Here is a 72,089-nt window from a genome sequence, read left to right as displayed (position 1 = left end):
TTCTTGACATTTTCTTGGTTAGTATAAACTTTACCAAGATTTTTTAATTCATTCACAATAGTAATAAATCTATCAAACATGTCACTATGGTTTCATTTTCATTCATCCTAAACAACTCGTATGAGTGTGTGAGCATGCTAATTTTAGTCTCTTTGACTTGTGAAGTCCACTCATTTGACACCATCAATAATTCCCAAATTTCTTTAGCCGAGGTATAAGCTTGTACCTTGTTAAAGTTATATTCATTTAATGCACCATATAACACATTCATAACTCTAGCATTAATGGCAATATTCTTCTTATCATGAGGGGTCATTTCTTCCCTAGTTTTGGGCACTTGTTTTCCATCCACTTCTTTCATAGGAACAAAAGGTCCATCTTGCACTACATCCCACAATTCATAATCACTTTGAAGGAAAATCGACATGCGATTTTTCCAATAGGTATATCCGATGCCATCAAACAATGACGGTCTATTAGGGGCAAACCCTTCACTAACGGTATGGGATTTTCTTAGGTTCATGGCCATTGCTCTAAACGGTTAAGTTTATGAGAATGAGCAACCAAGCTCTGATACCAATTGTAGGATCAAATGGCCTAAGAGGGGGAGTGAATTAGGCAACTTTAAAACTATCTTTACCAAATTTGAGAATTAAAGCAATTTATTCAAATCAAATAATGTTGCCTATTTTTAATCCAATGTATGAAAAGAACTAAAATATTTCAAATAATCAATAAAATCAAAATAACATAACATAAAATATAAGTTTAAGGGAAGAGAAAATCAAACACGTAATGTATAGTGGTTCAGCTCAACCCGGCCTACGTCCACTCCTCCAAGCTTTCTCCCTTGGAGTATTCCACTAATCCTTGGTTGACTAAAACCTCAACCAAGCTTTTCTTCACAACCAAAATAGCTTCCAAGGTGCTATTAACCTTTACAAATGTTGAAACTCAATTTCTCTCACAAGAAATTTTCTAATCTCTCTAAGAGTGAACCTCACTTTTTTATAACACGAATTTTAGTATGAAATTGAAATATGATCTCTCTCAAGAGTGTATATGAAAGTTAAAGCTTAGTACAACCTAATGCAAATGAAATTACAAAGTGTATGAGCAAGGGTTTTGATTACAGAGAAGAATTTGTAAGTAAATAGCTCAAAATTAATTTGCTCTCAAATATGTGAAAGTTCTTAGTGGCAAAAGTTCTTTTCGAACGAATTTGAGTGGGTTTATATAAGGGAAAATGAGGAAAGTTACCGTTGTGCACAAAGATAGCCGTTTTAGTTTTCCAAAAAACGCACAATTCGATCGACCGGATGTAATTCAGTCAACCGGATGTGACGTGGCACTTCCGTAGAGCTTACGTGGCACTAGCTGTCAGAAAAATTCAAACCAAAATTCGGTCGACCAAATTTAATTCGATTAACCGAATTTCTAAAGCCAAAATTCATGGCTTCTGGACAATTCGGAAGCTGATTCGATCGGTCAAATTCGGTCGACCAAATGTTATTACATTTTACCCCCTGAATTTTTGAAAATCATTTTGACCCCTAAAACTTTGAAAAGTGACAATTTAACCCATTTTTGAAAATTCTTTCAAAACCAACTTTTAGATATGAAAATGTAGTTCACAAAACTTCATCATTTTATATCTTACTAATTTTGCTTCCATCTAAATTTATTAATAACTTACCAGACATTACTCTTGGGACGACCCCTAAATCTTGAGCCCCAAATTCCTTTTCTTACTTTTCTTTCTTTTTCTTTTCTTCTTTTCTTTTTTTTTTTTTCTTTCCTTTCTTCCTTTTCCTTTCTTCTTCCTTTCTTTTTTTCTCCTCCTTTTCTTTCTTTCCTTCCTGCCCAAAACTACGAAAACTGTTCATAGAACAGTCATTTGGCAGGGCAGCCTTCTTTTTCATATACTTTAACAGCATAAACGGTTTCTAATTCATACAAGCTATATATCGTTGAAAAGAGGATTCAAAGATCTTTCCAGAAAGCTATAATAGCACTCATAATTCAATAGATAAGGCAGTCAAAACGTGAGATAACATCAGTGGCAAAAACTGCCTCCTCTGTTTATTTGGTAAAGCAGTCCTTGTGCTTCATGCAATATTTAACCATCCAAATGGTCTCTAATTCATACACGCTATTTATCATTAGAAACAGGATTCAAAGATCTTTCCAACAAGATATAATAGCACTCATAAATCCTTAGATAAGACAGTCAAAACGTGAGATGAAATCAGTGGCGAAACTGCCTCCTCTGTTTATTTGGTAAAACAGTCCTTTCGGTTCATACAATATTTAACAGTTCAAATGATCTCTAATTCATACAAGCTATATATCATTGGAAAGAGGATTCAAAGAGATTTCCAACAAGATATAATAGCACTCATAATTCATCAGATAAGGCAGATAAAACATGGGACGAACTCAGTGGTAAAAACTGTAAATATTATACAACTTTCTGCCATGAACAAAATCACACACATAGACATCCCAAATGGCAAAACAACATTTCTCAACTTCAAAATCATCATTTATAACATAGATACAACGCACCAAAAGCCTAAAACATGCAACATATCAAGGATGATACCCTTTACCTTGTTTCAAGCCAAATCTTTACAAGTTGACTTCCTTCTCTTTGTTTTACTTCTTTTATCACCAAAATCACCTTAAATCAACACCAAAACATACTAATATATTCATATAACATACATCCAATATATATATAAACATAAGAAAAGGAAAAAGAAAGAGATCTTTTGGTTACCAAGCTCCAAAAGTGCTTACTTTTCTTTTCCTTCCTTATCTATCTTCCAAAACCCTTTCAAATCACTTACTTTCCTTCAAAAACACAGCAAAGAAAGGAAGAAACTACCTCCTCTGGAAGAGACGGAAAAATGATGGAAAAAAGCAAAAGGTAAAGTTTCTTTTATTTCTTTTATTGACTTTTCTTTCCAAACATATATATATTGACTTTTCTTTCTTTTCTTTTTTTTATATATATCTATATATACTAAACACACACACATACAATTGGAAATATCTCCAAATAAGGTCAAAAGATGTAATTGCCCCTAAAACATACCTGAGGGTATTACAGACTTGTTCTAACCCTGACTTAAGGTAGAGAATATGAACAAATTCAAAAATCGCTTTAATATCAATTAATAGTTTCACTAAAGTTGAATGATAAGTTTGGTTTGCAATTAGCCTAAATTAAGCTAGAATTTTAGTGATTTTCATATACAACCAACAATCACATCAGAAGTAAATAGAAGCATAAAACCAAAGTGGACATATTAATTTTTTACATAGTTTGGCGTAGTTCAACATAACCTACATTCAAGAGACTAAGTTTAGTAAATATAATCTGTTAAGCAATAAACCAACTGTCAATTGCAACTTACATTAACCCAAGAGTAAACATGTTTTATTCACTCAAATTATTTCTAAAATTCTCTTACATACAATTTGTTTATCCTCATATCTGAAACACTTTGAGAATCTCACTCAATTGTTTAAACTCCCTTCGAACTTTGTGGTTAAAATCCCTTTAACCCTTAGTCTTAAAAAGTTACACATGCATATCTCAGGCTTTAAATAGGTAAGCTAAACTACAAAATGAATAGAAGAAACAAGATAAATTGCAACATTAAAAATCAAAATGAACATCACATGGATGACAAAGAAATGTTATTGTATGAATCAAAGGATATTCAAGGTAATTAGCTTAGAGAACAAAACTAGTTTAAATATCTAGTATGAGTAAACACATGATGGCATCTAATAGGAACTCAAGAGTAACCTGGATAGCTCATAACTAATTTGAATAAAGATAAAATAAGCAACCAAATATCTTTACATGAATAACCTAGCTCAAGTGTTTTCACATAATACAACATAAGTAATATTACATTTACACAAATTATATAAACTTTTGTATCAACCTAATGTGGTAGCATTTGATTAAGTGACTTTGAAATGAGGAAAAAAAATATACAAATACATCACCCAATTATAAGCTATGGCCTCAGATTGTACATAAAAGTTTCTATAATTTGTTTGTACTCATGATTTTATTCATACAACATTGTGCACTTTATCAAATGTATACACACAATAAACCTATTATGAACACAAATATTCATAGTTCTCTCGTACTTGATATAAAACGTTATATTGGATCTAGGTCCACTTATAATGAGATGACCTGAACCGGTTTATTTAATTGTCAAAGGTCACTTGGAGAGGTGGTTGGAAGGCAATTGAACCTCTATATATATGTCCAAAAAAATTGCCTCTCTTCCCTTAGTTAACACATTTTTACAGATGAAGAAAATCTTCTTCCTTTCCCAAAAACTAAAATATACACAAAAGGTCTCTCAAGGTTATGCAATCCATAATGGCTTTACGTAGAGACAAATGGTGTTATAAATAGGACTCATGTTGTATCCTCGTGTTAATGCAGATCATTTGGCAAACGAATTGAAACTGAGTATGCATTTATGCTAGTTGTGAAATTACAAAATTGAATTTGGTACAACTAAAAATGTCCAGCATAGGTTGTGTGTATGTCATCTATTCTATGAAATTAAATTCTAGATTATATATATTTTTCGTGTTGAATTTTAATCAAATTCGGATTTTTGGGCACAAATTAAATTCGGCCAAATTCATGAAATTAAAGTGTGTAAACATGTTAGAATGATTGTTGGATACATATTACTTGCATTATAGTAAAAAGTGCATCGAAATTAGCCTTGAATCGATGGATTTAGGGGCCTAAATTGAAGGCAAAAATCGTGACCTTGAAGCCCCTATATCACTGGATTATGCAATGTTGGTGTCAATCATTGGTCGAGCTTCAAAAGTCTTATGGTATTGTTGACAATAGATGGTCGAAATTAGCAAATTGAACAGAGGAATAATTAAATGGCAAATGAGACAATCATCATGAGAGCTTCAAAAGCCTTATGATATCATTAACTAGAAAACCTGATTGCCCGACCTAATCAATTAACGAGGTTGCCCAAACCAGTTAGTCAATGGGTTAACCCGTATAGTCAATAGGTAATCAAAACTAGTCAATACCTACCTAGGTCAGTTGATTGGTCAATAGTCAATAATCAATTTTTGACTAATCATCAATTAATCGATCAATGGTAATTGTCAACAATAGGTTCATCGATGTGTGAGGGTGCATAGAGGTGCATGTGATTCATTTTGACACATAAATGTGCATACGTGCACTATTTTGATTTGTGTAAGCAAGTAGGACGATATTTTGATGGATGACAGTGCGTGAAACACTATTTTTGGCTAGTGACAATGCATGAAAACTCTTTTTTTTGCATGTAACTATTTGTATTGATGTGTGGAATCAATTTTATGGGTCTTACAGTGCGTAAAGGCATGTAATACCTCATTTTGACTCATAAAAACACGTATCGCTGTTTCAAACACATGTTTCTAACTCATGCAAACTTATTAACTAAGAACCATCAATTAAGTATAATATCTTATCATCTGAAGATTTAATGGTGCATGTTGGGATTATATACAATAAAAGATTTAGACTTAATGATAAGTCATATTCTCTTAATTGAAAAAGAGACAAGAACTAGTCTAATCATAGACATTGCATAACCATTAGACTCTCGTAATAAATAATCTTGTTTAGGACAAGAATATGAAAATTTTGAGATTATGTGGATACATTACAATTTGCTAAAAAGCGATGCATAGTAACAAATATGAGGAAATCAACTTCTTTATCATTATTCCCAAATTAACGAAATACGAGATATTTGACCTATCACAAATTACGTGGAAACTTTATTATAGATAAAGTAACTCATAGAATTGTAAGGGATGATAAAATGGTCTTAGCCATAATTATAATGCATTTGTTGTATCATATATTATATGCTAAACGTGAGAATTCTAAGATTGGTAGGATTTAATGAATTTCTCATCTAAAATTAATATTGGCGCAATTAAATTAAATTTTAAAATGTTAAACATTTGAGTCATGGAAGATGATTGAGAACATAGTAAACTTTTGATTTTTTGTCTTATATGAGATATTTTAAATTTCAATACGCAATTGTAATAATTGATGTGTATTTAATTGCATTAATTAAGTTGTGTCTAATATGTCTCTATGATCTTATTAACCAAGAAATCCCAGACTATTATAGTTGATTGAATTAGATTAAGAAACTGAATAGAGAAGATACATTATATCCTAAATGAGCAAAAGACTTTAGAGGTCATAAATTAGGTTATGATAGAGTCGTAGTTGACTAAAGGATATAAACTCAAATAGTGCCTTACACAAACTTTATATAGACACATATCACACGTGCAAGAAACAAGACTCACTTCATATGATATCTTGATCGATTCTATGAATGGCGATATTGTAAAAAAGTACTAGTAATGTTTAACTATATATGTTGTAAATATGGTTTTGATAGAAATGTTTGGTGGAACTGTAGTCCCTAAACAAAGACAATTGATAGTCAAATTTAACACATAAAAGAAAGGTCCCTAACAAGTCAACAAAATAGCATTTGATGGACATGTTAAATATGATTTTGGAACTGAAGTTAGTTAGGCACAACCTAACAAATGAACAACAAGTTCATGCAATAGAACAATCTCTTCTAGAGAATGGAAGCATATAAAGGTGCATATAACCTACAATGAGAATATAAGGACTTTTTTTGATAATTCTTGCCACATTATGTGCCATTGAAGCAGCTAGACTAGGTACTCATGCATATATTGTAGAGTCAAGTTTCAAGAGTTATTTATTACTTCAAATGTAAGTAGCCTAAGTTCGAGATTCAAAGAACAAGAACAAAAAATTGAAATAAAAGGGTGGCAACTATACTAGAAGAAGAGACAAAAACAAGATGATTTGTTGCAATTAAAGCAATAAGAGTTATTTCCTCCGTGAATGCATAGAACTAAAAATGATATTGTCTTATTCCACATATAGTGATGAAACGTTAGTTTCTAGTATTGTGATATTAACTAAGTTTTATCTTATATAAACTATGGACTTAGTAACGACTGAGCAAATATCTCATGATAAAAGAGCTTTAGTGTTTTTTTAAGAATTTTGAGAGAGATGAGGCGAATTTATGTAGGCAATAACATAAGGGTTGAAGTAAAAAGGATAAACACGAGCAAATAAGTTTTGAGAGGAGGTCAAATCTTGCACCAACATAAAGTCTAGTATGTTTACAATATTTGATAAATCTTGGTCATAGTGCTTGTTCTTCTTAAACTAGAATATAATTTGAATTTTTCTAGGTGTTCTGCTAAAATATAACAAAATTGTTTTCTATGGATTTGGTCTATTGTTGTTGAATAGTTTTAAGGTGTTAGTACCCTTCATTATGATAATGTAAGTTTTCCATTATTTGTTACTTGTAAAAGTATGAATGTGAATGCAAATATATGACATGTTAGATTATGACACCTTGGCCAAGATAGAATGAATTGATTGGCCTATGAAGGTTTATTAGCAACTTTCACATAACTTGAACTACTTAAATGAGAGCATTGCCTAGCTAGAACAACTAATAGAAAGTCATTTTATAAAGTTGAAAGAGTTTAACTTCCTTTGCAACTTATTTACTCAGGTATATGTGTTCCTATAAATGTAAAGTTAGATAAGGTATCTAATATTTCATTACTTTTATAGATGACAGTGCTCAATTCAGTCTTGTCTACTTGATCTCCTATAAATCCAAAATAGTAAACTATTTCAGACTCTACACAAATGAGGTTGAGAATTAATTAGACAAAATGGATAAAAACTTTAAGAACTAACCTAATTCTTAAGCATTTTTCTGAAAAGTTCAAGGAACTGAGTAATGAAAAGAAATAGTACAATAGCTAATAAATCCAAAAACTCTACAACAAAATGATGTAATAGAGAAGAAAAGTTGAACTTTATTGAGAAGTTAAACTTTTTGACATCACTTTATGATGTTGTAATGTTAACTGCTACCTATATACTTAACCGAGTGCCTTCTAAATCAGTTACTTTCACTCTCTATGAGTTACAGACAAGTAAAAAAGCTAAGTTAATTGATTGCAACCTTAGTAGTTAACAGTGTTTATCTATGAGTTTGAAATATTAAAATTGAGAAAAAAAATACATCTTTATAAGATACACTGAACACTCCAAAGGGTATGTATTAATCAGAGAGGATTTCGTTGGAAGATAAACTAAAATTGTATTAAGAAAAACATTGAAAGAAAAGATGAAACACATAGAAACAAACCAAATCTAGAGTTTTGGTTGATTTACCACTAGGTTGAAAACCCTATTAGGAACAAATGGATTCCCTAAATCAAATGTAAGGCGGATAGCTAAATAAAATATATTCAATTTCGCCAAGTGGAGAAAAGCTATACTCAATAAGAAAGTTTAGATTATGAAGAAAAATATTTCATCAATTACAAGATTTACTTCAATATGGTTTTTTCTAGCTATAATAACATATTTAGATTTAGAATTACATAAGATGAATGTCAAGACAACTTTCCTTAGTGGAGAACTTGATAAAAAAATATAAGTAAAACATTTTCTAGATCTGGTGATTGAGGGTTAGAAGCACAGATAATGGTACTTCAAATTCATAAGACTATAATATCTTATGATTTCAAGATAATTAATCAAGACCGCTACATCTTTAGGACAAAATCTAATAACAAATTTGTAATTCTATCTTTGTATGTGAAGATGTGTTGATGGTTGGAAATGATTTGGAATAAGTGATGACCATTAAAGGATGGTTGTCCATGTTTTTTTACCTAAAAGATGTGGGTAAGTAGATTACATATTCGGAATTAAAATCCAAGGAGATTATTCAAAGAAACTTTTAACTCTATCATAAAAATATTATATTCAAAAGATTTTAGAATAATTTAATATAGTAAACTACAAACCTGTTAATACTCATATGTCAAATGGCGAATTATTGAGCTAAAACATGTCCCAAAACTCAAGATAAAAGAAGAGAAATTTCAATAGTTTCCTATTTAAATACCATTGAATATCTTATATATGCTATGGTGCATACGTGCCTAGACATTTGTTTTGTTGTTAGCTAGTTAGTCAATATAAGTCAAATCCTAGAAGAAGCAGAGGATATTGATATATCTAAAAGGCAATATGGATTATTGTTTATGCTATTAAAGATTGAATTTAAGTTTGATTGACTATTTAAATGCCACTTGGGGAGGTGATTCAGACTATCAAAAATCAATTTCTGGCTATGATTTCTTACTCTAAAAGGGTTCATATCTTAGAGTGATAAGAAATAGACATACATAGCCTTATCCACAATAGAGACCGAGTATATAGCTTGTTCAGTGATTGTGCAAGAAATTGTTTAATTAAAAAGATTCTTTGTGAAGTTAGGTGAATAAGACAACATTGTTAAAGTAATAGTTGTCTGTTGACATAATTAAGATGGGATAACTTTCATAAAAAAACCCATGTTTCATAGTATAACCAAACAATTAGACACTAGACATAATGTTAAAGAGACATCATTTTCCAGAGCGAAATAAGCCTAAAATATATTTCTACACATCGTATAGTCATTGATCCTTTGACCAAACTTGCTGCAAGAAATGTATATCTTGCATATGTTAAATATCTTGATTATGTAGAATATGATTGATAAGGTGTTAAACATACATATATTATACTGGTGACATAAAGTCAAAAACCATGAATTCAAGTTCTTTTTTTTTTAACTTGCATCTTGAAATTCTTGGATTTTCACCATATACACATCATTTTTAGCTCAATAAGATTATTGTCACAAAAGTTATAGATTAGCTTATTCACATTAGCAATCACCTTTGGCATTAAGACAACGAACAAAGATGAGATATTATTATTAAGAAAAACAATGCTAAGAGGGTATGCCAATAGGAGACAAATTTCTCAAGAAAAAAATTATTAGAATTGAAATGATGTCTTGATAATTAATTAAGATGAGGTCATGGAAAGATATTTTTGATATTGACAGATTTAGATTCCTCACATCCAAATAAGTTGTGAATGCCAGATGTAAACACGTCAATTAGGCCAAGCCAAATAAAGACCCAGCCCAAAGCACGAAATTTAGGCTTAACCCAATCTGACACTACAACGTGTCGGCTTAACCTATAGGCCTTCCAAGGCGAGTTGTGGGTTAGCTCGACACTATTAAACAATAAAAAAATGGTAGTCTACAGAAGCCAACTGGCTCAATTGCTTCTACCACAAGTAAAAGTGTAGAAGCCTTTAACTACTACTGGCCATTGTTTAATCTTTTTTTAATTTTTTTTATTTTCTTCTTCTATATAAACCAATCCAAATCTTATTCATTTTCAATTTTATTTACAAATCTCTCAATCTTAATTTTTTCATTATATTCTCAATCTCATTTTCTCTCATCAACTCTCTTTTGAAAACTGTTTGAATTCATAAATAACAATTCTTTGCATTTATAATTTTATTTTTATTTCAATTTTATCTTTACAAAATATTACAAATGGATTTATGTCAAATGAATTCAATCTATTTGACTATTGTCATTCTGGTATTGATAATATTATTGATGATGCACATGGTGGAATAGGTGGAGCACCAATAGGTAAAAGTGGTACAGGTACAGGTTCATATTCGACAGAGAGAAAAAGCAAACAAACATCAATGGTGTGAGAGCACTTTAATCGAATAGAGAAAATGATCGAAGAAAAATTAATTCACTAAGCAATATGTAAACATTGTGGTTCTTATTTGACATGTGCAAGTATGAGTGACATGGGACATCTTCGTCAACATTACTAATTATTATAAAAAAAATTCCAAATGAGCTCAGAGGACAAAACAAATTGCATTCACCCAATCAATATCTATTGATCCCAACAAAAATTCAGTAAAAGGTCTGAACGGTTTTCGACACATAGGAGAAATATCAACTTTCATGTACAATCAAATGAAGATGCGAGACTACATGGTCAAATACGTAGTTGCATCTTATCAATCTTTTAGTTGTACAAAAGATGAAATTTTAGAATGGATTATGCAAAAAAGTGTTTAATCAACATTTAGAAGAATTTCTAAATCAACTTTTAGGTCAAACAACCTAAGAAATTATAAATTAATGAAATTAAAAGTTATTGAAGAATTAAGTAATTTTAATGGTGTTATTTCAATAACTTCTGATTTATGAACTACTGCAAATCAAGATAAAAGATATTTATATGCAACTACTCATTATATTAATTTTGCTCAGTAGTTATGCAAAAAAAATTATTGCATTTAGAAATTAAGAATATCTATATGATGGTCTTACAATTTATCTTGCATTAGCAAATATTTTTTAGGAATATAAAATTAATAATTCTATTTTTTCAATTACTTTTGATAATGTAAAAAATAATGATAAAGTTATTAAATATATGTATAATAATTTATCTCTTCCAATTAATGGAAAATTATTTCATATTATGTGTGCATGTCATGTTATTTATTTAATACTTGAGTTTGGTTAAAAAACATATACAGGTAATTAGACATGTCATTGCATACATTTCATCATCCTCATCACAGGTACAAACATATCATCAATTATGTAAATCAATGAGGTTGAGGGAAAAAAGATTAAAAGTATTGGAGTGAAATTTCTTTACTTTATTCTACAGTTACTGTTTTAGATCCTAGGGCAAAAACTAATTAACTGTGACTAATGAAAATTTATCAAATTAATAGTAAAGTTAATTTTGTTGAATATGTTTAAGATTTTTTACTTGAAATGTATAGTATTTATGAACAAAAATATGGAAGGACTAGACAAAGTTCTATACCAAAGATAAGTTCTAGTAGTTCAGGCAAAAAAAAGTCACGTATATAGTCTCTTTTGCGTAAAGGTAGGCAACCTACCAATCAAAGTATAAATTATGATCAATTTTATAATTATATTAATATTGACCATTATCCAGAAATTGTTCAAAGATATAATGCTAAAAACTAGATGTTTTGGCATGGTGGAAAGATAAGGCATAAACTTTTCCTGTGCTTGTGTCATGGCCCGAGATCTACTAACACCTCTAGCGTCACTGTACCATCGAAATCCACTATTAATGTAGGTGGATGCATGATAGATGATAGATGATCTAATTTACTCCTAAACATGGTCAAGGTGATAATGTGTAGGAAAGATTGGTTCAAAGTTGATTTCAAATTATATAATTGGGTGGCAGAGGATATCCTTGAAGAATTCAGAAATTTAGACTTTAAGGATGAGTAGATAAATGGTATGGTATATATATTATTTATATTTGTAATTATGCAATTTGTAAATTAATTTATTTGTACTCTGTTATAAATTTATAATATTTTTCATCATGTAACCATAGTGTTCTTCCATCACAAGTGAGGGATTATAAATAAAATGTTTCAGGTACTATCCTCAATTTTAATAGTTGAAAGTTAATTTGTGTTTAAATATTTTAATTAACTTTTTAAAAGTTTGTTTAAATGGGCTAGTGAATCTCTATGTATATAGGGTCGAGCCTTAGGCCTTTAAAATTTCTTAGATCAGCCTAACCCGAAGGCCTATCACTGTGCAGGCCTAATGTAATACCCTCAGGTACGTTCCAGGGGGATTTATGTCTTTTGACCCTATTTTGAGATATTTTCAGCTTTAAATATATATGTTCAAATGTATGTGTGTATATATATATGTACAAAACAATTACAAAAAAAGATAAAGATATATATTTTATATATATGAAGGTGTATATATATATTAAAAAGTATGTATATAGATATATATAAAGAGAGAAAATACAAAGAAAATGAGAACTTATGCCTTTTTTCCATCATCTTCTCCCTTCTCTTCCAGAAAAAAGTAGTCTTCTTCAATGCTTTTTCTTTGGCTTTAGAAGGAAAGTGGATGATTTAAAGGTTTTTGAAAGAAAAGAAGAGAAAACATTTTGGGAGCCTTGGTAACCAAAAGATCTCTTTCTTTTCTCTTTACCTATGTTTATATATATTGGATGCATGTTATATGAAGACGTTAGTGTATTTTGGTGTTGATTTAAGATGATTTTGGTGATCAAAGAAGGAAAACAAAAATGGGGGAGCCAACTTAACAAGATTGGCTTGAAATAAGGTAAGGGACATTATTCTTGGTATGTTTCATGTTTTATACTTTGGTTCTTTGGCTCTATGTTATTAATAATGATTTTGAAGTTGAAAAATGTTGTTTTGTCATTTGGGGTATCTATATGTGTGATTTTGTTCATGGCAGAGAGTTGGATAATATTTACAGTTTTACCATTGACTTCATCCCACATTTTGATTATCTTATTTGATGAATCATAAGTGTTATCCTCTTTTCAATGATATATAGTCTATTTGAATTAGAGACCGTTTGGACTGTTAAATTGCATAAAAAAAAAACTGTCTTACCAAATAAATAGTGAATACAGTTTTTTGCCACTGACTTCATCCTACGTTTTGACTACCTTATCTAATGAATCATGAGTGCTATTATAGCTTGTTGTAAAGCTCCTTGAATCCTTTTTTCAATGATATATAGTTTGTATGAATTAGAAACCATTTGTGCTATTAAATTGCATGAACAAAAGGACTGCCTTATCACATAAATAGTAAATATAGTTTTTTGTCACTTATTTCATCCCATATTTTGACTATCTTATCTGATGAATCATGAATGCTGTTATAGCTTTTTGGAAAACTGTTTGAATCCTCTTTTCAATGATATATAACTTGTATGAATTAGAGACCGTTTGGACTATTAAATTGCATGAACAAAAAGATTGCCCTACCAAGTGAACAGTCTAATGAACAGTAAATTACAGTTTTTGGAAAGAAAAGAAAGGAAAGGAAAGGAAAGAAATTAGGGAAAAAGAAAAGAAGAAGAAAAAAAAGAATAGCAAAAAAAGGAATTTGGGGTTCAGGGTTCAGGATTCAGGGATTGCCCCAAGAGTATGGTCTAGTGGGTTATAGATAGATTTAGATTGAGGCAAGATTAGTAAAAGAAAAGCACGCATGCATGCTACGAACTATGAGAGGGCACTTTACACTACACTACCCATAGTAAGACATATCTGTAGTAGGACATAAACCTACAGTAGAGCACAATTCAGATTCAGAAATGGTGTAGTAAGAGAAAAGAAGAGAGCTCAAGCTTAGAAAAGTGTCAAATCCTTGTAGTTAGCTTCCAAAAAGTATTAAATGGACACCATATGAGACAAAGTGTGACCCAAATAGCAAATGATGAACTAGATTATCCCCTCGATTCCTTAATGAGGCTATGATGTGAGACCGAGTCCCGATGGTGATTTAGAATAGGAAATGAGATAGTTTACTTAATTATTTCTCTTACTGAGTGTTCTTATCTCTCATTTCCTTTTCTTTCATGATTGCAGGTACGAGTGATCGAGATAGTTACGAGGTAAAGTGTTAGGTCAGCGAAGATAAATCAAGGTTGGGGCTGGTTACCTATTGTTTTTGTTACATGTATATGATATTGTTGATTTTTGGCCTTATTCAGATAGTTGTACAGTTGCATCTAGGGGCATATATATGATTATTTCATGATCTCAGATGTTTTCAGATAAGTTTTCATATAAGATATATAAATCTTATTATTCGTTTTCAGATTTTCAGTCTTTTTAGAATAATTTCTAAATACTTTTAGTGATGAGTTCAATTTAACGTATTTTAAAAAAATAATAGACATTCTGGATATTAATTCGTAACATTTCTCTTTCTGGGGAGGGATGTTACACCTAAGGCCCGACCTAACCCATAGACATGTCTAGCTAGATGTGAGTTCTTAATAAGAATAAATACTTGCAAGTATGAAGATGATTAAGAACTCAAGTTTGGCGTTGAGAGTAGTGACTGAACTAAAATCTATATAGTGTTGAAATGATGGCATTTATGAAGAATACACATTGTAGCATATGATTCATACTATGTGTGCATATGTAAGACAAGCAATTGAAGTAGTGAGAGGATAAATTCCTGCTCCCTCACTATGTGAAACTTTATAAGGTTTACTTCATATTGGTACCCTTAAACTCTTTACTGTTATTCGATATTTAATCTTAGTGTTACTATCTTAGCTTGGCATCTATTGCCTTACACAATTTGGTCTATGGAACATGACTAGAAAAGTAGCTAATTTTAAATTAAGAATTTCAAATAGAAAAGGAAGACTTATATATTATATATGTCCATCAGTTGACTGACATGTCATTCATATAGGAGAATGGATTTGATCATGGATACGATCATGGATACATAGAAAAATAACAAAATGATAGATAAGAAATGAAAATGAGCTAGTGTTATCGAGTAAGTTTGGGGTACAACAAGCCTAACGCTTTATTATATTTTATTCGAGTTGAAGTGGCTATGTTATTTCCAATGAATGCATAGTAATTAGCTCTTAAGTGCATGTTACTCGCGAGGTCACATGACACGTTTGCAAGTATGATAGATATTGTCGTACAATATATATATGGCTAAATATTTGGTTAAGGTCTTCCGTTATAAGTGAGTGAGAGATATTGGGTTGAGGTTCACTTATGACAGGTCAACCCAACTCGATTTATTTAACTACCAAAAGGGTAGTTGGAGAGGTGGTTGGAAGGCAATTGGACCTCTACATATATGTCCAAAAAACTTCCTCCCCTCACATGGTTAATGCATTTTTATAGATGAAGAAAATCTTCTTCTTCTAAAAACCAAAAATACATAGAGAGTCTACCTCTATACTAGCAATACATGGAGGCAAATAGTATCATGGAAATGACTCACGTCGTATCCTCACGTTGATATGGAGCATCCGACAAACGAACCAAAATTGGGTACATATTTATGTTTGTTGTGAAATTACATAATTGAATTTGACATGATTAAAAATACCCAAGTTAAAAATTGAAGAATGGACTTGTTGACCAACTGTCATGCCCAACAATTAGTCTACAACCAGTGGGTTGACATTGCTAACACTAACGTGATGACCAACTAACAATCTATGCAATGATGTTTGCAATTTGGTCAAAAGCCCTTAGGCCAAAACAAGTTGAAAAGTTTCAACCAAAGTTCACAATACAAACAATGTCTATTCAGTTGCCATCGACGTGTCATCAATAATCATGACCAACCACCTCTAACAATTTCTCTTGCAAATTTTCCTTTTTTTTTATGTATTATTCGGAAATTTTTATTTTAAAAATTCAATTTTAATATATTTAATAATTATAAAAATTATTCAAACCATACCTATTATGATCTTTATAGCAAATCATATATCCTCTCCTAGAGGCAAACACCCTAATATATAATTTTAATAGTTTTCATTATTTATAAAGTTGTGAGTAGGAGATTACAAGAAAAGTCACAACAATGATAAGCTAATATGAAAGCTATACGAGAGGTCTATATTTCATTCAAGGCGCTACCAACACACCCGGTACTTACCACCTTTTGAACTGCAAATATGAAAGCTAATACATAGATTACTGTATTCTAATCCTGCGCTTTGTTTCTACAAAGAAAGAAGATGTAGCTACAAGTGGAGGAAATAGAAAAAAGGAGTGTGAAGCAGTTTTAAAAAATAAAATGAAAATAAATAAGCTGAACAAAAAACTCACTAAAGGTACAGGACTTTGCACCAAATAACTGACATGGTGATGAAAGAATGAAGGATAAGAAAAATTCTGGAAAATATTTTACCACATATTCCTCCTGCACAATTATATAAGAATCCTTCAGCTGTATTTTGATGGACCCAAGCACAAAAGTTGGATGTCCCAAGCATATTTCATTTACTTGAAATAGTCTTGCTGGATAACAGTGATAAAACCAGGAGGTGACCCATCTTCAGCCTTCCGCTTACAGACTTCCCCATTGCCTTTGATGGACCATGATACTTTTGGAGATACTGGGGTATACAGATCTTTCATTATGATTAGTATAAGAAATAGCAATATCGGTAGGATTTCACCAACAGAAGTGATAGTTCTGTGAATATATATACACTATTAACAGCTCAATTGTCCACAACAAGGACACGAGTTCACAGTTCAAAACACATTTAAGGAAATCTAGCTTATTTAAATAGCTTAAACAGCAAATATGCAACTATTGGGCATTGGAAGAAGAAATGATCAAATACACATAAAACATCAATTAAGGGATAAACCCTTGGACCATTGTCTTTGAAAACATTGCAATTATTAATCCTCGCCACAGGGTAAACATAAAAAATATAAATAAAAATTTGTAACTTCAGGCAGAACTTTAGCCTCTCACCTCACTGAAGCCAGTTGAAAGAGGCGTGGTGATGAATCAACAATATAAACAATAAAATTAATTAATTAAACTACAGAACAGCCGGAATATCCTCCAAACTCTAGGATCCTTCTTCAGTGTTTTCAAAATAACATTGTCAAGCAATGCGAAAATATAGAAGAAAATGCGTCAATAAAAACCATTCAAAGTCCTCACAAACTAAAATTTCCAACTTACAGAAGATAACAATAGAAAACAGAACTTCCAATAGAATCACTGAGAAGCCAAAATCTGTAAGCAAGGAAAACATACAAAGCAAAGAATCAACCAACAATTAATTCCTCCCAAAAATAGCATTTTGTTGTCATTCTCAACAACATAACTCAAATGATAGAAAACAAAAATTAAAAAAAAAAAAAAAAGGAGAACAGCAAACTAGGGACCTCGACATGCATTTGTCAGCACTAAATTACACCCATTGCATTACCAAGAAGACATTGTACTTTATTAAATCTAGACCAAAGAGAATTAGCTACCAACAGAAATTTCCAATGGCATTGCCCAACAAACCATAGTTCTCTTCACTAAGGACAGATGGCAAAATATTTGATTCAACTGTGTTAAAGCCCAAAACCATCACTATAATTTTGTCTGGTTTAGGTTCAGTGTGTTAGAGTGAAAAACAATTTCAAAATTTAAGCATAAATAAAATCATATTGCTTCTAATATATAATTATATAAGATTTTAAAAAATATTCAACAGATATATGCAATTATATGCATAGCATGATAATAGTTCATTAAAAAATGTTAAAGAAAATAAAATATGGTCGTATAAATGCCCACCCAAACTATGTTGAAACCTAGTAAATTTTTGGTCATACCTACTTCCCAAGAAAAAGCAAAAGTTTCCAGCTTTACCGAAGGCAACTATTTTCCTTGAACTCCACAGTCCCATTCTACAAGAAATCACTTGCAATACTGTTTAATTCTATAAGCGGTAAAATAATGATTACAATAATAATAAACAAAAGAATAAATGAGAAGATTTGAAAAAATGACCAAATGGAAAGCCCCATTTATATAAGAATGCTCTGCATTCCACATAGGCTATCTTTTTTTTCCACTTTTTGACAATGGGATTTTATAGCTAAGAAAAGAAGACTCCAGTAGTTCACATCCACTCTGCAACACTACTTCCTGATCTAATTTCCAGATGAACCACTTTATGCAAGAAATTCAACAGCCATTCACCAACACTACAGCCTGATCTCTTTGCCAAAGAAACAACTTCCTGATCTTGCAAATTAACGCCAAGACTTTAGGCCCAAAATCAATCTAAATACTCCAACAATCAAAGAAGCTAGACATGGTAAAGTCCTTTCCAAATGAAAAGAATAAAGTATCAAGTATCATCAATACAGCGAAAAGAGGTATCATAATTTGATCCCCAGCTACTATACTTTTATTACCAAGTATTGACAAAGATTATATGTCAACTCTTCTAGATAACCTTGAATCCCCAATGTATGTCTGCTAAGGCCATTTAAAATGACCTTTGTTCATGAGTAAAGAGCTTCCCAGTTTCTGAACAAGCAGCAAATTCTAGAACTGAAGTAACTTTGCATGCTAATTTTACTCATAAAAGCATTCACCATTAACGTGCTATGATTTTTTCCACTAGACTATCCAAAATTGTTAGAAACTTCCTAATGTGAACTAATATTAATTATAGTTTTGGTTTAATTAAACCGGATAATTAAATATTCCAATGTCAATTTATAAATGGGCTTAAGTGATCAATAAAGATAAATTCAATACACTTAAAAGTTATGATCTAGGTGAACAACGCAGGTGTGGGTCTTAAGGTTTATTGAACCTTGATGGAAAGTCAATTAACCTACTATATACTGTTTAGGTCTCTACTCTAAAACCTAATGCAGTATGGTTACAGTATAACTTATCCATACAAAGTTGTCATTCAAGAAGGTTTATGGAGTAAAAGACTAAGTTACGTTGAGAGGTGATCTCGATAGGTAATTTCAATAGGTTTTTTGGATTCAATTTGCATAACGATCTATGCATTCCTAAGAACCTAAAATTTAATTCAATGTTTTGTAACCTGTGCACGAATCTTGTGGTTTTATGATGATTTATTTTATTCTGTTTTTGTAAAATAAATGTTACATGTGGTATCAGAACCGGTACGTATAGGTTATAGAATCTGAAATATTGAATTTTTGAAATTAGGTTTGATTCAATTCCATTTAGGATTTTCTTAATTGTTGAATCAAATCTTAAAAAAAATTAGGAATCTGTAATCAAGGATTATATTTTCAAAATTAGGGTTCTAAAGTTTGGGTAATTTTGAATTGAGGGTTTTCTAATCCAAAAATCAAACCCTAGAATTAATGTCAAAACTATGAAATTAGACAAATCGCAGATTGAAATTAATTATGGAAAATTGAATTGTGTAATAGCTATGAAATTTTAGTGAATTCTTGAAATTAACATAAGAATTCAACAATTTTGAATTAGGGTTTAAAATTTTGAAAAGTTGAAATTAGGTTTATTCAATTTGAAATGAGGGATTCAAATCGATTAATTAAACTTTGAAATTAGATTTCGAAAACCCTAAATCTAGTGTTTTAAGGATTGAATTTCAATTTGAAAAAAAAAAATAATAATAATAATAGTAAATAAATAAATTTAGCAATTCAATTGGATGTAAAATGTCACTGTATGTGGCTATCTTCCAACCACAATTTAAGGCAAAATTCAACTTGCCTTGGCCTTTTCAGCATGAGCCATGTGTTCAGGCTATATCATCGTCAATCAGAGATGCCTTCAAAAGGTCAAAAAGTTGTCATTGACGATCTATAGTGCCACGAATTACGCCATTGTTTTACTAAGCTTTTTAGCAAAATCCAACAATGTGAATCATTCGAAACTAAGCCAAATTTTGTTACTAATTCATTCCCTTCTCGAATTGGATAGATTGGACGATCAAAGACTGAAGATTGGGACATTAGCAGTGAATAAATTTTGAACCTAGGGTTTTTATTTCGCGGGTCAAAACTAGTTTGGGAAAACCCATTAGCCCGACCTGGGAACTCAAATAGGTAAGTTAACTCTATAAAGTCAAACTAGGTTAATAAACTCGACCTAATATCAGTTGACTTAAACCTAACCCAAGGTGTGTGATCATCACGCCTATGAAGATGGCTAAAAAGTGTGTCTCACCTGTATAGATGCGTGATAGGATGTATACATGCGTGTATATGCATGACTAAATCAGACAACGCATGTGAGCGCATGAGTAGAACCTAGTGGCACGTGAAAGCGCATGTCTCTTTTCAAAGGCTCATGGAAGCATGTGATGAAGACCTTAGAGCACATGATAGTAGAAGATGGCATGTGGGACTCAATTACAAGTGCGTGCTCATACATGAATTGTTCTGTATGTGCATGAGAGCACATGACACATTCTAGGAGCACAATTTTGCTCATATATGTGTTCTTTTTGCATGTGTAGTGCGTTGACATCTTCTATCAGCATATTGGCAATCCCTAAAGGTATGTAAGGTCTTCTAAAAGCATGACAAAGCATATAAATGATAAGTTATATTGAGTGGTAGCATGAAATTGTGAATAATTTGTTTCTAATAAGTGTGTCTACATGCATAAAGAATCATTTGGACATATTTGTTTGTGTCAAAGTCCTATGATAGCAAGTAATAAAACTTTAAAGCTTTCCTTCTTTGTCATGTTATTGCACATGAGAAAATTTTAAATTTTCTAGACACGTGAGTGCACAAAAAAGGTCTTTAAAGTGCATTAAGAGTATCAGATAATGCATTAAGTATATTAAAAACATAGACTTTTATAAGTCATCATTTGAAAGTGAATTTTTTTTAAGATTAAATATTATGATATAAAGTACTCTTCTATTGCTAGGATTAATAAAATAAAGTATAAACTCTACCATGTGTGGTTAAACTACCACATAAGGTCAAGATTATTGTTCATTGAGTTAGATGCAACAATTTTAAAGAAGATTGTTTAAGATAACAAGGTATCGTGTTTCATGAAATCTTATTATAGGCAATACTATTTGGTATCATTAGAATATTTTGTGAATTTTTATGATGGTAATCACCAAAGTGGTACATTATTGAGGCTTACAAAATTTTCCCTTCAGTAATGATACATTTTTCAAATTTTAAAGTATACGGTTAAATTTGGAAATACACCGGTCATGAAGAACTCAATACACCCAAAGTGGTTGAGCTTATTCAATTGACATGTGTTTTCTTATTCAATAGAGGAGGAACAATGGTCTAGAAAGTTTTATTTGTCGAAAAGAGATATTTCTTTCAAAACCATATGTTCTGAAGATCCTCATATGGGTAAGTGACCTTGTGTTTAGGATCCTAATAACATATCATTTTTTGTCTAAAGGTGATTTAATGATAATACACTGGGAATCCCTATAAAGTGTAGTTTATAAAGTTTTAAAGAAACCTTAATTATTGCCCAATACAGATTTGTTACAATACTTAATTAAGATTGTCAAAGATAATTTAGTGATGTATCTCATGAAATTTTAATTTTGGCAATATTATTTAGTCTCAATAGAAGTTATTGTAAGTTTTTAGAATGTTTAATTGCCAAAACAATACATTCATTAAAGCTTGCAAAATTTTTATATTCAGTGAAAGAGACATTTTTTAATTAACACATACAATTTCTAGCCCAAAGGTGGTTATTGTGTGTTAAAATTGATGGTTCCATAAGGTGTTTGTGGAATTATATTGGTTGTGAAAAATTCTATTCACCTAAAGGTAGTTGTGATTTTTCAATTGACATATACTTTTCCTATTAGTGTGAAATGGAATAGTAATCTAAAGGGTTTATCTGCCCAAAAGTGATAAAATTTTCAAAAGTTATTTGTTCTTATTTGTAACCTTATGTTTGAGAGCCCTAATTGCATTTTGTATTTTCTGTGCAAAGGTGATTATATGATGATGCGCTTAGAACCCTCATAGATAATAGCTTATGAGGTTCTTAAGCTATTTGTTGCCAATGATATTGCTTGTTGCATCCTATCTTTTATAAAATCTATTATTGTGAACAACAATAATAATAAAGCCATAATTAAGGTTTTGATTGGTTCTAACTTTAAAGAGTTAGAGATAAAGTTTGAATTTGCACTACTAATTAAGGATACGTCTTTAGCCTAATGAGTTGATGAATCATCCAAGTCCAAGATGAAAGCCTAATTGAATATTAGAATTTATATGGTAAGCGAGAGAAACCCATCAAGTTAAATTGTTTGCCATAAAAGGTTCATTATCGATTATCGCATTGAAGGTTTATCTTAAACATAAGTATTAAGAAGTTCATCATTAAGGTTACTCGAATATCTTACAAATTAAGGATAATAGTTTAGTAAGTTATATGACTTAGATAAGGTATGACAGTCATAACGGAGTCAAAGATCCATGAGTTTGTTATTAAAGTTTAAAAAACACCATAAAACTCTCATTTGACCTCAGTCAAATCAAGACTAGTATGTAGTTTAGAACTAGATATAAAGAATTATTAATCTGGTTTTAAGTATGATAAATAAGAGAATCATAAGAGTGGTAACTCTTATAATAGACTTAGTTGCTCAATTAAGATCTAATTATAAAGGAATGAGCAATAATAATAATTACTAGTCTTGTTGCCCAAATAAGAATTAAAGTTTCGGATGTGAAATTGGTTAATAAATAAAGGTTAAATAAATGAGAGCCCACATTTAGGATTGACAATTGTGTGGACATTAAGGTTAGCAACATAGGCATAAAGAAAATTTTACTAAATTTCCAAGATTTTGAGACTCCAAAATGACATTGCTACAAATACTCAATCTTAGACATAGAGTTATGACGAGGAGTAAGCATGACTAAGTATCCATGGAGTAAAGTAGTCAAAATAACATAGTGTTTTTTTATTAGAATTCTTTATGTATTTATGCCAAAGTTATTACCCCAATCAAAGTACTAAAGTGATTGACATCCAATTCTTGAAATCAATAATGAGAGTCAATAAAGTTTACAAAAGCTAATAGAATCTGAGATCACCTTAAAGAATGTTCGTCTAAAGAATTGATAGCTAATCTTATAATAAATAAGTCAAATACAATTGACGAAGGTGTGAAAATTTTGATAAGATTGTCCATTATAAAAGGACAATTTGCTATCATCAAAAATTATTATACGTATCTCAGTAAGGGAGATTATGTTATTCAAAGCCTTTTCGAATTACCAATTTGAAGGGTAGTTTTAAAGTCATGAGAAAAAATAAAGTCTGTGATTGATAATAAAGTGCAAGACCCTATGACATTGGAAGCTCATTTGGATTAAAGTTATAAAAGGTAAATACTAAAGTTATCATTCTAAATGAAAACCTTAGTAAGGGAGTCTATATGGTGCAATCAAGTTTATCAAAAGTATAAGAAATGAAACTTTTGGTATATGGTCTTAAGAAATCTATATGTGGTTGAAATAGACTTCTTGATAATAGTGTTTTAATTTTAATAAAATGCATGTTTCATGACCTCATAAAGAATAAATTAGACTAATATAGGAATATAAAGATTGATGGAAGCAAATTTGTCTTTTATGGCATGGTTCAATATCTCAAATGCATACTTGAAGCATGCTTAAAATGCTTAACATGAAGAATTGTAGGGCAAACAATGTTCTTTGTGAAATGAGATGAACTCGACATCAACATTGAGTAAAGAATGAGGTTAAAAGAGAATCCATGTGAAATGTCCCTTATGATGGTGTTATTTAAAACTTGATGAATGTATAAGTAATTTTTGCATTTAAGGTTCTTAATTTATACCTCTCAAATCCAAGTTTTGATTATTAGATTGTGGTCTAAGAGGTAATGAGATACTTGCGAAAGATCAAGATATTGGTGGTTGTAAAATTAAGCTAAAGTACAAAATACAAAGTTGATAAAAGTTTAAACCCCTAACCAAAGGAATAAGACCTGTAACCCATAAAGTTATGTCGAAAACATGAGGTTGTTTAAGGCCTTTTGATATCTAAGGTTAGTGGGAGTTTTTATTATCATTGTTTTTATTGATATGTTTTGGTTCTTATTATTTATTTATTTATTGATTATAATCATATTAACATATTTATTTTTCTGTGAATGTATGCGCATATATATGGTTAAAGTACAACATGTGTCTCGAGATAAGTTTCTCTTGAATATAATAGTTGTATGTATATGTTTCATGAGTCTCGAGTAAAGTTGAAACATATAGGCTTTGTTGGAAGTAAAACGATTTCTCTTGTTTCATTTGAAATATAAGGTTAAAGAGAAATCATGAAAAAGACTAATAGAGACATTGCACATGTTTATGATCACTTTGTTAGATGTTATTTCTGTCGCACTCCCAGATTTGATCCATGTTGATTTGATTATTAGTAATTGTAATTAAGGAAAATCTTATGTTAATAGAGGACGTAAATAATATCTTGGTTCATTATTGAAGGTCTTATTAACTTAATTGTTTATTAATGTGTAATTTATTTTTAGACTATTTTGTTTTTTAAAATAGTGGTCACTTAAAGATAAAAATTTTAATTACCCAAGAGTCAAAATTGTTTTCTTTTCTTAAAATAAAATGAAAATAATTAATGTTGCCCAAGTGGAAGAATGTTAGAAATTTCCTAATGTAGGCTAACATTAATTATGGTTTTGGTTTAATAAAATTGAGTAATTGAATAGTCCAATATTAGTAATCGATAAAGATAAGTTTAATACACTTAAAAGTTATGGTCTGGGTGGATAGTATAAGTATAAGCCTTAAGGTTTATTGGACTTTGATGGGGGGTTAATTAACCTACTATATATTGGCTAAGTCTTTGCTCCAAAATAGTATGGCTACAGTATATCTTACTGATACAAAGCTACTATTCAAGGAGGCTTATGTAGTAGAAGACCAAGTCACGTCGAAAGGTGATCTCAGTAGGTAATTTCAACAAGTTTTTTGGATTCAATTTGCATGGTGATTCAGGTATTCCTAAAACCCTAAAATTTAATTCAGTGTTTTGTAACTTGTGCGTAGTTCCTGTAGTTTTGTGATGATTTATTTATTCTGTTTTTGTAAAATAAATCTCACAAGAATTTCATATTATATATATATATGTATATACACTTGTAGAAAAGTATATTCGGATGGCATACGTACTAAGCATCACTAAATATAATGTGCTTAGGTAGCTAAATTATACATTTACGACAAACATGAAAGGTTTCCTCACTGATATGCATAGGACAAATCCCTGTAATAAAATGAGGTCTAACACTCTTGTGTTATGTAGTATAACGGTTCCAAATAACACGGTGATAAACCCACAATGGCCTGATACTATATTGCCACCACTTTGACCAGAATAATCCTAACGCAACCAAATAAACAATTAGAGACATTATGATATAGAAGACTTAATTGAACATATGTATCTATCACAGTGTAGTGGTTGAGCTTTACCTTAAACACTATTACACTGGCAAATATCATAAAAGATAACATAATATAATAGATAGAAGAAACCATTGTTGTGTTGAAAGTATCCAATGTCTGCAACCATGCCAAAAACTGAAAAAATGAAAGCCAATCATAAGTAAACACTCTTTTCACTATCCATATTGTCTTTTATACATGTTTTACAATGAGAATCATAGAGTGAGAAACAATGTAAAAAGGTGCTACAAGCATTCATTAAGTACCTTAAAAAATTAAAAAAATATATGTTAGGATCGGAACACTTATTCTCAATCTATTAGGTTATCTTATTATAAATAGGGTATAGGTTTCAAAGGGTAAAAAAAGGAAATAAAATATTAGGATTTTATAATTTGGGCAACCAAGCTTGGCTAGTTCAAAAAGGTCTTTGGTGCCTCGAATGGTCAAAAAATGAAAGGCCTCAGACTCCTCAAACTGTTCAAAATGAGAAACCCTAAACTCCTCGAATTGTTTGGTTTATCGTTATAACCTTTTGATTAATGAAATAGTTTTATTGTATTATGCATTTTGTGTTTTTTATTTCCTGTTTAGAGGTTGAGTTCCTATCAAATGGTACCAAAGCCATAGATTTGGCAAGAAGACTGATTAATAGACAGTAGATTAATGGTAAAAGATTGCTGGAAATTTGAAAAGTTATAATTGAATAAGAAATCAACGTAAAAAGCAAAGGGAAGACCTATGTCTAAAAATGAGAATGGAAGGGAAAATGGAAAATTAGAGATCTAAAAAGTCGTCAGAGTTGACATCAAGAAATGATTAGGAAAAAAAACAAAAGGAAAAGAAGAAAAAGAGGTAGCAAAAACAATGAAAAAAAGCAGAGAAAAGATTAAGGGAAAAGAAGAAATAAGAAGAGAAAAGACAAAGAAAAGAGAGAAAAAAATTTTAAATATGGACAATAAAAAATAAGACAACTATAGGAAAAATTGGTGAAAAGAATAAGTTAGAAAAGGGAAAGAAGCTAGTTGTTGACAGGTGGCAGAGTAGAAAAAAGGAAAATGGTTACTAGAAAATGAGTGGGATGCAATTGGCAAAAAGAAGAAAAAAAAACAATAAAAGTGGTTATTAATCAATGGCAAAGGCGGGAAAAAGAAAAAAAGAGAGAAAAGTATGAAAAAATTTTCAAAAAATCAGAAAGAAAAGAAAATTTTAAAAACATACATATTTAAGAGAAAAACATTACCCACCTTAAGGACAAAGTAGTTTTGAAGGGGAGAAAAATATTAGGACCAAGACACTTGTCCTCAGTCTGGGTTGTTTTATTATAAATAAGGTGTAGGTTTCAAAAGGTGGAGAAAGGAAAAAAATATTAGGGTTTTGTAATTTGAGTGGCCAAGGTTAACTGATTCAAGAAGGTCTCCAAGGCCTCAAATGGTCGAAACATGAGAGGCCTCAAACTCCTTGAACTGTCTTAAACTAGAGGTCTCAAATTTCTTGAATTGTTTGATTTATCCTTTAACCTTTTAATTAATGAAATAATTTTATTTTATTGTTCATTTTGTGTTTTTATTTTCTGTTTTAAATGAATTAGGGTTCAGGATCCTATCAAAATAATATAAAAAATGAATTTATGCTTCCTATTCTAGTAAACTATTGCAAACCATTGTGTACTAGATAGGTTGTTTGAGGGAAGCTATTGCACAATCAATCACTACTTAAAGAATTTTTTACTTCTTGTAATTTGAAAGGATTATGTTGTAATGGCTTGATAAAATTTATGTAAATGCAAAATGCAAAAGTAACATTGTATTTGTATGTAATAGACTGTTTTATTGAATAAAATAAGAGATTACAGTAAAAGGTTTTATTATTGAATGCTGAATAAAACAAGAGATTACAACAAAAGGTTTATTGTTGAATGCTTAGAAAACATGAACTTGATACAAAATCAAGCCCCTCAACCTAGGCCAAAGGTCACCTTCTTACCCAAGACTTCATTCTTTTTTTGGATACCTGAACCTCTATTCTTCTTATTTTTTTTAAACTATTCAATCTTTAGTTTTTATACCATTTCAGTCTTCTATTTAACTTTCTATTCTTCCTTGGTTCTTGCCTTATAATCTACTTTATTAAAGGTAATTAAATTGGCTTAATCTATTGACTTTATAAACTGATCTATTGCATTTGCTAATTGAATTACAATTGGAATTGGTGTTTTCTCCATTCTGCCCTTCTTATGATATTCTCTAATTATGAGAGGTCTATCAATGCTCCCTCCAAGATAAGGTGAAAAGAGGAAAATGCAGTAAGGATCAAGTCATAAGCTTCTCAAGAACTTTTGGCTATTGACAATCCTTCCCATTGAATAAGTACTTCCAAACGGTCAGGTGGAATCTCATGAACTACTAACACTTCTTGAGGCTGAACTTGTTGCTCTCCCTTAATAGATAAACAAAGAGTTAATGGTTGATTGGTTATATGGGCTCCAATGACTCTTTTAAGTTGTGAGACATGGAAGACTAATTGGATTTTAGCATCTGATGGTAAAAGTAACCTATAAGCCATAGTGTTGATTTTTTCGATGACTTAATAAGGCCCATAAATCTGAGGGATGAGTTTCTCATTGGGGCAAGAAGATAAAGAGCAAAGTTGACAAGGTTGGAATTTTAAAAAGACTTTTTCTTCTTCTTTAAATTGTACCTCTTGATGAGATTGATTGACATACTTTCTTAGGCGATCTTATGCCTAAACTAAATTTGCCTTGAGCTTATCAAGAATTAAGTTCCTTTCATGTATTTGGGTAGTTAAATCTTTCATAAGGGAGTCTCTTTTTCAAATTGTAGAAGAGTGGGAAGGTCTTGTCCATACAAAGCTTTAAATGGTGTCATACCAGTTACTTTATGGTGAGTAGTGTTATACCAGAATTCGACTTAAGTAAGCCATTTCACACTACTGAGATGGTTTGGAACTAGAAAAGCATCATAAATAAGTTTCAAGGCTTCTATTGACTACCTTTATTTGTTCATTTGATTGAGGGTGTTAGACAGAGCTAAATTTGAGAGATGTCCCTACAAGACAAAAAAGTTAAGTTCAGTTCAGAGTGTGCTCATAAATATACTCTTTGTTAGAAACTGTAGTATAAGGATAGCCATGTAAGTGGACTATTTCCTAAACAATGATATATGCAATTTGTCTGACAGTGTAATGGTGCTTATGAGCTAAGAAGTGGCTATATTTCGTGAATCTATCACCAACCACTAAAATAGTATTGTAGCACCAAAACCTTGGTTATCCCTCAATGAAATCCATTACAATGTCTTCCTAGACTCGTTTAGGAATAGGTAAGGGTTAGAACAATCTAGCTAATCGTAGTGTTTCGTATTTGTTGCGCTAACATCCTTCACATAAGGCCACAAACTTTTTGTATCCTTTTTTGTCTTTCCCAATAAAAAAAGCTTGAGATCCTTTTGTAAGTCTTGAAAAATCCTGAATGTCAACCAATTGGAAAATAATGCATTTCTTTGAGCAGTGTTAGAATAAGTGAGGAAGATTTAACTATCACTAACCACCCTTGATTGAATAAAGCTCTTTGTTTAACTTTATAACTTGGATATGAGACACAATTCTTTAATAAATCTTGAATGATTCTTTATTGGCGTGTGTCTGCAACTACTTCTTCCATCAACCCATCAATAAAGGAAGACTAAACTATAGATATTGTTGAAAGTTCTTCTGGGCAAGATAAGGCATCAACGACTCAGTTTTCATGCCCTGGTCGATATTGTATCTTAAAATCATATCCAAGTAATTATACCACCACTTTTTTTGATCTTCCCATTCCTTGTTCCATTAAGTACTTAAGACTCTTCTAATCTATTCAGATAATGAAGTACCTTCCTAATAGATAATGTCGTCATTTCTACACTGCAAGGACAATGGCCATAAGCTCATGTTCTTAAACTAATTTCAAACAATTTCTAGGTGAAAAGGCATGACTGAGGAATACGATTGGCCTTTCTTCCTATATTAGTATTGCCGTTAGTCCAATTCCAAAAAGTTAGTTTCTGTTATAAATTCTTTAGAAAAATCTAGTATAGCCAGTATTAGTACCTATGTCATAGTCACTTTCAATTGTTCAAACATCATTTGAGCCTCTTGATTCCATTTAAAGTTGTCTTTTTTAAGGCATCGGGTCAAGGTTTCTACAATTTTTCCATATCTTTTGACAAACCATCAGTAGTAACCCATGAACCCTAGAAATCCTCGTAAGCTTTTAACATCCCTAGGAATTGGCCATTTAAGCATACTATTGATTTTAGCTCAGATGATTGATATTCCTTCTGTTGAAATTATGTGGCCCAAAGATTCAATTTGCTTAAACCTAAAAAATCTTTTTTTTTCTATTCACAATTAACTGATGAGGGTTTAATACTTGAAGAGTTGTATGTAGATAGGCCAAATGGGTTTCCATATCAAAACTATGTATAAAGATGTCATCGAAAAAGACTAAGATGAATTTTTTTAAGGTAAGGTCTGAAGATGTCATTCATCAGTGCTTGAAATGTGGTCGATGCATTAGACAAGCCAAATGGCATGACTAGGAATTCATAATGCTTATTATGGGTTCTAAATGTTGTTTTTCTACATCTTTCTTTACCACCTTTATCTAATGATTTCCCAATTTTAAATCTAATTTTGAAAAGACAATAGCTCTACCCAATTCATTAAGGAGTTCATCAATGGTTAGAATGGAAAATTTATCAAGTATGGTGACTTTATTTAAAGCTTGGTAATCCACACAAAATCATCATTCCTTGTCTTTCTTCCTTATTAATAGCATAAGACTCAAATATAGGCTTGTACTTGGTCTAATTATGCCTAACTCGAACATCTCTTGGACAATTTTTTCTATTTCATTTTTATGGTAATGAGAATAATGCTATGGTCGTATATTTGGGGGTCTAGCTTCTTTTATTAATTTTATGGTTTGGTTATGAGGTCGGTGCAGTGGTAGATTATTTGGGCTTTCAAACAATTGGGAAAATTCCCCAAGTAGTCTACCCACATCAACTTTTAACTCACCTTGTAGGTTATTTTCATCTTCAATTAATTTATTTAGTTCAACCCAATACCCCAATATTTCATCTTGAACTTTTTTGAATTCGAATTTGATATCTATTTTTTTGAATAAGGTCTTTATATTCAGAATTGAATAATTTATAATATAAAATTAATATAAATTTAATATAATCACAATTTAATTTTGATATAGGGAGCTAGACAAAAGAGAAAAAAGGATTAAGGTAGAGATGAAATGAGATTTCCTATGGAAAAACATTTCAAAGCTCAAGTTAATATATATAGAGATGTGGGAGCCATGATCAAAGAATTATTAACAGAGAGACAATTACAAATTTTTCGATGTGTCTGTTTCAAACACTTCTTAGACTTGAAGGATAGCCAATTTAGTGGGGTTCTAATACACTTCATCTTTAGAGCGATAAATAAGGTAACCTTGAGAGAGGAGTTATGGTTTCGAATTAATGATGTGGATGTAAGATTCAGTCCGTATGAGTTTGCCATTATGATAGGCCTTCGATTCAGTCATATGGTAGATATTGACATCTATATCTCATCGAAGGCCACAAATCGAATCCTCCAAAGATATTTTCACAAGTGTAAGTCAGTTACATATATTAATCTGAGTCGTGTTTTCCAACAGAGGCCGTGGGGGGAGGACGACAATGATGTAGTAAAGTTAGCGCTGTTGTTTTATCTTCACATGAGATTATTAGGGAGTGATTTGATGAAAAAAATTCCTTAGAAGATATTACAATTGGGTGATCATCTTGATGGGTTCAATGCATACCCATGAGGAGTATGGGTGTGGCAGATGACATATCGCTACATATGTGATAATATCTCTTGAATTCTATAGATTTCTATCCGAAAAAAAAAAGAAGAAAAACCAACTTAAATAGTATGGTATCATAGGATTTCAACTAGCATTTCAAGTAATTGTGGCATTAATTAATTTAAAAAAAATTGTGATTAAAATAAAATTGATTTAATACGATTTTAAATATATACAATAACCTATTTAAGTTGAAATTATAGTTTTGGATATACAAGACACTAGACTTGCTACATCGATAGGTGGATATCTCACTAGTTTTAGGAGTTACCCTGAATGTTAAGATGACACACGAAAGATATCTTAGGATGAGATTCTATCTCAACTATCTTCACCAGAGATGTAGTAAGTATTAATTTGTTATTGATTAACATATGTATAAGGCATAATAACAAAGTCACTTAAAAAAAAAATTTGTAGGATGATGTTAATTTTCCACTAGTTTTATTTCCAGTAGAGAAATGTATAGACTGGTATGATGATATCGTCCGATACACAGGGATGTCGGATAGTCGATCTTTTTCATCCAATCACCCTAACATCATTTGGAGATGCATCATTAGGTCTTTCTAACATTACTTCTTCAATCGTTGTTCCTCCTCCTATCGAGGCTCTGTACAGTCTTCTGTTGTAGAGCCTTGTCTGATCAGTAACGTTGTTACGACCACTGTCGGCTAGCATATATCATTGAAGCCTATGCCTTTGCCCTTTACCTCTAAGTACATGTTAGACGATCCTTCTGTTAGTAAACTAGATTTCTCCATTCATTACTTTGATGCTGCATTGATTCGATGGGGAAATCTTATCTTAGATCGATTCAGTGGTATGGAGGCTAGAATAGAGGATAGGTTTAGTTAGATTGAGAATAGAATGACTCGTATGGAGGATAGGCTAAGTCGTATAAAGGATATGATGACTCGTACAGAGAAGACACGATCTCATTATCACACAAATATTGTCCGATAGGTAAAAAAGTTAATAATTTACTAAATATTTCATCTATTTATATATGCAACTATATAAACTCTACAATAATTGTATATGTTGTTATAGTCTTCTCGTGACAATAGTAACAGACTATCAAGAGGGGGTCCGACATTCTCAATTCTACATGTTGTCGATATGAGTACTAAACGTTCTAAGTATATTGGAAATGATACTTTAGAAATACTTTTAGTCTTTTGTTAACTCATGAATGTTGATATTATTACAACATCAATTGTTTGATGAGAGACCATCTAGAGAGGATCCTATATTGACTTTTGATGTGGGCGTTAACATATCATCATATGAGGTTTTTCCGATGACATATTCTATGATGGTTCAGGTAATTATAACATCGTTTATAAATGTTATATCTGAATTCAACAATTGTTGATTGATTACCTATTAACGCGTTTCTATCGACATTGCTATAGAGGTCAGACATTTCTAAAGCTACATCAATAGGGGATCTAGAGATGATATCGACTCCAAAAATAGATGTATGTATACTATCGATTGTACACCTGTTAATCTCAATAAACGTAACTTTTCGATTAACCAATATAAATTGTTAATACTGTTATAGGATGTCGACAATGATGGATCGCCCTATATAGTTTTCTCGTCGACACCTTTTGTGATGATTCTGGTAAGTATAAGATTGATTGTTAATATTATATCTCACTTATACATTTGATTATCAATTCTTTCTAAACTCGTTACTATCGACATTGTGACAATAGTCTAACGTTTCTGAGGCTGCACCGATAGAAGATCCCCTGATGACATCAACTCTAAAAGTAGATGTACGTATACTATTGACTGTACACATCTAATATTGTGATATTATGATTCTCTATTAACTTGTTACTATCGATATTGTGATAGTGTCTTAGTGTTGAGGAGGCCACATTGAAAGGGGATCCCATTATGATCTCTGTTTCGATATTAGAGGAATGTACATTGTTAACTATATACTTTATAATTTTTGTTAAACAGTTTGATTTACTAATATGAAATGTTAATATTATTATAAGATATTGCCGACAATGATAATGGATCGCCCCATAAGGATGCCCCATTATCACCTTGTGCGGAGGTTAAGGTAAACTGTTGGATTAACCATTGTAAATTGTTACTTTTGTTAATATCAATTGTCATTTACCCTTTATCTGTTGTTACAATAGGATCTTCATTTGGTCTATCTCAACACACTAAGTAAGGGAAAATAGGTGATCGATATTATCTCTCAAGATGACGAGGTCATTGATGATATGGTTGAGCTCCTTATACAAGGAGATCTCATTCAGGTTATTACATTTTCAAGAAATTTAATAAGTACGATTGAAAATATATTATTCATTTACTTAATTCATGTATTTAACTACAACTGGTCTCGAAAGATAATATAGTCGACCTAACTTCACTTGTGGATTCTCCGACCATGACTCCTGCCTTATAGAAGGTATTCAAAAGTTTATAAAAATCTCACGAGTTAATGTAATTTTAAATGATGTATTATTTGTTGTGGTGTAGCATTTCCTCACAATTCGTGATAGAATTGTCAAGAAGGGATTGCTCATTTGTAGCCCATACATAAATCCTTTGAAACCATGAATCCAACAATCGAGACCGATTGTGTAGTTATCGAGTATCGAGTGTGAGAAAATTTTCAAGAAATGGTATGCAGAACCAAATCTATTCAAGAAACGTCATATGTACGATATAAGGAAAAAAACCAAAATTGCCTTCTGGGGTATACTTATGGACACATCCAGATGGTTGTCTAATGAGGTGAGTTCACTTAATCAATTAATTTTGTTTTTAGCATACAAGATCATTCAAATGCGTGATAATGTTATATTTTCTATTTTTACAGCATATAGATTCGTTTTTAAGATTATTACGTCAATGATAGTATGATGATATTGCGAATGTTCGTCAAAACTGGACAACAGTTTTGACTTGCTATTTTAGACGCATCTCTCATGAGTATGCCGCATGGATGAAAGATCAATATAACTACCAGTTTCCTCTGCTCTTCACACGATTGGTGGATGCATATTATTCACCTAATTTATATTTGCAACCCTGGGGTGTGATCGATGAGGTCAGTATTTAAATCTCAATTACTTTTCAAAGAATACTGAATTATACTCTAATATATGTATTTTATCAATATGTATAGGTTTTTATCCTAATAAACTTCGATAATGCATACTAGGTAGCAGGGGTCTTGGATTTAAAGGAGTGGAAGATTACAGTTTATGACTTGTTACAGAGTTTTACTGCTAACCCAAAGTTATTTAGCTGAAAGATGTTGGGGTATATGTCGATGATACCACATTTGTTAACTACGACATCATTTTAGTCTCATACGGGTCGAAGTCCAAGGGATAATCCATATGCGTTACATAAGGTGGTGGATATATCGCAGTAGGCATCCCTATCAGGTGATTGTTGTGTATTCATGTTACGATACATCAAGTGTTTGGCATTTCACAATTGTTATCTTTTGAGGGGAGGACACGTTATGCGTACGCAAGTGCTTAGGCGTACAACTATTTTTTTAGGACATTAATTGACGATTATATTATATCTCATTTTTATATGTATATATGTTTACTCATTTATATATTTTATGTGTTAGTATATCCATATATTGGTTCATTTATATACATTTGTTTTTTATATAATTACTATAAACGACAAGTATAATAAACAAAAAACGATTGAAAATGTATTACCATCAGAAACTGTATATATGAAGTAACAATTATAATCACAACATTTATATCAAAATATATTATAATCACAAACATTATAGTTAAAATAACAAGTACAATAATAACATTTGTATCAAAATTAACAAGTATAATTACAAGTGCAATTATCTTTCATCTTTCTTTTTTTTTTCTTCAATTTGATGGTACAAAACTACGTATTGGAATAGGACTCTTGTAATTTTGTCTTGTATATCCAGGTTTGTGATATCGGTTACAAATAAGTTGTTCAACAATCTCTCCTTGTGAAAGATGTCTATTTTTATTTGCTAGACGCCTTGCACAACGATAATGCACGAACGGTGGGTAGATAACACTTGCCTTCTCTGGATGGATCTACTCTGATTGATCTCTTAATGGATTGATAGCCTCCGCGTAGATTGTACAATAAAAAGCGGTGTTGTAATATGGATGCACCCATTGAATGCAAGTGATGAGCTTTATATGTCTGGCAATAGCAATGACATACATGTAGGGAATCTGTGATAGTTGAAATTTTCTATAAGTACATGTTTGTTTCATAAGGTCAACCAGGACATCATATTGACCACTACCAAGAACTTGGTATCGTTCAGATGTTATAAGATGCACTTCCAAGTTTAAAGACTTTTGCACACGTTTGACAATCTTTTCCTCAACCCAAGGTGTCATTGGGCTAGTGCAAGTATCTGCAAATCATATAAATACAAACAGATATGGTGAGTAATTAAGTATAAGTTTACATACACATATTTATAACATGTTATAATATTGAATATGTACTTACTTGTATAATTTCTTCTTTCATAAAACTGTCGTTGCAATGTACCTCTGATAAACTTGATTAGCATAGTAATAAGTAAACCTTGAGCATGTCTGCCTAATGCATTAAATGACTCAACGATATTAGTAATCATTATATTGTATCTATTTCCTAGAAAATATGTCCATGCCCACCAATCAAAACCCACCTCACACAGGTATGCAGTTGTATCAAGGTGCATACAAGCCAATGACTTCATTACCTCTCGAAATTCATACTCCGTGTACGCCTTAGCTGTTTTCTAATACATCTATGCGACTTTTACATTATTTTTGTACTTAGATCACATGTTACAATAGAGGTGATAACAACAATAACCATAGTATACATCAGGGAATACTTCAGTCATTGCAAAAAATATACTGATATGTTGATCTGAAATCATGGCTAAATAAGGTACTTCACCAAAACAATTCCACAGCTTTGTTAACAACCAACACCATGTGTCATGGTCTTCCCTATGAACGATGCCAAAAGCCAATGGGTATATCTAATTATTACCATCCAATGCGACAACGATAAATACTTTACCCAGATATCTACCCTTTAAGAAGGCAACGTCAATACAAATGACTGGTCAAATATGTTGTTGGAATGCATGGATATTGCAACCCAATGTCATGTAAAAGTATTTAAATCGTTCCTGCGCATTCATTAGTGTATGTGTCACAGTTCCCAGATTACAATGAACTAAATTATAGTAATACTCTAACAGCAACATAAACAACTCTTCTGGTGTGCCCCTTAATGATTGAAGTGTCTAATTTCTTGTCCGTCATGCTTGTGCATATGATATATCAATTTTATATCGGTCAGCGATATCCGCAATGATTTCTTTTGGTCAATAAACATGATCAACTAATATAAATTTGGTCTTCAAAATTTGTCCTAAAGTTCAGACACCTGCTTGCATGTGTGATGGCTATCCAAATAATGTAATTCAAAACTATCACTTTCTCCCACCCTAACTGTCGTGCACGCCACTTACAGTCTTCGTTAACACATTTAACCACCCATCTACGCGTGTCTGACTTGTCCACTGCAAATTAATATCCCATTTGATATCGCATCAATGACGAACTTGAAAATAGTATATCAACTTTTGGAAAATCACTATCGCTTGACACTCTTGGGCTTCTAGATGTAAATGGTGGGTCAAGAAAAGGTGGTAATCAATGAAATGCATCTATATGAACATTCCTACCATCAAGATTTGTTTTCGGAAAACTACTTGTATCTCTGATATCTTTATTAACATGTGTCTTCTCTTCAACCTCTGATTCCTCAATTTGAATATCATGCACAACCTTTTCGTCAAATTCACTTCACTCTGAAAATTTTTCTTTGTAGCTATTAAGAAATTCTTCTGCACGATACAATGCATTAACATCAATATCATTTATATACACAAAATTTTCCTCTGAAAATTCTTATTTTGGATTGATCCAGATATTTTGAATCCCTTCTATACCAATAGTTTGATTTTCTAGATAACTACTCGACTCACCACCTTATAAACCTTTATCTGCTTGTTGAGCCTCATAACTATTGTCATTAACTGTAGTTGTTAAAAAACTAGAACACATTCTATGAAGAGGTTAGATAGACCGTTAAGAGCCTCAACATCTTCATCATTTGAAATTTCTATTAGAATGTCATCGTCAAGATGCTTTGGTTTAATTCTTCGATCTATATTACACTTGTCACTCACTATTTAGATTAATTCTTCGAATGTCATGTGTTCTGAAATTTTAATTAATTTCTTATTATCTCTAACATATTTTATAACATTGTTACCTCTTTCTATCAATTTTCTCTTATATCTAATTGAAGCATATCCAACCATTTAGAGTAATCTTATAATAAATACATAATCAACATAAATAATATGACTAAAAATACTATTTACAGATTTTTGTTATATAATTATATCTATTTCATAATTCAATTGTATATTATTACTATTAATATACTTTGATTAATGTGATACTAATTTGTGAAAATATCATTTAGTTTTGGTATTTTATACGATATTTGAGATATTTTCGTTTAAATCTTTTAATATATAGGTATTTTTTTAAAAAATTCAAAATTTAAGGTAAATTTATTTATTACCCAAAAAAGGGGTAATTATTTTAATTTTTTTTAAAAATGTTTTTAGAATAACATGGATATGTTCGATATTAATCAATATCATTAGATTAAATAAAATAAACCAGTCGAAGGAATCAATCACTTAACGCCAATTAGAGGGGGTATTGGATAATTCTCAAAATGTGGGGGGAAGTGGAAAAATATTTATACTTTTGGGTTTATAAAAAAACCTCAAGGGCGGTTTAGAACAGTAGCCCTTGATCAAATAGTCTCAGATAAGTATCGCCGCAACGAAATCGGTGGTTACTTAATAAAATTTTTCTACCTTCTGGAAGAAGACGTTGAGACCTGTGGAGCCATAAGTTTTGTAATTCCATGTCTCTCTGGTTCTCCTTCTCCTTTGTGCGAAAACAACAATGTTGAGTAGAAGTTTGAGTGGAATGATCAAATACATTTTGAGAAGGGACATCAATTCAAGAGAATTATGGAGAAGATGTATGTCCAGTGAGCCGAGGAAGAGATTTGCGGCTTTGTGGGGCAATGGAGATTATGGAAGATTAGGTTTAGGAAGCTTGGAATCTCAGTGGAGGCCTGTCCCTGTCGTTTGTTCCGCATTTGAGAATAATTGCGTTAAAGCCATCGCTTGTGGTGGCGCTCATACCCTCTTCTTAACTGGTATTTTCTTTCTAACTTTAATTATTAAATTTTTTTAAACAAATTTTCATAATTAATAATTCCTTTCTTCACAGATAATGGCCGCGTTTATGCTACCGGTCTTAATGATTTTGGACAGCTCGGCATATCAGAAAATACAAGTTATTCTTTAGTATGATTTTTAACCTTTGTATTTTTATGTTTTTTTTTTTTTAATTTCCATGAATTTAGAGTGTTCGATTTTTCGACTGCTGAATTTTAGATTGCTTGCTTTTTTTAATTATTATTTGAATGGTTTTCAGGAGCCAATTGAAGTGTCTGGACTTGAGAAGAAGGTTGATCAAATCTCAACTGGTTATTATCATTCAGCTGCCATTACAGGTTGGGAGTTACTTGGACCATTAATTGAGAGTCGTGAAATTGCTGTGTCAAAATTTGGGAAACCCTGAAATCTAAGAATACAGATGAAATAACTCCTTAAGTTCAAAGTAATTAATTTGGTAAAAGCTAGAAATATTTTAATTTAAACTTGAAATTTTATTTTTTAAAGAAAAATACAAAATATTGGATACCCTGGAATCTAAGAAATACATATGAGAGAACTCCTTAAGTTCAAAGTGATTAATTTGGTAAAAACTAGAAAATATTTTAATTATTTATGTTCCTCATTATCGCATTTAAAAACTCCTTGAACAAAAATTACAGTATCAATGATTCTGTATCAGTAATTTGAGTCTGCAGCATATCACTGTCACTCAAAACCTTGATTGTCATGAGAGGGCTTCATTGAGAATGGAGTGAGATATTACATGGGATGAATCTAAAGCCAAACACTATCCATATAGTCTCACAAGAATCATATTATGAGTTAAATTTTAAAAGGAAACTGATATTTATATTTGAAATGTCATCATTATGCAAGAGTTTTTATTATTGGAAACCTTGATGTTGTAGTGTAGAGCCATGGTGCATACAAAATATGAAATGGTGTGAACATCTTCTTCCACATAATTTAGGTGTCAATCTACAACTTCTTTCTCATTATGGATTGATATATATAGTGATAAACTAGTATTGAACATTTCAATGCTTTTGCTTAAGATTTGGTTGAGTAAATGAACTACTATTGTGCATATGGAGTCAAAAATTGGTCTACTGATTTTCTTTTTATCTGTTTGGTACAGTACTATTTTCTTATGTTATGAAGTTAGGCAAGACGTACATGTATGTTACCTATTGAAAAGGACAATTAAAAAATTAAAAATTGATTATATTCTCATACCTGTTGTTTGACAGTATCTTAGTAAGTCAATACATATTAGAAAATGTATAACAAAGCTATTGTAAGTTTGGCTGTATAAACTCCTTTTTTATCTATATCTTGCTCCTCCAATATGCATCCTCAAGGGGAGCCTACTCTAGAGATCTTGCAGTTGAAATCAAATACCCTTCACACCCTTGGAGGAGAACAATTTAATTTGAGTTTGTGCATGGGGAAGGTTGGGTATGATGCAAGGTTGAAAGAATCCATTCTAGTGTATATTTCTAATCTTTTCTAATATATCTTTTGAAGCATTCTATTCCATTTCTCTTTTGTAGTGGATGGGGAGCTCTACATTTGGGGAAAGAACTCCAATGGACAGCTTGGTCTTGGAAAAAGTAACAACTATGCCTCAACTTTATGTTATATGTTTCTATGTCTGCCGAACTCGACATCTTATGTATTTTTCTGTCAAGAATGTTTTACTTACTGTAGCATTAGTTTCCTAGACAATGAAGAAAAGAAATTCTGATTTATTCTCAAACTGATGCTACATGGATCTGAATACTGGTATGCAGATGCGGCTAAAGTAGTTCCTGTTCCAACAAAAATTGGTTGCTTGAGTGGAATCTTCATCAAACATGTAGCTTTGGGTTCTGAGCACTCAGTTGCTGTTACTGGTTTGGAACTGAAAAGACAGAGACTCTATTTTTGATGATAGTTAGTAACTGCTTTTTATTAATTTGGAAATGCTAGGGTGTAAACCTTTTTTTGGCCTTATTTGTTTATGTTTTTCTCCAGATGGAGGAGAGGTTTTAAGTTGGGGAGGAGGAGGGTCTGGAAGACTTGGTCATGGCCACAAATCAAGCATTTTAGGGTTCTTAAGCAGCTCCAGGTTTCATTTGATAATTTTATAGTCTTTAGTGGTTTAAAGTGAAAAAGAAAAAAAATAATCTTTTAACTTTTAACTTACAACATTAGAACTTTTCATGTTTCCACTGTTTGAAATTTTGGTTACCGTTTCTCATAATTAAAGTATATGCTATATCTTGTTAATCAGTGATGTCAAAGTTCTACACTCTATAATTTGTCATGTATGTTGCAGATGATTTGAAACATTTTGGAATGAGTATGTAGATGATGCTAGTAATACTTGCATGATTTGATAGCAAGATCAGTGAACAAATAATTTATTAATGAATTTTGAATGACTAGTATTGGTCCGGATACAAGTAAATGATTTTTTGGGTTTAATCTACTTAAGAATATTATTGTTTATTATCACTTTTATCATTTGTGAATTTTATTTTTTCTGGAATGTGTATCACAATCTAGTAAAAAATGAAATCTCTGACTATGTATCAACTTAATGCAACCATAGACACGGACCTCTTGAAGTTTCGCTTCACTTACCAGTGTAACTTACTCTTAAGTCTTGGAAATTTCTAAGGTTGAAAGTTTTGTTGTTTGAACGAGATATAGCTACTTGGTTGAGGTATTTGTATTTGTAGAGACAGCATTACTCCTTTTATTCTCTCTACTTGTTTCCTACTTGTCCACTCTTTGTTCCCTTTTAGTTATGAATTAATAGATACTTTTGCACAGTGAATATACACCGAGACTTATCAAGGAACTTGAGAAGGTCAAGGTATTTTATTCTTGTTAATCAACCATTGATTGATGTTGTCAGCACTGAAGTGAATGTGTTATTTTCTCGTTATAATTATAGCCTTCTGATCTTATCACTAGGTTAAAAATGTTGCTGCTGGACTTCTGCATACGGCATGCATTGATGGTATTTCATTACCTTTTCTTGTGCCTAATCTTTTCCATGATGTTTCTTACCTGACTAAGGTTAAATAATCATGAATTTTTTCTAAAATTCCAGAAACAGGCTGTGTCTTTATATTTGGTGAGAGAGCAGCAGCTAAAATGGTGGGTTACAGAATTTGTGATTTTATAGGTTCTGGAAACTGCATATAGGCCAATTGTGTAGGCCCTTTTTAGTGGCATTTATTTCCCTGATCAAATGATAAGTTATTAACGAAATGAATGCAGGTCTTTCAAGACACAAAAAATGCAACAACACCATCCATGATTAGCAAGCTACCATATGCAGAGGAAGTCGCATGTGGTGGTTATCACACATGTGTTGTGACAAGTAAATTTTATCTCTATTTATTGTTTTTATTTATTAGTCTGGGCTTACACTTTTTTAAGTTACTGATATTGTCAAGCAGATGATAGGATAGAGAAGCCTCAAAAACTTATGAAATATGATTCATGTGATTAATTTTTATGTCATATCGATGATATATTTAAGTGCAATGCAATTTGTCAAATGATAGCAAAAGAGTTTATTTGGCACCTCCCGTATCTTCATCTCATTAACAAGAGTCCTGCCCTTGTGGTGTGTTTCTAATTCTTATTAAATTTGCTGCATTGCCTAAACCAAAAAAAAAAAAAAAAAAGGAATGGTTGTGTGAATTCTCATATGTTTCAACAAATTGTATACTAAGTACCAAGAGTCACATTCACATGTGGTTGTTCTCTTTGATCTCCACCAACAATTAGGCAACTGTTGGCCCAAGCAACCTGTTGCTGTTACTGGAAAGTAGATTAAGATTCCTGGTAGAATATCTGTCAATAAGTTCATTGTCATACATGATGGCCCTAGGCAAACTCATAAATGAACTTCTCTAGCCATCTCATGTTTTAATCATTTCTAAATTTTCATCTATTATAATTATATGTGTCAGATTGTTTCACAATTTCAACAGCAAGCTCCTCATTCTCTGATCCTTTTCTGAAACTGAAAGTTGCCATAATTTTCTTGTCATTTATGTCTGTTAGGTAGTCTTCAACATGACAGTCATTCATGTGTAAGTGCATACACAGGCACACACATGGGCACGTGTTGTAGAATCTAGCTAATTTCCCCCAAAGAATAAAATGACCAAATTAAATATCTCATTTTTGTGAGATATTCAGTGAATAATTATTTTATTTCCAGTTTCTTGCTGCTTGTAGTTGACCCTGTAATTAGGCATTTAGTAAGATTATTCCTTGAAATTTCTTGTGTTGTTTGTTGTGTATATGTTTAGGGTTCCATAGTATATACAGATTAATTTATGTATTTGAATGATTGAGATTAATTTATTTGTGTTATTTCCAAAGTGCATTCATTGTGAATTTGCATTGAATCTCAATCATATAAAGTGTGCATAGATCCATGGATGAAACATTTTGTCATATGTTGTGTCAAAGAAATGATGTCCTTCAACCTAAACTATATATGTGTACATATATTGCATAGAATCTCAGTCATTTAAAGTGTGTATGGATCCATGGGCTAAAAATCATGTCATAAGTTGTTATATATGTCAAGGGTTAGGTCTGCTGTTAAAAAGCCATAGACTTCAACTAAGAGGTCAAGGGTTAGATCCAGTTGAGCCCACCTTGAGCCCACCTACTTGGGATATTGTATCCCTAAGTTTCCTATGTATCAAGGTTATAGGGTCTAAATATGGTTCACAGTTTAGAAAGAACTTGGTGAAGATTTTCTGTCTCTTTCTCTATATATATGTATGTATGTACACTCACATACAAGGTTGGGATCCCAGACTTGTGTCCTGAGCCATGTGGCAATTGATTTATCACCTTATTATTTTGTAAAGTAAAGAGAGCAGAAAAGAGGATGAAAGTGCAAAGTTATAGGAGTTTGTGGGCCAAAATAACATTTGGTGCCTTTCTTTCATTCAAAATATTGTAGCTTTTTTATCAAATATTTGTCACTTTCTCTATATGTCTCCATAGCAATTTAACAAGCCTTTTTATAGTCTACAAGTTGGACTTAAGACTAAAGGGATAAACATAAGTATGACTTAGAGATTCTTGTCTGTCTTGTTATTACTTCTTTCAACTTGCATTTCCATATCTTAATATTATGTCACGTACTGGTTAATATTATGTAAAACTCTTTTCCCCTTGTTTTACTTATATGCTCATAGGTGGTGGGGATTTATACACTTGGGGCTCCAATGAGAATGGCTGTCTTGGTATTGGGTATGTTTCATTTCAGGATTTTTCTGGAAACCTTATCTTAGCATATTAATTTAAAATTTTGCAAGTTAAAGTTTTAGCTTGCTGAAAACTTATTTCCTCTCTAGCTAATCCATTTTGTTACCAGTACTATAGACTCCTTTCATTCACCTGAAAGAGTTCAAGGTCCTTTTTCAAGATCATCTGTTTACAAGGTTTGTGCTATAGTTTATTTAGAAACTTTTGTATGGTTTTACACTGCATATGATGCATGGAAATAATATGAAAAATCATTTTTTAACCAATGCTTTGACTGCATCGACAACATTTTCGCAATGTCATGATAGAAACATGCTATAAATGATGCTTTGACTGCTCCATTTATAATTTTTTGTCAAGTCATGATAAAACCATTTATAAATAGTGGACAAAAGCATGGGCACCCTATCGTTGATAAGTCTACTTCTTACATGATACATTATTAGTTAATCTTTAATATTTCATTACAGGTCTCTTGTGGCTGGAAGCATACAGCAGCAATATCTGGTAAGAGTTTGTTTTGAAATATAAGTTCCTTTGTATCATAATTCTTTTATCAAAAAATTGAAATGCTTGACATTGGATGAAATAAATTGTGTACCCGTCTGAGCTATGTGCATGTGCAGTTTTAATGGAACTCCTTTTTATGCACAGAAATTTTTGTAGCTGTTTTACATTCTTGTGATTAGGGAAAAATATCTAGTTTCAAATTAGCAGAAGGGTACTAAGGAATATGTTAGGTACCTGCACTGACCAAAGCAATTACTTAATTCTTGCAACTCAACACTGCAATTCAATGCACCCTCCACCAGGCAGTTCTGTTATAAACCTGCAACTCCACAATTTCTCAACCAAACAGTTCAATAAAAACAGAATGAAGAAGAAATTAGAGCAATTTGTATTGATTGCTGTTATATATATTTAAACAGAACATTCAAGTCTAGCGTATCCTCATCCTCCCTGGAAACAAGTAAAAGGGAATCGAAACCCCATCCCCAAGCTTGGCCTTCAGGAGATCACTGTTTTTCCTCTTAATTCCTTGCTGCCTGACTCCCTTCATCATCCAGCTTTATTTCTGCTCATTCTCTAACTGCTCCTCTCAATTCTTGCCACATTTTCCTCCATGTGGTCCTGCCCTTGTGTGTGAAGGACATCTGTGTGCTCCCAAATTGTTGCCCTGAGCTTGTGCCACCTGTGCTCCTAATATTTTCCTTTTTGCAGGTGGCATATACATGAGTAGTAACACAATAAAACAAGAACAGTAGTCTGTTCTATATTAGGCTAACATTGAAGAAAATTATACAACATATCAAAGAATGAAGAAATCAGCTCAAAACCACTCTCCTATGCTTTTGAAATTCCTTTAAATGGAAACAAACATTTGAAATCATAATGCAGTGAAATATATATATATCTGTTTTTCAAATTTTCTTAAATTCTTTTATTTTATATTTAACGCTCTACTTTTTTTTTTTTGCCCCATTCCAAGCTATTCGTAACAATAATTTTTGGTTTTCCATAGCTAGGAATCAATCTTAGTTGTTGGGAGAATCTAAGTAATGTCTTATGTTGCCCTACCGCCTCACGACCCTATTTAAGTCTCAATTTATATTAACTAATGGACACAACTATTAATATTGGTTATTATTCATCAAATTTATTTCCTGATTGTACGGAATACGAAATATTATTATTATGTTTTTATACCTCAAATTAATGACCAATTGTGTTGCGTTTATCTGTCTTATTACTATTATTTGCTTTGCTCCAATGGATTTCCTTTCAGGAAGTTTCTGTGGGTGTGTTTTATTCTATCATTATATGTAGTAAGCGTATTTTGTTTGATCAATCTTGAAAGTGAGACCTATTAAGATTTAAGTTTAGTTAAGGCATTAAGATTCAAGATAAAAATCAAATTCTTTAATTTCTCATATTATGGTGATACTTACTAGCAGCACAAATTATGTGACAAAATGTTGAAACATTACTTCTTCGGTCCTGGAATGATGTGAATTTTTTGTTCATATTCAGAAGGCAATGTCTTCACCTGGGGCTGGGGTGGTTCTCATGGAACATTCTCTGAAGATGGGCACTCGTCCGGTGGACAATTGGTTTGATTCCAACTTTCTTATATAATGTTCAATTGTTGTCTGATAATTTTTATTATTATTCTATAATAGTTATTGAATTTGCAGTTATATTTAGAATCCTACCTGCACCAGTACTTTATTTTGCTTAGCCAGTGGATGACATTGTAACTAAGTGTTATTTGATTTTGCCTAGTTGCTCTAAGATTTAATGGTTGCAAGAGTGTTGTTAGCATAGGTTTTATGACCTAAACATATGGTAGTTTGTTTTTTGATTCATTTGCTTAAACAACCTAGTCTCATATTAATAGTTTTATCTTAGTTTATTTGTATCATATAAAATTAGGAAATGGCTTCAATTTTGATAGATATGATATGCACAATCTGGAACTTTAGAATTAGGATTGCTGTTGTTTTAGGACTTAAGAGACTAGAGAGAGTATAAGGGGAACTGGAAAAAAAAAAGGGTCACGGAAACAATGTTTGTATAAAAAAATGGATTTTCAGAGAAGGGTGGTCAAATAGTTGTGAACCAGTAGGAATTATTTGGAAACTAGATTGGGTAGGTAGAAGTCTCAAGTGCTATCTTTTAAGCAAACATCAGTGTGCTTTATTTTTCCCCCACGGTTTCTGAATTTACTCTAGTTAGGAGGGGGTTGATAGAAAAGAAAGAAAAGTATTGGGTTGAGGTATCATTGATCATTAGAACTATATGCACTATTAAGAAAATGTGTGCTCATTGGTAACATTTTATTGCATTGTTTAGTTATTTTAGAATGCCTTGGTGATGTTAAAGTGTCTGGTATCTCCTTTTATTTTCCTTTAAATTCTGCTTGTGCAATTTACTCTTTATCTACTGTTTTCCAGGGTCATGGAAATGATGTTGATTTCATAAAACCTAAAATGGTAAACTTTGGAAATAATGTGAAAGCATTGCAAGTATCTTGTGGATTCAATCACACAGGAGCAGTACTTGAATATGCCTAATTTGGAATGGTAGTAAGTTCCGGCTGCAGGAAAATAATTCAGCTCTTTTAAACAAGGCCTGGTTATGGAGGACATGAGATTCAGAATCTTCTTGATGTGAGTAGCACATATCTCTGTGTTAATCATATCAATCAAAGCATTTGCATTTATCTATACAATAAAGATCCAATCATACAAGCTTTTACATGCCAAGTATTTGAAAGCAAAGGCAGTGGAGAATGTCTTGATTCTAATTTATAAGATGAAAACTCACTCGTTATAGTTGAGGATTACTCTCCGCCTATACTGAAACTCTGCATCACAAATATTTGGACAGTATAGCATTAATTAATGATGATACTATGAATGATTTGTTTTTTGATATATATATATATATATCTCTCTAAAAACTTAGGCCGTCTTTATATAATTCACTTCTCTAGGTATTTTGATGGCTTTTATCTTAAATTCTACATTTTGATGTTCCCATTACATTACCCTAGGTTTTGAGAGGCAACATAAAAAAGTAAAGAGTTACTCAAAAAACAATTGTATAACAAAGAAAGTGCAAGTGGAATGCAAATTGAAAGCACAAAACTGACATCAACCAATCGTGATTAGTGACGGATCACTTGAATAAAACCTTGGTTTGACCGACACAACTGTCATCCTATTATTGCTCATCTGTGGATCAACCATTCTAGTGTAACCAACCACGGCTAATAAAAAGGAGGTCAAATGATTATTTTTCATCTATTTGGTTCACTATTAAAAATTTCAATATTTATTATTTAGATAAATTTTACTATTATTATTAAGAGTAATATTGCTATTTAAGAAAACTATTTTTAAAATGAAAAATTTATTATATTTTCACTCTTAGATTTAAGAACTAAGAGGTTTTTTTTTTTATCCAAGGTTTGAAAAATTAATATTTTTTTCTTAGGTTTTTTTAGGATGTTGTTGGCGATTGAAGATGATTGCGACTTTTCTCTCCCCTTTGCTTTCTCTATCAACCTCAATTGACAAAAGCTTGAGACGAAGGTGTTCCTTCGTTGCCTTAAGAAGACAATTTCGTCTTAAAGTGAAGATGATGCATCGTTGTCATCTCTCAGATGACGACATCGTGTCATCTTCATCTGGGATAAAAATGAATCTTGTCTTCATTTAGAAGCGATTGATTTATTTTTGTTGGTCAGTTTTGTCAACCAATGATGGTTGAAAATGAAGAGTCATTGAGAGAGAAGCTAAAAGAGAGAGAAAACGTGACTATTGCCATCATCTTCGATTGTCGACAAAGTTTAGAAAAACTCTAGTAGGGAGTTTAAGCTCTTCAAATTTTAGATGAGGTGAATTTATTAATTTTTAAACTTAGAGATAAAAATATAATAAGTTTTTAGTTTTTAAAATATTTTTCTTAAATGACAATTTTATTCATAATAATAACAGTAAAATTTAATAGAATGATAAGTATTTATATTTTCGATAGTTAATGAGTAAAAAATGTGTTTGTATTAAACTTTGGGTGAGAAATAGTCATTTAGCCTCAAAAGGGGGTCATGTCATTCTTCATCTTCAACCTCTAGATCCAATTTTAACAAACAACATCATTGATATTGAAATACCCCAAGAAAAACTCTCAGTTACAGCATACGCCATTCAATCAAGACTACGTAGTTTATCCAATATAAAAAACAACAATTTAAAAAAAAAAAAAAACCTTGATTATCTAGTTTAGGACACATGCATTGAAATCCGAAACAAAAGTAAAACATTTTAAAAAAAAATTAACGTAAATGCCTTCTCTCTTTTTTAGGAATTTCTTAAACAACGATACTCCCTCCCATTATTCAATAACACCTCTTGGAGTCAAAAGAACATGTTTTGCAAGTGATTTATAGAGATTAAATATTTATTTATAAGCTTGAAAATTGATTAATTCACTATAGGCCAAAAGAATTATTATTATCCAAAGTTTGTTGAAATGATAAAATTTTATTTGTTAAATTTAAATAATTTAAATTTATATCATTTTGGTAAAATTTATTATTATAATTAAGAGTAAAAATATTATTTAACTAAAAATATTTAAAAAAATTTAATAATTTTCTATATTTAATATTTCAAAAGTAAGTATTTCTCTGTTGTAGTTAAAAAAAATTTATTATATTTTTTTATTTAATTTAAAAATTTTACAATTTTTTATTAAGTTTTAAAAGGTTATTATACTACCCTCATTGTTTTTTTTTTTTTTTTTTAAGTGTTGGACTAGTAAATAAATAAAGTAACCCAATTTTATGTCATTTTTTATTTTAATAAATAAAATAAAGTAAAAATGTAGGTTCTGAACCCAAGCTTGCTGAAATAAGTTTTGGGTTAGGAAAAAAAAGGTAATCCAAAACCGACCGCCGTAATGTTGAAGAATATGTTTATAAAATGATTATAATAATAATTGTGTGATCTGATCAAATCAAACCCTTTTCCGAAAATCAGCCTGAAATTATGTAAATTAAAAATGATGACATTTTTGTACGTAATATAGCCTTTTTATATACGACACGCGTTTTGAGTGAACAAGACATTCTGAAAGAATTAGTGTGAATGAATAATTGATAGAGATATTAATTTTGGTTAGAGAACGGGGATGGGGTGTTTGTCTTATGCGGAGTTATTCTCATGGCGTGAAGTTTGGGGGATTTGTTAGGTGGTGTGTTGATGTTGATTATTTTCTACATAACCAAGCTATGAATTAACGCAAGAAGATTTGCTTGTATAGGAAGTATATTGTAAGCCAAGACTGACGAAATTGAGTGTAATTGAGCTTTGAGGAATGAGCGGCTGAAATTTTGATTAGATGGACCGTCGTAGTTGGCTTTGGCGACGGAAGTCGTCGGAGAAAAGTCCCGGCGAAACTGAGAGTTCCGGCTCCATTTCTTCGCTTTCTGAAAGATTCTCCGATGATCAAGTAATTATCTTTTTTTTTTCTTTTTCATTAATTTTTTTTAATAATTGATTAAATTTATGGTGGATTCTTTAGATTAATTGTAATGATGGTGGTTTGTGGATACAGATTTGTCAAACTCATATTACTCAGTCTCCTGAAGTGACATCTAAAGGTTTACCAGGAGATGAAGAAGTAAGTGATAATGTGAAGAGTCTAAGTGACAAACTCTCTACTGCTCTCCTAAAAATCAGTGCTAAGGAAGACTTAGTAAACCAACATGCCAAAGTAGCAGAAGAAGCTGTTTCAGGTCTTCCATTTTCACGCTATTTCGATTCAAATTCTTTAAATTAAGTCCTTTTATTTTCGTTAAATTAATTATGTTGAATACGAAGTCTTACAGAATGACATTTCGTGTAACTGGAAAAGAAGAAAAATTATGTTTTGGGTGATTTTTTAATTCTGGTTTTGTCTATAGATTATTATCATGCGCATAATCTTTGTCTAGTCAAAAAGAGTATGAAACTTGCTCTATTCTATTGAGTTGGTAGTTAGCCGTTTCTTTTTTGTGTTTTTAAATGCTAGGCTGGGAAAGGGCTCAAAAGGAGGTGTCTAATTTAAAACAACAATTTGAGGCTGCTGCTCAGAAGAATTCGGCACTTGAAGATAGGGTGTCTTATCTTGATGGAGCACTCAAGGAATGTGTTAGACAGCTTAGGCAAGCAAGAGAAGAACAAGAGCAGAGGATTCAAGAAACTGTTGCCAAGAAAACTTGTAAGCTGGAATCAGAAAAATTTAATCTACAAAGCCAGCTTGTGGATTTACAGAAACAACTTGAAACTGCCAAAAGCGAGGCTACTATCTCAGATGATCTAGATCTTTGCTTGAAGCTTGAGGCTGCAGAGAAAGAGAATTCATCTCTTAAACTTGAGCTCCTTTCTCGTCTTGAAGAGCTAGAACTAAGGATTATTGAGAGAGACCTAAGCATCAAAGCGGCTGAAACAGCCAGCAAGCAACATTTGGTGAGCGTTAAGAAGTTAGCTAAGCTTGAAGCTGAATGCCGAAGGTTACAAGCTGAGGCTCGTAAAGCGGTTGCTACTAGTGATCAAAAGTCTTTCACTGCCTCCTCAATTGGTATTGAATCTTTAATAGATGGTCAGACAGACAGTGGGGAGAGGCTTCTAGCTGTTGAAACTGATACACATAAGCTGAGTGGCTTGGAGACAAATAAATGTGGGACAAGCCTTACTGACTCATGGGCATCTGCATCAATCCCAGAACTTGATCAATTTAAGGATGAGAAGGTGTTGAGCAGAAATTTCATGGTCCCTTCTGGGGAAATTAATCTCATGGATGATTTTCTTGAAATGGAGAGGCTTGCGGCGTTGCCTGATACTGAAAGTAGAAATATTTCCTGGGATTCTGGACCACTATCAGATCAACTCAGTGCTGGTGGGAGCTCACTAAAAGCTGAACTTGAAGCCATGATTCACCGGACTGCTGAGATTGAAGAAAAGATAAAAAAGATGGAAGCAGAAAAAATCGAACTAGAGATGGCTTTGACAGAATCTGCGAAGCAGCTTGAGACAACAAAAAATCAGCTGAGGGAGGCTGAATTGAAGCAGGTGGAGCTGCAAACTCAATTAGCTCATGCAAACAAATCAAAGCAAGCTGTGGAAATAGAAATAATGGCTGCAAATGCTGCAAAAGAAATGTCAGAGTCTCAATTTAGGGTTGCTGAAGCAGAGATTAAGACACAGTTAGCTCTTGCAAACAAATCAAATCAAGCATTGGAGGAAGAGATGAAAGCTGTAAAAGCTAGAAAAGAAGTAGCAGAGTCACGACTTAGAGATGTTGAATCAGAGATGAAAACTTTGCATTCAAAAGTTGCTTCCTTAGAAGAAGAACTTAAAAAGGAGCGTGCTCTTTCTGATGAAAATTTATCCAGTTATCATAAATGCCAGGATGAGCTAATAAAAATGAAAAATGAAGTTAAGCCAAGCTTTAGATCAGATTTGAAGATCTTACAGGTCAGTGATTTTAGAACTTTTTATATTGTCTAAATTGTTATATGGGAAAAAAAGTTCACTGCAAACTTCTAATATAGTAGTTACCTAAATTGTGTGCTTGGTAATTCTTAGTGCTGCCATACCCCTATGCTGAACTACTGTCATATATTTCGTTCAGAGAAATGCAGACTCAGTGCCCTTGGTGCGGTGGGGTTTTGAAGTTTTATTGAACAACTTTGGGTTGGTTATCTTGGAATTTAATATCAGAATCTGGTGGCTATCATTCAGTTACTTCTTCCCATCTATTAAGAGAGAGTCAAAAGTTAATTTGGAGAATAGTCAACCAATCACTAACATTGCAAGATATAATACATGATGAAGCGCTACATCGCATTACTATGCATAAAAGTATTTGCTTCAAATAATACTTTGATGTCTAGTGGAGCTATTGATACTCAAAATATGTATAACATCCATCAAACCAGCTAGGATAGCAGAATGGGGTCCCTCTCATTTTTGCTTTTGGTGACATCAATTTGGTCAGTTACAGTAGTTACTCTTGGAAAGAAATGAGTATTTAATGGGCTTTCTACCTGTTCTGAGTTACAATTGAAAGATTTTCTGGAGAGATAAAATGAAAAAAGAGTATAGAGAATAAAGCACCAAGTCATGATCTTTGTTTCTTTGGTCTACCTGTCCTGATATGGATATATGATATATTTTTATTATCTACGTTAATGAAAGAAAGACAAACAATGAAATGAGCTTCAACCCTTGAAAGCCAATAGGTTCATGACATTGAAGGTTAACTATCTGTCTCTCATTACATGTTTACAATGATACTGGAATGTAGCCACCTTACACGTTATACCTGTTATGTCATTAAATATGAAACATCCTGAAATAGGTAACTACATAAGGGGCCTGTCAATTGAAAGAAGTCCACTAGAAAAAGGGATTTTGCTGTGTATATAAATTCATTTATAGTGTTGAAATCTTTTGCTTTTTATGTTTTGATGAGAAAATTTTCATTTAGGGTACTGTAATTTGAATTTTTGACATAAATAATTGTCTTTTGATTTTCATGGATTGTGTTGTCCATACTACTCGATGAATTGATGATTTAGACTTTGAGTTAATTTTTTTAGTAAACAATTTATGCTGAAGAAATCTATTACTGTATTTTTTATTTTAAAGCTAAATTTGGACTGGTTGATAAGGAGATTATGGTGACCGTCCTGTAATTAACAAATACAGAATCTTTTTTTTTTTTAAAGTTGTTCAAAGGTCCTCATATATTGAATATTGCAGGAGAAAGAGCTAGGAGTGGCTGCCAATAAATTCGCAGAATGCCAGAAAACAATTGCTTCTCTTAGCCAGCAGTTGAGATCTCTTGCTACCCTAGAAGATTTCCTTGACCCAGAAACATCATTCGACTTAACAGGCGAAGTTGAAAATGGAGGGAAATCATGGAGTTCACATTCTCATGAATTTACATTTGTCAAATAGATTTTCAAATTTCTTTGAAGCACTCGCTGACTGACCAAGTCCATCAAAAGGTAAATGATATGGAGTCAGCATTATATTTAACCCAGTTTCGAGAGGTTCTGTTAGGAATTAAGAATGGAAAATGGAAGGAGTACATCTGAGGATACAATGAAATCTTGGCGCTTAAGTTTTTCATTGTAAAGAAAGGCAATTTATACTTTATTACCAATACTAAATAGCATGTATCATACAATTGCCCAAAGAAAATATATTATATATTCAATTGACAGTGTTTTCTTTGATGCTATATATTGTAGAGGCAACATTTATGTGAACATATGCTGTCCAAATCCAATAGGATGAATTATCCAGATTTGTTTAAAAATAAAAATTGTAGCAAAATGGTTGATTGATAAGCTAAGGAATTGATTGAAAAAGAAAGAAAAAAAATCCAAAAGAACAAAGAAACTGATAGCCTAATTCGTTCTGTTTTCTTTTTTTTTTTTTTGTTCTTTTAATTTTTTTATGGGATTAATAGGATGTAATGCTAAAATTGAAGTATTGGGGTGAGAGAGACTAACTCCCGACCTCAAGTTTACTCAGCCACGAGACCTACACGAGCCAACTGCAACACCGCCCCGAATTGTTTATACTCAGATTTAAAGCTGTTTGTGACGATTAATACCAAAGTCAGAGCTGCAGTTGATATAAACTTGAGATTCAAATAGGATTGTAATTGAGTATAATATATCTATATGCATCAATTATCTCATTATTCAGAATTAGAGACTAGGATGTTAGGGGTATATATGTAAGATTTTAAATTTTTTTGGCGTTTATAAATATTATATTTAAGTCCAATTGTGATTTTATAAGCTGTAACATTTCTCTCCAAAAGTAGTGCCCTCTAAAGGATAATGTTACTTATCTTAATTATAGGAGCATGTAAAACTTAGAATACTTCATCCATTCAACACATAATTTTAAAATGATCAAAATACCCTTTATTTTAATAATCACATGAACACAATGAAAGGATGTCTATCAATATTAAATGAACATCATCTAATATCTAATGTGTGTAGCAAATACAATAGAATACATTTGTACAACTATTTCATAAAAATTGAAATCATTGTTAATATAAAAAAGGGAAAAACAATTATGTTCTCATGCAGACTCTAAGCTCACTAACAACCGTTTGCACCACAGTCACCACAATCACTTACTAAGTAGGCGATTCTACTTTAACTTTTACAAAATTTCCTTTTTACCATCAAGGACTTGTCCACCCTAAAACTTGGTCATCAAGAGTACCATTAAGTACTCCAACTTAGATTATGTGGATTCTACTAGGGTTAAACTCTCACTCAGGAGACTCTTAGCTCTTACAAACTCTCCCAAATCACTTAATGGTTCCATTCGGTCTTCTAGGATTCTTTGTGGATCCTAATCTTGAGTGACCCCATATTATCATCCATATTTGGGTGAAAGCACTTAACTCTACTTCACTTGACTACTATGCCTATAAAACTAGGTCGAGATAGGGACTTAGCACCTTAGCCATGTGAGCTAATTATGCAATCCCTTTTTCTTACACCATTGGACTGTTATTGCTCAACTAGACTTTACAACAAGCAAATGTACCTTACAACTATATCTAGACATATTTGGTACTAAAATGTACCCTATATGTCCATACTATCTTTTGGGACTATGTCATAGCTAATTAAACTCAATACTCAATATTCCTCTAAGCTTTTCTTAAGTGCATTGTTGGGTGAACGGTTGTGAGCTTCTCCTTCCATGAATGACTTGACCACTCATGGGCATCCTTGGGTATGACTTCCTACATGGTTATGCATACTCTAGTGAATAGGTGTGCATTCTTTCCCATGCATGTCTAGCTTTCCTTTCTAAAGGTACATGTTTCCTAAGGGAAATTTCATCATTCTACATAGTGAACCATCACATACCATTTCTATACGAGTGCCCATCGCTATCTAATCTACATGTCACAAATGATTGTGTGTGTCTTCCATATGGTCGTTTATCGGTTGTTGCAAAAACTCAAGTTGTTGTGTGTATGGGTATGGATGTGCTCATGCACGGTTGTACTTGACATTATTTTCATATAAATTAAGGCATGTCATGGTCATGTATATCCTTGGTATAGTTGTGCATATACATTTTGATACTTATTTTAGGTCTAATTTAACATCTAATTGAATCTTAATGTTTTCATACTAAATCTAACATGTCTTTAACACCCTAAGTGCATAAAAATAAGGTTCATTCATAGCAAATAATAACTATACATGAACTCAAATAAATATCAATAACATGCCATTACACTTATAACCATTCAGGATTCATTTAAGATTTGTATGCCCCCCTAAAAAGTTCATCATGCAAACATAGCCTTAAATTTCAAAACAGAGACTTTATAACCACAAAAAAAAAAAAAAAAAACAACACTTATTCAAAATAGAGATTCATGCTAACATCGATAATCGACTAAACATTCTAACATAGTCCTAAATTTCGAAGAGGTTAAGTCTTCCGACTTGCCGGGTTTCTAAGGCTAGTAGATTTGTTACATAAGAGCCAAGAAATCTTCCACCAAAACTCGTTTCCTTGGCTATTAGAAATTCTTCTCCGATTAATGGCACTTCTCTCTCTACAAAACTACCTTTGTTAGAATAGGTGTTTTAGAGCCAATCTATTTAGAACGTATCTATAATTGTCATCTAATGATGTACTTATTTTATTATTAATAACAAGACAATTATTCATCTATTAATTGTATGTATTTATGTATGTATGTTTGATGAATGCCTTTAAAATGGTATAACCATGATGAAGGGATTAATAACTCGCTTGATTGTGAGAATCCTATGATCATACTAGGTGGCTAAACTAGAAACGTTCACAGCCTCAATACTATTTTGACCAAATTCACAAATAACGATAAGACTATTATAGTGTAAAACGACCTTATCGATAAGTAGCGATAAATCACATGTGTTGAGTTGTGGGTGTTAATCTGGTACAACACATAGGTGCATCTAGGAGCATGTCTATTAGACAAACCTAACAATAATATTTCACATGGATGGTAATCTTTATACTTAAGATCAGCAAAATGTTTTGTACACTAATCAACTTAGTTTGAAACTAGTTTAAAATAACCATTTTCGAAGGGTTATCAAAACAATGGTGATTAACTATGTTAATAAGTGTAGCAAGACTATGGTGGATCAATGAAAGATCATGTAGGGGAGAAAGATATCTCTTGACAGTATTTCACTAACGACTACAACCAAAGAAATCTGTGGTCGCAATGTGTATTTAGGTTAAAGCTCGAATCCAATTAAACTCGATCATTGTCTTAGAAATTAAGTTAAGAAGTCAAGATAATTAAGGTAAACATTAGTTTTATGTCTTATAAATTAATGTTTGTTCCTAGTAATTGGGTGGTTATGATATATTACTAGAGGTTATTCATGTTTTATGAATAAAAAGAATGATTAATTTCACTGCCAGTATGTAACACCTACAGGTATATCTTAAAGGAAATTTAGTCATATTTCATTGATTTTTATGTAAGAGTATATTTGTGATTGAGTTGAAATGAAAATAAGTTAAATTTGTGATTTTGTGTTGATGAACAGACGTGCTTGAGGTAGGGATGCTCGTGCATCGTTTGCCATGTTAGTCAGAGGAGATAATTTCCATATAAGAAAATTTTAAGTGGATAATTACTATCTCACATAGACTACTAAGGCTTAAGCGGATCTTAGCATATTTGATGCCTTAGTGAAAGAAATTGATATTCTATATGTCTATTAACTATTGTGCCTCGCACACATGCTGGCTGAACAATCAGGCTAACTAGTTATGATACACTTGTCACACAGAGAAACTGGTCATAGTCCTTCCATTACCATAAATGCCTAGCTATGGAACTACTATCTGAATTACACCCTTACCACAGTGCGTATGTGATGTATCCTATTAATCATGTAAGGAACTAACTAAAATGCCATAATCATTTACCATGCACAACTAAACTAAACTATGCGGTTAATGCACCTTGACATCAAGTGCATGATACAACTTATAGGTATCTATTTCTCATATAGCCCTATTTCTTTCATATGTCTCGCCATTTATGCATATAACTAGTGGCTAAATAGGTATACACCACTTTTCTTAACCTTATATATTTTTTATTTAGATTTAACTCGATCGAGGTTTGTGTTATCTTTCATATAGTTAGACACTATCACTATGACTATCTTAATCTACCTTGCTAAAACCTTTCTTTTTTATTCCCCTCTCTGCAAATAGCCTAGGGGTAAAATAGTATTTTATCTTTCTTAATATATACACAAACGTCCTTTAACCTTGTTTTCCCTTTCCTTGTGTTTATCACATAGACCACACACATGTGCGTCTTCTTACTCTGACAAGGGTTTCTATTTTTAGGGAAACCACACATAGACATACGTCTTATACCATATAGTCATATAAGATTTCTCTTCAAAACAAGCATGTTGATGCCTATGTCTTCTTCTTCTACAAAGGGACATACGAGCATGTATGCCTGTATACATGACCGTGTGTCATGATATGAAAATCACACTATATTGGTTTCTATGAATTCCAACTAAACTCTAGGAACCTAAACAGTTGCATACAATTAGAATGTGTCTTTAAACACCTTAAATGCCTTTTCTTTAATCAAGTTACTTGTACATAGCATAAATTCATAGATTTTACATACTTTAGTCTCAACTCCTCAACTTATATATCTATTATGCATAATCTTAGAAACTACATGGTGATTTTACATATTTTAATCACATAATCAATTAGACCATCATCTCATACTCCAAATCATATCCAAGAACCATAACACATGAACACAATCCACATATTTAGTAAAACTAAAAACTATTTAGCTAAAGGGAACCATACTTGTTCTCTGATGATCAAGCAATTCTTTATGTGGTTGTGGCAATTATGATGAATCTAACCTCTTTTCATAGTTTTTCGGTCCCTCTTTCTTCTTTCTTGGTGGCTGTTTGGTTTTAGAAAAAGGGTTTGCGTAAAAATAAAATGCATTAGGCCTTACGACTATTTTTATTTTGCATGCTAAACATGATATACGAGCATGTGTTTTCCTACACATAGGTGTGTATGACGTTATTCATTAAAGGAAATTTTTGAAATCATTGCAAAACTGATTCTTATCTAGAAATTTAAATTCGTTGATTACACATAACCGTGTGCCCTTACATATATGGGTGTATGTTCCTCTTTGTTTAGTTATTTTCACATGCTCAACATGAAATGAATTTTTAGCCATTCCAAGGCTTGAATAGACATCACCTTTGTGGTGTACTACCATCCCTACTAGAAAATCATTAATACTCAATTTAACTACAACAAAATAGAGGAAAAGAGAAAATTACTCTTGGGTTTACTTGTGGGTGTTATATTTCTTCCACCTTAAATGAATTTTATCTTTGAAATTCACTTAAACAGTTGTGGGAACCTTTGTCTCAGATCCTACTTGACCTTTCATGTGGCCTTTTTAACTCTATGATTCCTCTACAAAACTATGACTATGGGAATCTACTTGTTTTTTAGCTTATTTATTTGTCTATCTAGAATTTACACCAAGTGTTTTTCATAGGCTAAATTGTCCTCAAGCTTAACATCTTCAACTCTTAGCACATAGGTCAAATCACTTATACACTTACGTAACAAAACACATAAATATGTTATGAATACGATCGATGCTTGCTAGTAACGTAAGTTAATAAACAACCTTACATACACGCGCTAATACCTTGAATGGTCCCACAAACTTTGACACTAACTCTCATTTTTCTGTTGAATCTGACCATATACTTATAGGGCACTGCTCTCACAAGTACCTATCACCCACTTCAAAATTAAGATCTTATCTTCTTTGATCTGTATAACTATTCTGACGGTCTTGAGCTTTTATCATCCTTTCTCTGATCATCCTAGCATTCTCTATCATATTCTGGGTTATCTTTGGTCCTAAAGCCTGAGTCAGGGCGTCTCTCTTGCCTATCTTATCTTAATGCAATAGTGATATGCACTTTCTCTTATAAAGCGCCTCATACAAAGTCATCTTGATGGTTGCTTGATAACTATTATCATAAGCAAACTTCATCAAAAGTAACAACTCAATCCAACTCTCTCCTAGTTTGTCCATCTGATTGGGGATGATAGGCTTTGCTAAAAGTTGACCTCTTATCCATGTACCTTTACATATTCTACTAAAATGCTAAGACAAACCTGGTGTCTCAATCTAATACAATCATCTTAGGTACCCCATACAATCAAACTATTTCCCTAACATAAATTTAACCTAGTAGATATGTATTGATAGTGTCCTTGATTACTACAAATTGTGCCAACTGTTTGAATTGGTTAACTATAACCCACAATACATTATAACCACTTTTAACCATGACAACCCAACCACGAAATTTATTAAGATGTGTTTTCATTTCTATTTTGTAGTGTTGAAAGGCTGCAAAAATGATGACGGTCTCTGATATTCAGCCTTAACTTGTTGACACATAAGGCATTTAAACAAACTCTACTACCTCTTTCTTCCTTAACCACTAGAATGATTTCCTTAGATCTTAATATATCTTTACAGTCCCATGGTGGACAGTGTAAAAAGAACTGTACATGTCAGTAAGTATCTTGTCTTTCAAAATCTAGTCTCAAGAAACAAAAACTTGACCTCTAAATCTTAAGATATCCTCTATTATATAGAAATCTACCTTGGTACCTTTGGTGACTTTCAACCTTATCTGAACACATTCTACTCTTTGGACCATATAGAACTTATCTAGATTCAATTGAATTTGTAAACTAGTTAACTACACTATATAACCTTAATCTGCTCTTTCACCAATTCCTATTGTAACTTTAGGTAAGCTATAATCTATGCCAAGGCTACTTTTCCACTTAGGTAATTTGCAACTACATTGGCCTTACCTGGTTGGTACTTGATACCATAATCATAATCCTTTATTAATTCTAAACATTGCCTCTGCCTCATGTTGAACTCTTTCTAGGAAAAGAAATACTTAAGGCTCTTGTGATTCGTGCAAATATTACTCTTGACCCCATACAAATAATGTTGCTTATCTTTAATGCAAAAATGATTATTGCCAACTTTAGGTCATGTGTAAGGTATTGGGTCTTATATTATTTTGACTGAAAGGAAACATATGTTATAACTCAACATTTATGCATCAATATTGTTGTTAATCTTTTATGTAAGGCATTTGTGTAAGTGTCATGTTCTTCCCCTCTACTAGTATAGTTATATAAGAACTGATGTCAACCTCTTCTTTAATTCCTAGAAACTTTCCTTGTAGGCGTCAGACCATTTAAAAATAACATTCCTATAAGTCAACTCTATAAACGTTCTGGTTAACTTAGTAAAACCTTTTATAAACTGCTTGTAATACCTTGGCAACCTAAGGAAACTCTATACCTCTTTAGTTATTTCAGTCCTCAACCATTCTAATACAACCTCTATCTGACTCTGGTCCAATGACATACCATTTGTTGAGACAACGTGTGTAAGGAAAGCCATTTTATCTCACCAGAACTCACAGTTAGAAAACTTAGCATAGAGTCGTTTCTCTCTAAACCTTTGCAACACAAACCAGATATTGTGCATTCTCTTCGAGTCTTAGAGTACACTAGGATCTATGAACACCATAATAAACTTGTATAAAGAATCTTGGAACACCCTATTCATGAGGTCTATATGTAAGGATTTTGCGGTTTTCAATAATAGAGTAACAAATTAAAAATTTAATTTAACAAAGTAAACATTTCGCAAAACCCTATTTTGGATCATCTCTGTAGAATGATTAATTCACAAACATACAAAACATATATAGGGTGTTTATTTGATATACCTATGCTAGAGGCTCTATCATCTTTTTATAATGGTAAAAGATTACGAAGTTGTACTTTTAGAACCAAGTGTAGGCTTGCTTCTTGGTATCCATACAAAGTAGTAACAATGGAGGCTTGACTGTGCTTGTGGCTTTTTAAAACCAAAAGACAACTTTATGATGAGAGGGAAGGGAAATTATCTCTCAGTTACAACTAAGGTTATAAAATAATATATGTTGTATTCAAAACTAGAAAAAACACACACACACACATACATGTGTTTATCACCTAGGAAATATGTCCCAAATGGCTCACCCGTACACACTCGACACATGAATATACCAAGCGGACATGGCATGGGTGGGAAGCTTCTTACCCGACTTTTGCATATACAGTTTATGAAAGTTGTACACTTGGTCAACATAATAAAAACGTGTACATCCCCTTATTAATATCTCATTAAGTCCCCCTTTTTGGCATTCAACACAAAATTAGAAGACTGAAAATAGGATAAAATCCTATTGTAATCCTAATTTGAATTTTAGATTAGATGATATGGATTTGAGTTAATCTAACTCAATCTTGTCAATTCTCTCTTGCACTCCAGCAACTTAGGATTATTACACTAAGGTCCCAAAATACAAAGAAATATATTTCAGGTTTATAGACATTTCTAAGTCTCTAGATTTTCTATCTAGAATCTGGATTATTACACTAAAGTCCCAAAGTACAAAGAAGTATATTTCAGGTTTATAGACATTTCTAAGTCTCTAGATTTTCTATATAGAATCTAGAATGAATCCAACTTGGATAATCCTTACACTTCTAGAGTTCATTAACTCCTGTTGTTTATGACATATAGGCTTTCCACTAAGTCAGTAGTGACTAGATTCATATCGGAATCTAACTCGACATCTATCTGGACATAGACCAAGATTGATCTCTAGAAAGACATCATGGTCACCCAATTAGTAAAGTTTAGCATATGACTTCTTTTAAACTATTAGTATACGATTACTCGTACAATTCAATCTTTTCATAATATAATATCTCTTTGAGGTTGAGGTATAAATTAAGTGTCCTCATTAAGGCTCCCTGAATTGTATAAATTGACTTTTGTAAATGACATTATGACCACAAATTTAATTAGTCATTGACATTCATTAGTATACCATAACTGAGATATCAACTCTCATAATCGGGAGTGATGAATTCTTTATCAATCCACCATAGTCTTCTTACAGATCTCAATATGGCTAATCACTATTTTTCTAGCAATTTTTTAACCAGACTACATTGGGTTAGTGTCAAATCGTACCAATCCTTGTTTAAAATGATCTGATGACCTCAAGTTTAAGGATCACATATATCTCCATTCACTAAGAGGATATTTTCCATAGACACTAGAATAACTATCTATATGGAATTCTCTTGGTAAGTCAATCTAGTGGACACATCTACAACTTTGACATATGAAAACTATCATCATCTTTCGATAAGGTCATTTAACACTATGATAATAACTATTATTCGTGCCCTTGTTCATGGTAATATCAGAGTTATAGATGTTTTAAGAATAACTACCTAATGTGCATATAGGGTTCTCATGATTAGGTGTTAAACACTAATACCCTCGTCATGGTTTAACTATTCTTAGGACAATTATCTATTTAACATAAGATATAAATAATATAAATGCCATTTTGTTAATTAATTTATCAAAGATTACATCAAATATTAATTGTGATAGGTAGCTTTAAGGCATTACCTTAACAATCTCCTACTTGCATTATAACCAATCAGATATATATCTAATGTCATATAAGGCTACATGTCTATCATGCTTTGATTGTGACAAAGGCTTTATCAATGGGTTAGCCAAATTCTCAATGTGGCTCTTTTGTTTATGTTATCACTCCGTTGTTATCATAATAGAGTTTTATATGATTTTCTATAGATAGAACCATGCCAAGTTTAATGACAAACTTCTTAATCCATACTACTTTTGTTGTATCTAACAAACCATGTACTCGAACTTGGTCATAAAATTAGTCACAGTGCTTTGCTTAAAGCTTTTCTAGTAATTGCCCTACCATTTAGGCAAAATACAAATCCCGATTAAGATTTGAAGCCATCACAATCTGTTTAGAAATTGACATTATTGTATCTTTGTATAGTGAGCTCAGACTTTCTTCTATAAACCAAAAACATATCTTTTAAACCCTTTGAGGTACTTTGGAATGTTCTTGATAGTTGTCTAATGATGCTCTCATAGATTCGATTGATATCTACTACAAATGCTTAAAGTGTATAAGACATTAATCCTCATACATAACATGACGTACATGATTGATTCTATCATAGAAACATAAGGGATAAGTTTCATTTTATCTCTCTTTTCTTGTGTTTTAAGACATATTTCACTAGAGAGATATATGCCATGACTCATCAGAAGATATCATTTTTTAGATTCTTTTATGTTAAATCTCTTCAACACTTTATCAATGTACATATTTTAACTTAGCCCAAACAACCTACATGATTTATCTCTGTAGATCTTTATTCCAAAGATTTAGGTTGTTTTTCCTAAGTCTTTCGTGGAAAAACACTTGAATAACCAAATCTTTATTGATTGCAAGTTTGGTATATCATTTCCAATAATTAATATGACATCAACATATAATATCATAAATACTATTTTTCTCCCACTAACCTTTTTGTATATACATAGCTCATCTTTGTTTTTGATGAATCTGAATTTTCTCACAGCTTTGTCAAAACGAATTTACTAACTCTTAAAAGCTTGTTTGGTCCATAAATGGATCTCTACAACTTGTATACCTTGTTCACTTGTCAATTAAGAACAAAACCATCGTGTTGTACCATATACACATTCTTTACTGGGTTTTCATTTAAGAAAACAGTCTTAACATCTATCTGCTAGATTTCAATTCATGGTATGTAGCTATCACAAGTATAATGTAAATAAACTTTAGCATCGCAATTTGTGAAAACGTTTTGTCATAGTCTATGCCATTCTTTTGTCTTAAGCCTTTGGGAACTCACCATGCCTTACAAGTATGTATATTACCTATATCTTTGGTACCTTGTGGTGTCTAAACTTCATCGAGTTCAATCTTCATCCTATTTGTTCTTTTAGAAATGAGCTTATTTTCCAAAAAACCTTAGTTCAAGCAATTAAGGCCTTTTATTCATCTAAGAGGTAGAAGTAGTATCCCTTAGTTTCCATAGGATACCCTACAAAGATACATCTTTTAGATTTTAAACTTAGCTTGTTCGAAGTCAATTTTTTGATATAAGCTTTACTACCACAAACCGTCAGATATTCTAAATTAGGCTTTAGCCTAGTCTATAACTTATAAGGAGATTTGTGTAAAAACTTGGATGGGACACAGTTTAGTGTGTATGTGGTTGTTTCTAGAGCATATCCCCAAAATGACATAGGTAGATAAGTAAAACTCATCATAGATCTAACCATGTCAATCAAAGTCTTACTCCTCTATTCAAATACACTATTAGTATACTAGGAAAAATGAGTTATGATACTATCCTATGTTCTTTCAGGTAGTTTCTAAACTCAATAGACAAGTATTCACCTCTTAATCACTTTGGAGAATCTTTATACCATTTCTAGTCAGTTTTTCTACTTCGTTCTTAAATTCTTTGAATTTTTCAAAGCATTTAGACTTTTGTTTTACTGGATACACACAGTCATATTTACTAAAATCATTAGTAAATGTGACAATGTAAGAATACCCGTTTCTAGCTTACACTATTAGGGGTCCATATAAATCATTATGAATGATGACTAACAGTTTAGTTACTCTTTCACTATGTCCAGTAAAGAGCAACTTGGTCATCTTGCCTAAAAGGCATGATTTGCATTCATTATAAGACTCTAGGTCAAATGATTGTAAAACCCCATCTTTGTGAAGTTTTGAAATGGAGTTTGATCCTATGTGTTGAGCAACTTGGTCATCTTACCTAAAAGACATGATTTACATGAGAACATTTAGTTCGTTTATTTTCCATGTTGAATATTTTATCATCCAAATCAAGAACGTGAAAACCATTTATTAAACTAGCAATTCTATAATGAATATCATTTAAGCTAATAGTTATAACGCCACTAGTAATCGAGAAAGAATATTCAAATTTGTCCAAAATGGACATAGAAATTTAATTCCTAGAATTGCTAGGAACATAAAACAATCCTTCAGTTCCAAAACAAGCTTATAAGGAAAATTGATAAAATAATTTCTTATGGCTAATGCAATTATTCTTGCTTCATTTCCAATACATGGCTCCACTTCTCTTTTTGCGAGTGATCTACTCTACCTTAGTTCTTGCGTATTAGAGCATATGTGAGAACCATACCTGGTTTCCATAACCTAAGACATAAATGTTGAGAAGTTTATTTTAATAACAAATATACCTGAATCTAAAGTGACCAACTTCTTATTTTTATTCTCAACGTAGGCCCAACAATGTTTCCTCTAATATCCGGCCTTGCCACAATGGAAGCAAACAATCTTACCATTTCCAATGCCATTTGTAGGTTGTATAGTGGTAGAAACCTACTTTTGGGCTTTAAGCTTGGACTTGTCTTTGCCTTACCTTTGTCATTCGTTACCTTAGCATCTACCAGAAGCACATAAATAAACTTTTTCACCTCTGATTTAACAATCCTAAACAACCATAGGAGCTTAGAGAGAGATTTTTCCTTTCATTTATAAGGTAGTTTATAATGAACATCCTATATGAGTTAGGAAGGGATTGCAAGCAAGGTGAATGGCCAAGTCAATGTCTAAGATCATCTCTGGTGATGCCAACACTCAATATAACCAATAATCTTGATTACATGAGGGCTCACTAGTTCTCTTTCAAACATCTTGCACCTATAGAGTGCTTTTAACGCTTGGTAAATCTTATACTTTGTGCGAGTTACGAACATCTCGCAAAGGTAAAGAAGTATGGATTGGGTATTTATATCTTCATACTGCTTCTATAACTCAGGTCATAACAACTAGCGTTAAATAATAAACATCATTGGAGTCATCCAGATACTTTTTATAAGTATCCTTCTGCTCCTAGGTGGCATTGGGACGAGACTCATAAGGTATTACTCCTTCAAGAACGTACAATTTCTTCTCTTGACGTAGTATGACCAGAAAGCTTCAGTGCTAGTCATTTAAGTTACTACCTTCAAACATGTTTTCCTTTTCCAATATCGATCATAAATTCATGTTATTTGACATAATTGGTTTCTGATCTACATGTGTAAAAAAGTAAATATTCAATAATCCTGATTTTAATAAATTATGGCCAAAGGACTATTTCTCATCCAAGTTTTAACTCAATCTCAAAAGCACACCTAGAGTAGTTCAAAAACTCAAACACGTATCTATGACCCAACTGTTGTTAAATTTTTCTATCAAAGACAAAAATAAAATCATCATTTTACCATTAATATTAAAAAAAAAATTATTATATTTCCCTCATAGGTTTTAAAAACTAATAATTTCACCTCTACTTAAAGTTTTTCAACTTTGAAAAGTAACATTCTCCCTCACAAAACCTAAGGTTTATTTTCAATGGCTTTCTAGCGACCATCTTTAGCCATTGACAACTCTTTTTTAAACCTAAAGCTATTACTGTCCCTTCTAAAAGCAACCCTTCATCTAGAATCATTTGGACAATAAACGTGTCATCCAAATGAAGCATTGTCTAGATGACACCTTTGTCATTTCATCTAGACAAAGCATTTTAGACCAACGCTTTGTTTGGATGACACAACGAAGGCATTGTCTAGATGATGCTTTATTAGGATGATAAAAGCATCATTTGGATAATGCCTTTATTAGCTAGACGAATAATTTAGATTTATCTGATTTAGATGATTCCAGATGAGGGGTTGCTCTTGGGAAGGACAATAACAACTTTGGGTTCAAAGAGGACTCACTAGTGGTTGAAGATGGTCATCGAAGAGCTATTGAACCTAAACTTTAGGTTTTGGAGGGGAAAATGTTGCTTTTCAAAGTTGAAAACTTTAGGCATAAGTGAAATGGTTAGTTTTTAAAACTTAGGGGGAAAATATAATGAATTGTATATTTTTTAATATTAATGATAAAATAACAATTTTACCCTTCCTTTAATAGAAAAATTTAATAGCAATTAGGCCATGGGCAGGTGTTTGGGTTTTTGAACTGTTACGAGTGTGCTTTTGAGAATGAGCTAAAACTTGAGTCGGAAATAGTCCTTTGTCCTTTAATTATTTATTCAATATGGTATTTATTGAATAAATATTTCTATTATTTTATTAAAGCCAATAACCCTTTCTGTTAGACTCAAAAACTCCTGATGGACTTTCTAGTGGACCAAGATCTTATTCTACTAATGCTCTCTTACACTTTGGCAAAGAAGTTTGAATTAATCATGTAGGTCAATCAAACCAACTACAAAAGTCTATGATCTCTAATTCAACAATTAGCACGAATCGATCATGTGATATCAATTATGACTTTTAATTTAAAGTAGGATGAATACTAAATATCACCTATGTAACAACAATTACATGTCCCTACCTTTGCCTCTAATATACTTTAACCTTCACTTTGGTAAACAAGCTAGAAGTACTAGCTAAGTTCGACCTAACGCGAATGATCATTCGATCTTCCACCAGGTGTAAATATACCCTTTGCTCTGACAAATAAGGTTCCAACGAGTAGGGGCTTATCCCAAAGCATCGTATTGAAAGGCATTGGTTATTTTTGACTTAATATGTTTAAAGGATTTATTACGGTCTCGACAATTTAATCAATTAGTTTATGAGATGATTATTTGGAAAATAAAACCTAACATGCATACTACAATGTAAATTTAAATATGTCAGTGTATAGTTTTAACTAATGTTGATCCCTTCGAGTCATGAGAGGTTGACTGGTCATCCTAAGTCCTATTCTTCGGGTCTTTAGAAGCTTTTGTCTTCAATGTTAAAAAATACATGACTTTAATTTCTAGTTACAATTTTTCTAATAAACAAAAATTAAATCTTATTCTATTTTTACATTTGTAGGACAAAAACATCGAGTTACATTTGAGGGGAGTTAGGTGAGGAAAGAAGTACATTAAAAATTAAGAGAATGAAAGAGAATGGAAGACATATAGTACCTATTTTTTAATAAAATTACAAACCCATAAAAGTAGGCATTCACAACATAGGTTGTCTAATTGTATACTGGACACAATGCATATCAACCAAATATGCATACATCATAATCAAAATTAAGAACAATTAATTTTAATTATTTTTTACATAAGCGTTAATTTACTTTTAGTCTTTCAAATTTTACATAATTGCATTGAACCCTAAAGGCAAAGAAAATTTCAATTCAGTCCCAATTCATCAAGACAAGACTAAATTGAATTTTTTTCACCTTAGTTGAGCATGCAAATAGGTTGCCGTCGTGCATGACATGCTTATGAAATTCATAAAAGTTCTAGAAGAGTGCATGACTTGCAGAACAACATGGTGTTGCCCACGCGTAGTTGAACTCCTCACAAGGCATAAATAGTGTCTAGATAACATCTCTATAAAAAGGTCAGTGTCAGGAGAAGGTGCTATCTATTCTAGCGGGCATCCACACTAGATGCCACCTATGCGCGATTATGTGTATAAGCATTCATAGCATGTTTTCTTGTTGAGTTACCGTGAAGCATTTTAGTAGAAAATCTCTAAATTTGTATAGGCTACAATTGTGGGATGAGGTAACATGGCATGTAATCCACACTTACACTAGTAGCAACCTTTAAAAGTCATAACAACACACATCAAAGGTGATTTCACGCAACAACATGAAACCTATTCAACCTTCAACCAAAATTTTTAATAACCTACATATTTAATTCAACAATATCTAGCAAATGTTGAGAGGTAAAAACTCAGTAAAATTAATTACAAATTAAAAAAACATTTGATATCAACAAAAATTATCCAATCGGAAAAAGGAATTCATAGGTTTAAAGTTTTGTGAATTAATCCTTTAACCCGCTTTGATACCATTGTATGGATTTTGAGGTCTTCAATAATAGAATTGTAAGGTTTTGAGGCCATCAATAACTAGCAATGCAGAGAAATTTAAAAAATCAAACAAGCTTGAAAAACCTTAACAAGGATAACCATTTTAAACATAATAATCATGAACATATATAAACACTTACAGAGTGTTTTAAGTTTACACTTGCGTTGATGGCCCTTTAAATCTTGACGTGGCTTGAGATTAAACATTATCGAACCCTCGAGAGATGGTGCTTTGGTATCCATGTGGAGCACGAACACAAGTAGAGGAAATCTAGGCGGAGTGGCTGTTAAAACTCTTGATTGAACTCTCGGTGTTCACAGGAAGGAAAGAAAACAAAGGAATAATAGTTAGGTTTCACTTTGTGTACTATGTGTATCTTATGAAAAATTTATGCCTTTATTTTATATGTGTAGGTGTCAGAACATGGCTGGAATTTCAACAGTGCACAACACCCTTAACACTCATGCATAGTTGGTACACTTAAATATATTGACCAACAAGCTTCACTTGAATGACTGGTACACTTAAGCATGCCTAAGTGTGTTAGTAGACATATTTCATGACTTGCATGATTGTGTAACCTTTGTTACATGGTGTCGACCATCATTATGCATTTGCGTGGCTAACACGATAACACCAAATGTATGGCTAGCACTTGGTCAAGGTATAATCAAACTTGAGTCCTCTTAACCTATTTGGCAAGCCTAGTTAATCTGTGGTCTCTTTCTTGCCTTGAACTTAGGATTATTAACAAGCAATCCAGTTCTCTGAGTTTGATTCAACTCCTTTATGCATGTGAACCATAAGTTCTCTATCAAACTGATAGTGTCTAAATTTTGGTAGTTACCAGATACAAACTAAGGTTGACCCCTAGCAAAGCATCATGGCCACTTGAACGACAAAGTGTCAATAGACATCTTTAAAACTTTTAGAACATCACAGGTACATGAAATTCAATCATTTCGTCAATTAATATCTTTTGAGATTGAGATATAAAAATATGTCTATCTCAGTTATTTCTTGGTATGAACTGATACACATCAATGACTAACATGGATTAGCTATAACCTCATCCTACTATGGTCATCAATTCAAACAGTCATAGATGTCTTTTAGTATTTCATGTAAGATATCTTCTAATGTGCTCATGAGTGATAAATCTTTTATTAATTAACCATAGCCTTTATGTATCTCACAATATGGCTTATTAATATCTTTATAGTTACCCTAATTACAATGACCCTTTAGATAGCATCAAACCATATCAATTCTCACACGAGACAGTCTGGTAACCTCAAGTCAAAGGATCACATGCACTTACAGTATTTAAAAGATTTATTCTATAAACAATAGAGTAACCATCTATATGGATATCTACTAGTCAATTTAGCCTAATGAACTTGTCTACAACGTGCATTTATATGTTGTACTAAACTGTCTACAACAGTTTTGACACATGAGAACTATTGCCACCTTTAATGGGATCGTTCAACACAAGGATAATCTCATCATCATTACACATGCCCTTATTCATTACAATGTCAAAGTTACTAACATTTCTAAAATGACCACTTAATGTGTGTATAGGGTTCTCATGATTAATGTTCTGATCCTCTTGTCACAGTTCTACTATTTTAAGGGTATGTTATTCATATAATCATACAAAGAGTCAACACGTGAATTGAATAACAAATAATCCTTTTATTAATTATTAATATAAAATGACATCTACAACTGCCAATTCAATTGGCTTTAAGGTACCTACCTTAACACTCTCCCACTTGAACTATAGCTAATTGATTATATATGTAATGTCAAGCTCGGCTACATGTTATCACTCTTCTGTCGTGACAAAGGGCTTTTTAGTGAGTTAGCCAAAATGTCATTTGTATCAATCTTTATTATCTGTGTGTCATCTCATTGTGCAATCTCTCAAATTAAGTGATATCGTCTGAGTGTGCTTAGACTTGTGATACGGTCATGACTAATTTGTTTGAGCAATCACTCCATTGTTGTCATAATGGAGCTCAATTAGTTTGATGATAC

General features: G+C 31.9%; 2 protein-coding genes across 2 annotated transcripts; both read left to right on the top strand.

Annotated features, from left to right (window-relative positions):
- Positions 1-38,731: 38,731 nt before the first annotated feature.
- On the top strand, positions 38,732-47,916 carry LOC123224003 (ultraviolet-B receptor UVR8). The gene is made up of 15 exons (XM_044647488.1): positions 38,732-39,159; positions 39,234-39,310; positions 39,441-39,519; positions 40,738-40,797; positions 40,978-41,079; positions 41,201-41,294; positions 42,005-42,047; positions 42,149-42,194; positions 42,288-42,334; positions 42,458-42,560; positions 44,410-44,464; positions 44,589-44,655; positions 44,950-44,986; positions 46,511-46,590; positions 47,434-47,916. The coding sequence occupies exons 1-15, from the start codon at positions 38,901-38,903 to the stop codon at positions 47,551-47,553; spliced, it is 1,269 nt and encodes a 422-aa protein (XP_044503423.1). The 5' UTR covers positions 38,732-38,900; the 3' UTR covers positions 47,554-47,916.
- Positions 47,917-49,990: 2,074 nt separating this feature from the next.
- Positions 49,991-54,259, top strand: LOC123224992 (filament-like plant protein 3). The gene is made up of 4 exons (XM_044648810.1): positions 49,991-50,497; positions 50,603-50,783; positions 51,059-52,503; positions 53,794-54,259. The coding sequence occupies exons 1-4, from the start codon at positions 50,387-50,389 to the stop codon at positions 53,989-53,991; spliced, it is 1,935 nt and encodes a 644-aa protein (XP_044504745.1). The 5' UTR covers positions 49,991-50,386; the 3' UTR covers positions 53,992-54,259.
- Positions 54,260-72,089: the final 17,830 nt, after the last annotated feature.

Source organism: Mangifera indica, chromosome 1 (assembly GCF_011075055.1).
Source record: "Mangifera indica cultivar Alphonso chromosome 1, CATAS_Mindica_2.1, whole genome shotgun sequence".
Classification (NCBI taxonomy): domain Eukaryota; kingdom Viridiplantae; phylum Streptophyta; class Magnoliopsida; order Sapindales; family Anacardiaceae; genus Mangifera; species Mangifera indica.
The sequence above is the reverse complement of the archived record's forward strand: the minus strand, read 5'-3'. Positions and strand labels throughout refer to the sequence as shown.

Bases quoted from the DNA above. Each gene is read 5' to 3' on its own strand.
- LOC123224003 (XM_044647488.1), top strand. From the start codon at position 38,901: ATGTTGAGTAGAAGTTTGAGTGGAATGATCAAATACATTTTGAGAAGG. The intron at 39,311-39,440 runs GTATGATTTTTA...AATGGTTTTCAG, and splicing joins AAAATACAAGTTATTCTTTA to GAGCCAATTGAAGTGTCTGG. The intron at 42,195-42,287 runs GTATTTCATTAC...CTAAAATTCCAG, and splicing joins GCATACGGCATGCATTGATG to AAACAGGCTGTGTCTTTATA.
- LOC123224992 (XM_044648810.1), top strand. From the start codon at position 50,387: ATGGACCGTCGTAGTTGGCTTTGGCGACGGAAGTCGTCGGAGAAAAGT. The intron at 50,498-50,602 runs GTAATTATCTTT...TTGTGGATACAG, and splicing joins AAAGATTCTCCGATGATCAA to ATTTGTCAAACTCATATTAC. The intron at 52,504-53,793 runs GTCAGTGATTTT...TGAATATTGCAG, and splicing joins CAGATTTGAAGATCTTACAG to GAGAAAGAGCTAGGAGTGGC.